This window comes from Bubalus bubalis, chromosome 2 (assembly GCF_019923935.1).
Source record: "Bubalus bubalis isolate 160015118507 breed Murrah chromosome 2, NDDB_SH_1, whole genome shotgun sequence".
Classification (NCBI taxonomy): domain Eukaryota; kingdom Metazoa; phylum Chordata; class Mammalia; order Artiodactyla; family Bovidae; genus Bubalus; species Bubalus bubalis.
Window position 1 is genome coordinate 3,883,966 of NC_059158.1, and position 70,886 is coordinate 3,954,851.

The 70,886-nt window shown below is 50.1% G+C and overlaps 1 protein-coding gene across 4 annotated transcripts; it reads left to right on the forward strand.

Annotated features, from left to right (window-relative positions):
- The first annotated feature begins 1,386 nt into the window (after window positions 1–1,386).
- On the forward strand, window positions 1,387–44,377 carry LY86 (lymphocyte antigen 86). Of its 4 annotated transcripts, XM_025265382.3 has the most exons (6): window positions 1,579–1,636; window positions 1,834–1,983; window positions 28,931–29,017; window positions 30,238–30,366; window positions 39,979–40,031; window positions 43,984–44,377. In XM_025265382.3, exons 1-6 carry the CDS (start codon window positions 1,582–1,584, stop codon window positions 44,065–44,067), a joined length of 558 nt encoding a protein of 185 aa, XP_025121167.3. In that variant the 5' UTR covers window positions 1,579–1,581; the 3' UTR covers window positions 44,068–44,377. The 4 variants fall into 4 exon arrangements, with proteins under 4 accessions (XP_044782665.1, XP_025121167.3, XP_044782666.2 ...); XM_044926730.2 differs by lacking the exon at window positions 28,931–29,017 and having other exon boundaries at window positions 1,387–1,636; XM_044926731.2 differs by lacking the exon at window positions 1,579–1,636 and having other exon boundaries at window positions 1,784–1,983.
- The last annotated feature ends 26,509 nt before the right edge of the window (window positions 44,378–70,886 follow it).

Here is a 70,886-nt window from a genome sequence, read left to right on the forward strand (position 1 = left end):
CTCTCTCAGGGCCTTGCGCTCTCACCTCAACTCTGTTCATAGCGCACCGCCCTCCTGCCCACTCGGACCCTGCAGAGCGACCTCGTCTCTTCTCATAGAAGTTTACCCACCTCTCCTCTCCTCTGGGGCTCAGATTTCCCCTTGGGTTTCACAAAAAGCCAGTGGTTCTTCAATTTGAACAGGTGTCAGACCCACCTGATGGGCTTAGTAAGACACAGTGCCGGCCCCGCCCAGGAGTTTCCGATTCAGTGGGTTCTCAGCCTGCAGTGGAAGAATTTACATTTCTAACAAGCTCTTGGTGCAAGTTGATGCTGTGGTCCAGGAATCCTACTTTGAGCATCTCTGTTGAAAACCAACATCAATGAGCCTAAAAAACAAACAAAAAAAACAGTCCCCAAATGACCACACCCTTTCATCTCCCAAGAGATCCAAAGTATCCTTCAATTAAGTCAACTTATTTCACTGGTAATTAAGTTCCACTTACTGCGAAAAAAGAAGTTTTGAAGTTACTTCAATTCTTATTTAAGCCATCAGCAGAAATAGTCAATTTACTCAATGTACTCAGAGAAATGCTTTTCCTCCCAGGGGAAATAGTGTTCTCTGCAGCTTCTAAAATCTGCTGGCCCCAGCCCTGACTCTGGTTCCCTTAAGCTAAGGAGGAGCTGGGGCTGGGCTGGGGACCAGGGGTGAGAAGCTTCGCTGTCACAATTCAGGACGATGGAGGATGGGGAACAGGGAGAGAGACTCTTGGCTTTGAGTAAGAAGCGGGAGGTGACATCAGTAACCCTGCCGCTGACCTGAACCATCAGGCTCCAGGCTTCCTAGGGAAGCCCTGACTTCTCCACCCCTCCCCATCCTTCCCACTAAGCTGAGCCCAGAAACAAAACCCAACTCACTTCTCAGGGCTCTTGCCTGCATCTCCTCTCCAGAGACCACAGCAGCTGCCCCCAAGGACACAGCCCTGCTCCCCCAGCTGAAGTCTGAATCCCAGAGTGGAAGCCAGAGCGAAGTGCCAACAGGGCAAGAGCCTCATTCCAGACCTCAGAGGTCCTTCTGCAGCCCCCCAAAGGCCAGACCCCCAGTTCATAACCCACATCAGAGCCCCCTTGGGACAGTATGCCAGTGATCGAAAACACGTAGAGGCCTGTGGTTTCGCTCTCCTGAGTTCACTGCTCTACCAGGGGGCGGGGTTCCAGGGAGGGTGGGTCTGTATGTGGGCAAGGCTGCAAAGAGGGGCCGCTTATAAGAAAGGGAGAGCTGTGGGGAGGGCGGGGCTACAAGGAGGGCGGGGCTTCAAGGAGGGCGGGGTTACAAGGAAGGCTGTTTGCGGCCCAGCCAAAAGGTCACGTGTTACTTGCTGCCCCTTCTCTTTGAGAACAGAAAGTCAAACATCCCCCACCCCAGACCTAGACTAGCCTCGCCTGTTGATTCAAGCTCCAAAGGTTCAGGGAACTGCATTCAAAGGCCCCTGCTAGCTGCCTTTGGACTTCCCTGGTGGCTCAGTAAAGAATCTGAACGCTGCCTGCAATGCAGGAGAACGAGGTTCAATCCCTGGGTGGGGAGGATCCCCTGGAGAAGGAAATGGCAACCCACTCCAGTATTCTTGCCTGGAGAATCCAATGGACAGAGGAGCCTGGTAGGTTATCCAAGTCCCTGGGGTAGCAATGAGTTGGACACCGCTTAGAGACTAAATTACCACCAACGGCCTTTTGCTTCTCACAGTGGTTCCCCAGGAGCATAAAATAGGAGAAGTGAAACTGATTATGTCACTGCTTGATAAGGGGGGAGGAAGCACATGGACGGCACTGTTTATTGGGCCCTGTTATCGTGCAGGTCACACACAGGGTCTCCACGCCATGAAAGGGTTCGCAGCTGCCCTCCTCATCTGGACTCTGCTGTCTCCCCGGAGAGCTGGCGGGGAGGCCTGGCCCACGCACACGGCCTGCAGGAACGGGAATCTGCAAGTGCTCTACCAGAGCTGCGGTAAGTGCTTTCTGAACGTCGGTTTCTGTTTACGGGGAAGGCAAGGCCCACACGTGTGAGATGCTTGAGCGCTTTATGGGAGTGGGGGAAGGGCAGGGAGACAGCGGATGAATGGGTAGGTGTGGACCACAGGAAGCCCTGGGCAGAGAAGCTGTCTGGCGGGAGAGAGCTGGAGAGCACGACCAGAGGGCCAGAAAAGCACAGTGACTCTCTAGATCAGAAGGGATCTTGCAATGCGGAAGACCTGGGTTCGATCCCTGGGTCAGAGAAGAGAGGTGGCTACCCACTCCAGTATTCTTGCCTGGAGAATTCCATGGACAGAGGGTCCTAGCGGGCTACCACGCATACGATCACTAACCTCACAGAGCCCGAAAAAGAGCAGACTGACCGGTGAGTCTACCAAGTCATGAAACCTTGCCAGTTCAGGATCAGGAAGAGAAGCTTCCATCAGTTCAGTTCAGTCACTCAGTCGTGTCCAACTCTGCGACCCCGTGGACAGAAGCACACCAGGCTTTCCTGTCCATCATGAACTCCCGGAGCTTGCTCAAACTCATGTCCACTGAGTCAGTGATGCCATCGTGGTGAAGCTTCCATGACCTCCCCCGACTGCTCACCCGGGGCTCCTCTCCAGGTTACGTTGTTTGTGAGTCGAGTGAAAAGATGGTTTATGACAAAGGAGAAGACTCCTGTCCTTCTGATGATGCTGCCAGAACTCCTCTCACAGCAGCAACGTCATTTATTCATTCAACAAACACTTATCCAGCTGCTGCCAATGCCACAGTTTTCTCTAGCTCTGGACATGATAAGAGGAATGAGCCAAGGCTGTTACCCCACCGGTCAAGCGTAGACAGCAACCAGAACGCAGCCTAGTGAATAGAGCGCAGGAAGCTGCCGTGGTCAGGGTCTGAGCCGAGTCTTTGGAGGGTATGTTTGTTTTCTGGGGCCATCAAAACACCACGGGCCGAGGGGCTTCGACAGTAGAGGCTGCAAGTCTTGCAAGACCAAGGTACCAGCAGGACTCGTTGCTCCTGGGCTTGCAGGTGGCCTCCTTCTCCTCCTGTCTTCACCTGCTCTTTGTTCTGTGCCCACATGTTCCTCGTGTGTCTGTGTCCATTCTCATGAGGATATCAGTCATAGTGGATTAAGGCCCACCCATTCAGGAAGATCCCCTGGAGCAGGAAGTGGCAACCCACTCCAGGAGTCTTGCCTGGAAAGTCCCATGGACAGGGGAGCCTGGCAGGCTACAGTCCATGGGGTCGCAAGGAACCAGACAGGACTGGGTGGCTGAGCACATATACGCATGTTCAGTTCATAAAGGGGGCCTGAGTGGGGAGAAATGAGCCCAGTCTCAGGATCGCATGTTGAATGAAGATGAGAGGGACTGGCTCACGAAGTTATGACCTTGTGAAACATGACATCTTGGCGGTAGACAGGGGGCAACATGCTGCTCAGACTGTAGGCAGTGGAAAGCAGATGCCCTTTAAGTACCCAAGCCGGCCCCACAGTATGCCGAGGAGGGGCATCAGTGTTACACTGAGCAGAAGCTGGGCCCTATGACTGGCACCCAAGGAGCTGCCTCACAGATGTCCAGACTTGACTCTTTTAAAAAGAGGGAACATCGAAGATTGAAATACACATACACACACACACAAATTTTGTTTAATGTAGAAGAGAAGGAAAGACTGGGTGCTGGAAGTGTTCATCGCCTTCCTCTTGTTCTTCCCTTGGGGATGGGATGCTTTCTCCTGGCATCTGTTCATCTTCAGGGCAGGATGAGAAGCAAAGCTTGAGATGAATGCACCGCTCAGGATTTGTTTTTCTAGTTCACCCTCCCAGGTTGCCATGGCTGGTCCACCCCTCAGACCAGCCTGCAGCCTGCGTCCAAGCCTGGCAACCACCTCTCCCGCCGCTGCCAGGAGCAGATGCTCCAGGGAAATGGATGGTGTCGCTGCTGCCTGGGGAGAACCCCTCCTTCTGAAGGGGCAGCTGCTCTGTGGAGTCAATGAATGCTGGTCACAGCCTTGCTCTAAGCACTCAGTGGAAGGAATGAGGGAGACGTAGTTCTGGTCCAAGAGCAGCAGGAGCAGGAGCCAAGCAACAGGGTAAACGCCTCGTGGGAAGCGCTGGACTAGAGACGGTGTCCTGCACCAGGGATGTGATGATGGCTGGAGAGGGTGAGGCTGAGTCTAAGCCACCAGGGAACCTGTCCTCAAGCTTGAGTTCAACCATTTAGGATGATGAGAATAGTGATTACAAAATCTCATGTTCATAAAGGCTATATGTGTTAGGCGTCAGACTAAGTACTTTCTAAACGTTATTTTTATCTACAGATGTGTAAACTGAGGGTGCATGCTAAGTCACTTCAGTCGTGTCTGACTCTTTGCCACCCCATGGACTGCAGCCCGCCAGGCTCCTATGTCCATGGGATTCTCCAGGCAAAAATACTGGAGTGGGTTGCTGTGCCCTCCTCCAGGGGATCTTCCAACCCAGGGATCGAACCCAGGTCTCCCGCATTGCAGGCAGATTCTTTGCCATCTGAGCCACCAGGGAAGCCTGAGAATACTGGAGTGGGTTGCCATGCCCTCCTCCAGGGGATCTCCCGGGACCAGGGATGAAACCTTGTGTCAGACATGATGAGCAGTAAAACAACAGCCACCTGAGGGTGAGTGACGTCAGATAGCTTTTCCGACGCCACCGGTGGCAGTGGCAGAGGCAGAGTGGCGCCTCCAGGGGCACAGGACAGGCATGAAGCAAGTATCTGTGGCATTAAAATGCATTGATTCCAGGCCACTCTGAATCAACTGGCGTCTAGAATGTTGTCAGAAGGCAAATGGCCTAGGGGTGGGAGCGGGAAGGAGCATTTAGGCCGAGGAGGACCGTGTGAGTGAAGGCTGGGGAGCAGGTTTAGCCTCGGGGGCTGGGGAAGGGCTGGGACACGGGGGAGGGTGAGCGATGAGGCGGGAAGGGTGAGCAGAGCCCAGGGGTGATGGGTGACTTTAATGTGTCAGTGTGACCAGGGCCCGGGATGCTCAGATGGCTGGTTAAGCATCATGTCCGGGGTGTCTCTGAGAGGTTTCCAGAGGAGATGAGCACTGGCGCGGTGGACTGAGTAAAGCCGATGGTCCTCCCGGTGCGGGCGGGCAGCTCCCAACCTGTGAGGCCTGACGCCCGCACAAAGGCGGGGGCAGGGAGTACTCACTCTCTGCCTGACTGCGAGGCTGGGGTGCCCATCTCCCACCTGCAGTGCCCCCACCCCGGGTCTCAGGCCTTCAGGCCACACCACCGGCCTTCCTGGGGCTCCGGCTCACAGATGGCAGACTCTGAACATCTCAGGTTCCATCATCACACGAGCCTACACCGTGTAACAAGTCTCTTTCTAGGACAAATACAGATGTGTGTCATGATCACCAACACGTCATGACCTGTGTGGGGGTTAGAAAAGAATCTACAGGCAGGATGAAAGGAGAATAAAGTTTATTAGAGTGGGAGACGCTCTTAGAACAGCGGGCTGGCTCCAGGGAGAGCCAACCCTTTCAAGGGCTAGTAGCCAATGTTTATAGCCTCAAAACAGAAAAAATTCCTACTGGAAAGGGTGGCATTAGGTGATGGGTTAAGATGTTATAGGGTGGCTAACAGGGTAGAAATTTTACCTAGTATGGAGTCAGGGAACTGGCCACTGGCCGGAGGCTCATGGCAGCAGTTGCTATGAGTTCGGTCAGTTCCAGAGATGTTTGTCCTGTGACCTTGGTACAGGATTCCACACGGAGGGCATAGGTTCAATCCCTGGTCTGGGAACTAAGATCCTCTATGATGCATGGTGCAGCAAAAGAAAAAAAAAAAAATCCAGGAAGGAATTGCTGGGAGCCTACATTAGCATCATTCCAACATCCTTAATGTCAGAGGGAGACTTTGATGTACACCGGGGTCAGCAGAGAGGAAAGTGGTGTCCTGGGAGCTCCCCCAGAGATGGGTCTCCCTCCTATCTTGCCAGCTATCGAGCTGTGGGGGACCAAATGGCTGCACCCCCTCCCCGATGGAGAAGCCCCCTCAGCTACTGCCTTTGCTGCAGGACAGACTCTCAAGGAATCCCACCAGTGAGGCCTGTAAAGACTGTGCTGTGATGCTGCATCCAGGCCTGGGCTTTAGACGTCCTTGGGCACAGGGGGCTCCTGGAATCCCTGTACAGGTGTGTTCACATCACGATCGTCCACGGATGGAGAAGAATCAGCAATCAAGGATTCGCTGTCTTCCGGGTTTAGCGCTCCCTTTCCCCCTTCTCTGCTCGTTTTATAATCTCAGTGGGAAGGGGAGATCATAGGCTAGAAACTGTTCTGAACAATGTAAAAATCCTCAAGGTGAAAGAAGGAGCTTCACAAGCAGTTACTGGGTGCTGGGCTTAGACCAGGAAGTGAGCAGAAGTGTCTGAAAAAGCAGAAGTCCTGCCCCATCCAAATGCTGGTGCTGCTGCAGAGAAGAGGGTGACAGTCTTTACTAAAGCAAAAGGGGGAATTAAAGCAGTTGAGGGGCCTTTCTTCTGTTAAATCCTAGGGCAGTTTCCAGGGCCAGAAAAAACCCAGGGCCCCCCCTCGCATACCTGCCCGAACGTCCACCAGTGTGGTTATTTCTGCTTCTGTCACATAAAGACGGGAGGTGGATCACGAGAGTGCAGGTGATGAGAGGATGAACCAGAGATTGGGGGAAACAGAGCCAGGAGGGGAATAACGAAGCCAGCACGTGGGGGCAGGGAGGTCGGGAAACTTACAACAGGGGAGGCCGTGTGAGGCCTAAGAGCTTGGGGTCTGGAGTCCGCAAACCTCACTCCAGCCCCTGGGCCATCCTGTTACCTCTCCAGTGATAGTCAAGAAGGTATGTGAGTTTCTTGCCGTGGCGGTAACAAGGTACCACTTGACACTTAGCGGCTTTAAAGGATTCTTAAATCCTGAGAGTTTTGGAGGCCAGGAGTCCAAAGTCAGTTTTGCTGGGTCCAAGGGGACCCTCCCTCGAACTCCCCAGGAGAGGAGACCTTCCTCGCCTCTTCCAGCGTCTGCATCCCTGCCTCACAGCCCCTTCCTGCATTTCCAAAGCCAGCAGCACAGTGCCTGGCCTCTGCGGTCACATCCCTTCCTTCTTCTGTGTCCTGTCTCCCTCAGCCTCCCTCTTGGGAGGCCCCCTGAGATTAGGATGATCTCACAGTCTCAGGATCCTTAGCTTCGTCACTTCTGCACAGTCCTCTGTGCTACCTGAGGGAACCCTCACAGATCCTGGGGATGGAGACATGGATATCTTTGGGAACCATTCTCCAGCCCACTGCACTAGGGATAAGAACCTTATCAGCATCTCAGGGCTGTGTGAGAATCAATTGAAATGTGATGAGCACATACTAAGCGCTCAATAAATCTTTGCTGCTGGTGACTTGTGAGATACTTCACAGTCACTAGGGGTATATTTGACTACAAGCTTCCTACAAGTTGGTACTTCCCTGGTGGCTCAGACAGTCAAGAATCTGCCTGCAATATGGGAGACCTGGGTTCGATCCCTAGGTCAGAAAGATCCCCAGGAGAATGGAATGGCAACCCACTCCAGTATTCTTGCCTGGGAAATCCCATGGACAGAGGAATCTGGAAGGCTACATCCATGGGGCTGCAAGGAGCTGGACATGACTGAGCAACTAACGTTACACCGTTTACAAAATCAAACCAGTTTTTAAGGAGATGTCCAGCTTTTCCTGACCCTGGGATAAGCCGTGAGGAATTTCTCCGTAGCGTAGATGTTACCCTGGACAGCATTTCCACAGGCAAAGCCGCAGTGACTCATGCCTGGTGCCCTCAGCGTGGACCAAGGGCTCGTCACCAAAATGCAACTGGAGATGATTTTGCAAAGGGCTGCAGTGGAAGCCTCTCTGAGTGTGGCACTTGCAGGTCTGGGTTGCTCAAGGGGGAGTTGGGTGCCCATAGGAATGAGTGAGCTACACGTGGTCCAGGACTCACTGCATCATAAACGTCACTGTGGCCGTTGCTGCTGTTACTGCTGTGATGGGCTTTTGGTAAGAGTTGGAGCAGCTGTATTTTCTGACAACAGCCTTGAGTGTAGATCCTAGTGTTGTAAGTTAACATGCCTTGACATCAACCAGACAAAGAGGACGGTCAGAAAAAGTAAGAGACGTGTATATAGGTGGGGAACAGGTGTTCCCCTCCAAACCTCAATCCCAAACAACGGTTCAGGAGAGGAGGTTAACTGAAAGAAAAGGGCCACCCGCCCAGGAACTGTGTGCCATCTGGCTAGGTTCCTTCTCTGGGAAGCTGTGTGATGCTCCAGGACTTCCCTCTAGGATGTAGAGTAGCCGAGTGAGCATCCCAGGAGCCCTCTGCGGTCCTCCAGGGACCAAGCGCGTCCATCTGGGATCTGGGTGCCGCCCCGGGGGGGGGGGCATTCCTGTGCAGCAGGCAAAGGGCAAGCTGGCACTGTGAAGGACCCACCTCCTTGCGAGGGACTCAACAAGGCTGAGCTGTGCCTCCGCGCCTTCTTGAGAGTCTGCGCCAGTTTCCTCCGCAGAGCCTCTCCGCCTCCGGAACAGAAAGGGGTGGGGGGCGGTAACCAGCCAATGGCCGGGAAGAGGAAGAAAAAGATCCGGGGCCCATAAGGCGCAGCTTCCAAGCCTCCAGTTCAGTTCAGTTCAATCGCTCAAATCGTGTTTGACTCTTTGTGACCCCATGAATCGCAGCACGCCAGGCCTCCCTGTCCATCACCAACTCCTGGAGTTCACTCAAACTCATGTCCATCGAGTCGGTGATGCCATCCAGCCATCTCATCCTCTGTTGTCCCCTTCTCCTCCTGCACCCAATCCCTCCCAGCATCAGAGTCTTTTCCAATGAGTCAGCTCTTCGCATGAGGTGGCCAAAGTACTGGAGTTTCAGCTTTAGCCTCAGTCCTTCCAATGAACACCCAGGACTGACCTCCTTTAGAATGGACTAGTTGAATCTCTTTGCAGTCCAAGGGACTCTCAAGAGTCTTCTCCAACACCACAGTTCAAAAGCATCAATTCTTCGGTGCTCAGCTTTCTTCACAGTCCAACTCTCACATCCATACATGACCACTGGAAAAACCATAGCCTTGACTAGACAGACCTTTGTTGGCAAAGTAATGTCTCTGCTTTTGAATATGCTATCTAGGTTGGTCATAACTTTCCTTCCAAGCAGTAAGCGTCTTTTAATTTCATGGCTGCAATCACCATCTGCACTGATTTTGGAGCCCCCAAAAATAAAGTCTGACACTGTTTCCCCTGTTTCCCCATCTATTTCCCATGAAGTGATGGGACTGGATGCCATGATCTTCGTTTTCTGAATGTTGAGCTTTAAGCCAACTGTTTCACTGTCCTCTTTCACTTTCATCAAGAGGCTTTTTAGTTCCTCTTCACTTTCTGCCATAAGGGTGGTGTCATCTGCATATCTAAGGTTATTGATATTTCTCCCGGCAATCTTAACTCCAGCTTGTGCTTCTTCCAGCCCAGCGTTTCTCATGATGTACTCTGAATATAAGTTAAATAAGCAGGGTGACAACATACAGCCTTGACGTACTCCTTTTCCTATTTGGAACCAGTCTGTTGTTCCATGTCCAGTTCCAACTGTTGCTTCCTGACCTGCATACAGGTTTCTCAAGAGAAATCCAAGCCTCCAGTGGGGTGTTAACCCTGCTCCCGGGAGCACAGTGAGGTCAGTGGGGGGTTCACCCTGCTGCCAGGAGCACAGTGAAGTCAGTTCGGGTTCACCCTGGCTGCCGCGAGCACAGTGAAGGCAGTGGGCTCCCCTGAGTGCGGCCTGGCCTCTCTCCTCTGGCCGGGTGGGTGCTGCGTGAGCCCCAGGAGAAATCCAGAGGAGCACAATCAGGGCTCCCTTCAGCTGTTCACCCTTAGCATCCTTTCCCGTAGCTGGGGCCTTTCTATTCGGGGGTCTTCTCTGTTTTAGTGTTCAATTCTATTAAGAGGTTTTCCTGGTGGTTCAGTCAATAAAGAATCCAGTGAGAGGGATGAGGGTTTGATCCCTGGGTCAGGAAGATCCCCTCGAGAAGGAAATGGCAACCCACTCCAGTATTCTTGCCTGGAGAATTCCATGGACAGAGGAGCCTGGCCACAGTGCTTGAGGTCACAAGAGTTCCACACAGTTGTAGCAACTAAACCGCCACCATGTTCTATTAAAATATCCCTTTAAACAATTAAACTCTATTTGCGTAACCAAAGCTTTGTAAATTTAAAAAATTGGTTTTATCACAGGCATACATCCATGGGTCACAAACTTACTAGTAGAATTGTCTTAAGCAGGTAAACAAATACAACCAATTTCCTTAAATGCTTTAAAATCTTTAAAATCAGACAAAGTAAGCACAGGTTATCACACTGACTGTTCACTTACTAGGACCCTTTTCTTAAACTAGTGTCAAGATATTGGTTGTTCAGTCACTCGGTCATGTCCAATTCTTTAGACATGACCCAATCCAACTTCCCTGTCCTTCACCATCTCCTGGAACTTCTTCAAACTCATGTCTATTGAGTCCGTGATGCCATCCAACCATCTCTTCTGTGGATTTTACTTAATCATCTCTACACCGATATTTATTCTTCCTTGTATTCTTACTTTTTTTGGAGTTATAGCAATGAAAGTGTGAAAGTGTTAGTCACTCAGTTATGTCCAGCTCTTTGCGACCCCACGGACTGTAAGCCCGCCAGGCTCCCCATCCACAGAATTCTCCAGGCTTGAATACTGGAGTGGGTAGCCAATCCTTTCTCCAGGGGATCTTCCCGACCCAGAGATCAAACCCAGGTCTCCCGCATTGCAGGTAGATTCTTTACCATCTGAGCCACGAGGGAAGCCCAATTATAGCAATACCTAGGTCAGTATTTTCCAAGGGTATGTTCCAGAACAAACATAAAGCCTATCATTCAGACTAGCCAGGACAAAGGTTTTAAGTTACCAATCAATTGATCCTGGGCCTGGTCGGCCAGCAAGTTGACGTCTCTGCACTTGAACTTGACCTATTACATCCTGAAGACCTTTCAGCCCCTTCCTGTCTCAGGGCTCCCTGTGTCCTGCTACTTCTCCGGCCACTGATGAGTGTTTCTCTGGGTCATTGTGAAGCCACCGTAGCATCATTATGCATCGACCTGGCCTGTCAGCATTGCTGGAAACATACACCTACCACCCTGATGTCAGAAATACAGTGAGGGGATCATTTAGCAGCCACGGCGGATTTTATCTTCTGCACAGCTGAGGCTCACCTTAACATATTTAGCAAACTTATTCTCTTAGAACATAGCACTGGGTTATCTTTTTACTTTGTGTTTGCTGATGCTGGTTTGACTCTCGCCCAGCTTTCAGTCCAATTTTTACATAAGACCACTTGAGCTGATCAATCCTTCTGTTTTAATTTTTTCCAAGCCCTTGTGTTCATATATATATTTATACACATTTTATATATATATACACACACACACACATATATATTTTTTCCTGGCTTATTCACGATGTTTTGTCTTCACTCCTACCTACTTACAAAGATAGAAACAAATCCCGTGGTTCACTCTAGCCTATCCAAACTGGTGGAAACGTTCTGGATCCCCAAAGAACTAGAACAAGGCTTCATGCCCATCCAGTGTTTGTGATGTGATGCAACTTCCTTCTCGTGTATGCCCAGGCTGCCTCACCCAGACAGGCCTGAGAAGTGACTCGGAAAGACAGAATCCCCAGAGATGACGTCTTCAGGAGCCCCACACGGCGGGCATTGCCTTTCTTCCTGGTCCCAGAATCTGCCTGGTGTCACCCAAGTCCGCAGAAGGGAGCAAGTCCCTGGTGGCCCCCTCCCAACTGCCCCCTCCTGGTCAGAGAAGGCATTACAGCCGCCCGCCCCCGGCATCGGCTCTCAGTCTTTTTCCAGCTCCAAGGCCAGCACAGAGGACTTGGTCTCTCCAACTGCGGTCTGCAGAGGCTGTGAAGCGGCAGGCGGAGTGGAAGGAGGCACGCTCCAGCCTGGGCGGGGTTCCTAGAGCAGCTGCTGGGTTCCGCCTCACGCTCTGTGGGGCTCAGGCGTCCGTCCCTGACCGGGGCCTTGTGGCCGTCTACTGTGGTCCTGGATGTTACTTGGCCTTGAAAGGAGCCTGGCAGCCAGGATCTGTCCATGACGACGTATTTCTCCACAAGCCTGGTGCTCTGCAGGCATATGGGGAGGGGTCAGCATCCTTCTACCCCCACCCCCGCACCCAGCAGGCACAGGGCAGACAGGGGATCTCTTACAGAACTTGGAAACGTTCTGGCCAGACAGAACCCCAGGGCTTCATTCCAAGCGTCTCCTCGTCCAGAAGAGGAAACTTGGAGCCAGGGAAACAGAGTGTTCTGACCACAAGCCACGGAGCAGCGTGGCCGCAGCTGTGTCCCTGAACCCTCCCGGGCAGCCCTGCCTCCTGTCTCCTGTGTGAACACCAGGGTGTGAAACGTGCCCCATCATGGCACGTACACTGCGACCAGACCCTCTCCTTCCTACTCACACCCCGATCCTCTTTCTAGGCAGGCCTTCTCTGAAAGCCATGTGCCCACATCCCTTCCTGCCAGGCCCCGGCAAAACAAGACCCTCTGTGTCTGCAAGACCTGAGGGGGCTCTCTTACAACACTGAGAGGACCATTTAGTTCCATAAAGGTTCTATCGCTGCCAACTGTACATAGAAGTGGCATGGTTCTAGAGAACAGTGAAGGCAATGCTTGTTTAGGAGGAAAGCTGCCTTCTCCTGTGGTATGAGCCCCATCGAGAGTTCTAGCAGTACTTAGGAAGCAGATGACCGTCACAGAGGACAATGATGAAAATAGGAAAGGTCACTCGTACCCCGAAGCCCCACAGCTTGATGCCAGCAGCCAGCTTCTTCTGGTCCCTTCTCCATGTGTACAAAAGCTTGCTGAGAGCAGCCAGCTTCTGGCATCAAGGAAGATGCCCAAGTCCCACCTGCCTCACCTGGGATCGGCAGGCTCGGGTCTAGATCCTGGATGGTGCCTATTCTGGAAGCACAGCACTGGAGCCCTGGTTCTCTGGCATCTAAATTCCAGTCTGGCCAGCACGGAGCTGCTAGAATCCAAGCCGGATGGAGAGTGGGCAGGAAGATCCTCTCCCAGGGAGCACAGCTTTCCTGCCTCACACTTAGCTTCAGTTTTAACTAAACGAAAGAGCAACTCTTGTGTCAGTGAATATGCACATTTCAAAAAAAAAAAATCCCGGAGGAGAACAGAGCATTGCCAGTGGCTCTTGGTTTATTTGAAGCAGCGGTTGAACAGCAAGTATCGTGTCCAATCGTGCCTGAGGTTTTAGAGCCAGTCGCCAAAACAAGGAGCAGGAGGCGCCTGTGCAAACGCTGCTGATTCCCAGGGTCTCAGGGACGCCGCCTTCCTGGGGGAGCGGACCTTCAGGAAGGCAGTGATGGAGAAGCCAGAGAGCGGAGACCACTGTTCCCTTCCTGCTTGACTCGTCATTGCCTTACCTCTCACCCACTCCAGAGCCCGAGTCAGATGCTCAAACACCTTCATGGAAAAGGCAAGTTGTGAAGGAAGGGGGTCAGTTGTAACACACAGTAAAAGTTGCAAGGACTAGAGGTCATCTCATCTCAAGGAGGAAACTACCGTTCCGCTCCATTTGATCTCCAGGAGGGATTTGGAGACCTAAGACACCCAATCTTCTCCTTTTTCGAACGAAAAGCTCCTAATCGAGAAGCACCGCCTCCTGATGTATGAACATGGCAGCTGGCCTAGGTGCTCCTTAGCCTCGTGAGGCAGCGACACAGCTCTGAGAGCTAGGGGTGAATCAGGCTCTAGCAGTTTACAGCCTCGCTGTAGAGAGAGGAGATGTTAGTCTGGTCACACCTTTTTTTTTAGATACCTAGTCCTGAAGGCCTTCTCTTCCTGGATGCAGAACATCTCAAAAAAAAGCATCTTACTGTTCAGTTTTACCTTCACTATCCTCTGTATCAAAGTGATATCACCACATGAATCCCCAAGAATTACAAATATGTAAGTTAGGTATGTGTGTGTGTGTGTGCTCAGGCATGTCCGGCTCTTTCACGACCCTATGGACTGTAACCCGCCAGGCTCATCTGTCTGTGGGATTTCCCAGGAAAGAATATGGAAGTGGGTTGTCATTTCCTCCTCTAGGGGATCTTCCCAACCCAGGGATTAAACCCATGTTTCTTGCGTCTCCTGCATTGGCAGGCAGATCCTTTACCACTAATGCAAAGCCCCCAAAATAAGGAATCCACTTACTCAATTTAGAGTGTTCTTGCTAGCCCAAGAATCGAGTGTTCAAGCATGTCCAGGTCATGCTATTTCCGTCAGCACCCCAACACCTGACATTGCTGGTTAGATTTTGACCCAAATCTGTTGAACTGTTTCTTGCTACCTACAGTCATCACTAAAATGTGTATTTCTATTTAAAAAAGGCAAGAAAGCAGGAGGCCTGAATATGAACCACTCTGAAGATAAAACTATTTCTTTGCTGTTATCTTTGAGTCCACAACATTTAGCACCATATACGTCATCAATAGTCATTACAAATTAGTGAAGTAGGTTTAAGTTATAGGGTTTCCTGAGAAATGACCAGTGACACAAGGAATCAAGTGCAAATTTATTTGAGAAATGATTCTTGGAAGAACCAAAAAAGAGTGAAGAAGTGATTCAGGGAAGAAAAGGAAGCCAATCCAGGTGACCACTGTGGGCAGCTGAAGCCCAGTCCTTCTGGGGCTCCTGGGAGACCCGTGAGACATGCCCTGGGGCGGTCAGATCTGAAGGGAGAGGGAACTGGAGTGTTGGTCTGGCAACTTCTGTGTGTCATGGTGGTTCCTGGGTACGTTGTTTCCCCAGCACGTCTGGCCTGACTGTGTACAGAACAAACTCACTCCCACACCCAGAGAAAGCCCTCAGGCAGAGCCATGGAACTTTCAGGAAGACTTTGGAGAGAATAATGCCCTGCTGCAGTGTCCTTGTCCCTTGAAATCCCTCGCATACACAAGAGCATCCGTAAGCAGGACACTGGTGAGAGAGACCAAGACAGCCCATAAAAAATGACCAGCGCATCCTGGAACGGGCACGCTGCGGCCTCCACAGGATGGAAAACTGTCTTGCTATAAAATCTGTGGGTAAAATGTGACACAGATCTTTCTACACACATAGCTGAGCTTGCCTGAAAGAACGGGAGATCTCTGGGAGCCAGAACGGAAAGAAAGCACAAACACAGGGTACAGAGGGCACTGAGGTTGTGTCTGGCTCAGGCCCTGAGTCAGTCTCCATGAGCCAGAACGCAGCTTCAGCAGCCGTGTGGGCGTCTGGTCACCATGGCCTGTGTGGTGCAAAATGGGAATTGATCCCATCATGAAGCTGGGACCTGCTGAGAGTGATAGCCCCAATAAACAGTGGATGAGAAACAAAGGAACTTATCGGACTCTGTGCAGCCTCTGGAGGAAGTAACACTTCTGTGAGAACCAGGAGCTCCATACCTGATATCAATACAGTTTTGAGGCTCAAGTGTGTAGTCCCTTCATGATCCAGGAAATCCCAAATCTAGAAATCACATTAAAGTGGGCCTCACCTGGGAATACCTGAGACATATTGGCAGAAGAAAATGTCAGTTTTCTCCAGAGGAACACCTACTCTCAATTTAACTTTCACACGATTTCTGAAGATTCAGCTTACAATCCAAAATTTAAAACCACAAGGAAATAAACCACTATAAGGCAAAGGCAGCAGAAAAACAAAACGCAGAATTCTACCCCGAATACATTAGATTTGGAAAATGTGAGATACAGACTGTAAAAGAGAGAACACCTGATTTGTTTAAAGAAGTGAAAGAGAGAATCTAAAACACGAGAAAGGAAAAACAGAACGTCAAAAAAAAAAACCTGAACGATTTGACAAAGAATCAACAGAAGCCCTTAAAATATTTAATTGTTGAAATAAAAAGCCTCATGGCTAGGGTAGAACACAGATTTAAAAATAGCTTATGGAGAGGGATCCTCCCTGGTGATCCAGTGGCTGAGATTCCATGATGCCAGTGCAGGTTCGGTCTCTGCTCAGGGAACTAGGTCCTGAATGCCACTTAAAGAAAAGACCGAGAATCCTGCCTGTCGCAACTAAGATCCTGCATGTCACTAACTTAGAACTAATGAACTGGACAAAAGGGCTGGTGATATTATTCAAAATACATCACAGAGAAATGGAGATACAAGCTTCAGCTACAAAACAAAATAGAAAAAACAGGAAAAATGCAATTTCTGAAGAAAAATACTGGAATTTTCTAGAATTAATGAAAGACCTAAACCACCAAATTCACTGCACACAAATTCCATGTGGGATTCATAAAAAGAATACCAAAACTAGACCCACTGGAATAAAGTCACAAGTTAACAAAGGAAAAAAAAGTAATTGGTGTAAGGAGAAAGAAAAATCACATAGCAAGAAATTTTATTTAGAGTGATAGCAGATTTTAATATAGCAACATCAGTATACTCAGAAGAAAAAACAGCAATCAACCTTGACTTCTGTCTTCAGGTAACTATCATGCCAAAACTAGAGGAAATTAAAGACTCTTCTGGACAAACAAAATCTAGAGTTTGCCACTAAAAACTCTCAGTAATGGAACTTTCTAAGGAACACTTCAGAAAGAAGTAAAATGATCCCAGAAATAAGTTCTGAATTGCAAGATGGACTGGGACGAAAGAACTGACAAATTTAAATAAGCAATGAATGTGAGGATGATAAAAATACCTAATTTGAAATAATGCATTTGTTTCTTATTGTCGCATACTAAATTACCCTAAAATTTAGCTGCTTAAAACAACCAACATTATTATCTCACAGTTTTTAATGGCTGATTTTATATATATATGTATAATCACACCTTGTTTATCGCTTCATCCGCTGGTGGACATTTACGATGCTTCCATGTCTGGACTATAGTAGGTGATGCTGCTGTGAACATGGTGGTACAGATCTCTTTTCCAAGTTCGCGTTTGTGTTTCCTTTGGATGTACTCCCAGAAGCAGAATTGCTAAATCATATGGTAGTTCTATTTTTAATTTTTTGAGGCTCTGCCAGCTTGGATTTTGAAAGTCAGCTCCCCGCTCTTTAAAGAAATGCACCTAAAATGCTGTTCTACAGCGAGCGTCCCATTGAATGGTGAAACGTGGGAAGCATTCTCTTTGAAACCAAGAATCAGGCAAATGGGAGTGCCCACCGTCACCGCTTCCATTCAGCGTGGTGCTGAAGGCCTTCACCGGCATAACAAATACAGCGTTTAAGGGTCTGGAGAGAGGATACAAAATAGTATTGTAGGCATGCAGTGTGACAACACAGAAACGTGTAACCTAAAATGTATGGAATTAATGACAGTTGAATTAGCAGTTTATTTTGAAATCGATGTATTGCATTATTCCAAGAGATAGCTAGTATGTGTAGCTTTGGTGAATTCACTTTCACAGCTGTAGAACATATCATTTGTGCATAGACTACAATTATATACATTCTCCTTCCAATAGATATTTAGGTTGCTTCCAGTTTTTCACAGGTACAAACTGTTGTGAGCATCTATTATTTACGTCTCCTTATCTCAGAAAAAAACTTCCTAGCCCAGGACTTTTCTTTGCATTTTTCTGAGGCTTAAGCCTGGGCAAAGGTAGCAGCCTTTCCCTCGTTTCACCAGTTTTGTCTGGTAATGTTTCCATACAGAAACGGCTTTTAAACGCTATGTTCTGAAAACACACGAGCAGATGGCAAGAAAAGGCTGAACGGTATCCAAATGGTTCCAGCGATGGCGCGAAGGAGACGGGTGAGGTGTTGAGTCAGGCCTGCTTGAGACTTTACTTTGATCAGCTCACGGGCGGCCCTGAACTTGTGTGCAGCCCGGTGGGAGTAAGAACGTGGTGGTTATTCAGCAGGTGCACGGCTCTCGTTTATCAGCCTGAAGTCAGCTTTCCCATCTTATTTTTCATTTCCGTTTGCCATCTTCCAACAGAATTCTTTTTATATTTTTAGCAAAAGTATTTTTAATCCTCTAAACAGGAGGAAAATATAATAGGATTGTGTTGGTCCAGGAAGCAGAGAAATTATTCCTCTTCTCAATTAAGAATTTATTTTGCTGGCAGAGGGTCCAAACCAAAGGCAGCTGGTTCTTCTCTCCTCTGGCATCTGGCAGTGAGTGCTTGCAGACCTGGGTCATTCATGCCACAAGATCCTACTCCTGGGTGGTCCATGCCCTGCAGACGAGAAACTTCTCCCTCTTTCCCATCAGGGAGAGCTCTATTGCAGAGTTGGAACGTCCAGCAGACTCCTTCTGGCTTCATCACATAATGTGAGATGCAGGAAGGGGAAAGTGGTTTGTAGTTCTAGGAATGAGGATTTTGTTTCCCTGATCAGTACAAGACATCCTGATAGAAACTCCCATTAGGTAACCTCTCCACCTTGTCAGGAGAAGATTCTTGAGAGTCCCTTGGGCAGCAAGGAGGTCAAATCAATCAACCCTAAGGGAAATCAACCCTGAATGATTGGAAGAACTGATGCTGAAGTTGAAGCTCCAATACTTTGGCCACCTGATGCAAAGAACTGACTCTTTAGAAAAGACCCTGATGCTGGGAAAGACTGAAGGCAGGAGAAGGGGACAGCAGAGGTTGAGATGGTTAGATAGCATCACTGACTCAATGGGCATGGATCTGAGCAAACTCAGGGAGATAGTGAAGGACAGGGAAGCCTGGCATGCTGCAGTCCATGGAGTCGCAGAGAGTAGGACATGACTGAGCGACTGAACAACAACAGACACCTTCTCAGGGAAGCTCCATGGTCTCTTTAGGAAGAGTCAACTGCATGTCCTGGAGATACTGGAGAATGCTGTGTCTCTAATTCTTGGATAAAGAATGAGTCTGTGGTCCCCCCTTGAACACTGTCCTCCTCATTCCAGGGCCTTCGTGGGGCACTCATGCTCATTGTAAATCAGGGTGGCCGGACTCAGAAACAGTGTCACTCTCTGTCCCCTTTGCCGAATGCTAGCCATGAAGAGGAAGGTCTTTACACGTGTTATGTACTGAATGTGTCCCCTCAGAATTCATATGCTGGGGCTCTAAACCCCGATGTGACGGAGTGTGTGCGTGTGTTTGTGTGTGTCAGTGTGTTCTCAGTCGTGTCTGACTCTCTGCAACCCCATGGACTGTAGCCTGCCAGGCTCGTCTGTCCATGGGATTTTCCCAGGCAAGAATACTGGAGTGGGATGCCATTTCTTCCTCCAGAGGCTCTTCCCCACCCATGTCTTCTGCATTGGCAGGTAGATTCTTTACCACTGTGCTACTGAGGAAGCCCATAAGGTGATAGTATTTGGAGGTAATTCGGGTTAGATGAGGACAGGAGGGTGGGGACCCATGATGGGATTAGTGTCCTTCTGAGAGGAAGAGACCAGAGTGGATGCTCTCTCTGCCTCTGCTGGGTGAGGACGCATAGAGAAGTCTGCAAACCTGGAAGAGGATCCCCACTAGGCACCAAATCAGCTAGCATCCTGACCTTGGACTCCCAGCCCCCAGAACTTTGAGAAATAAGCATTTGTTTGTCATTTCAGCCACTCAGTCTGTGGTATTTTGTTATGACAGCCCGACAGACTAAGATAGACCATCAGCTCCGTCAGTAGTCTTGCTTCTCAGGAAAAGTGTAAATTGATGTTTCGTCATGTGGCTCTGATCGGGGATTGGAGGCAGCAGTGGACAATTTCTTACCAAGCATGGGGAGGGCAGTACTCGAGGGAGAAGAACTGTTTAATAAATTGATCTCATACTAGAAGCACGGGAGAAATGAGTCTTAAGAATTCTGCCCGCTTCCGTGTGACAGAGTATGGCCAAAACTGCCTTAGGGGTCTTGAAGACAGCGATGGGAAGGAGACAGGGAAGGCTGAGCAAGGAAACCCCCATCGCAGCTGGCTCCCCAAGCCACCCTCTCCGATACCTGCTAACAGCATGAGTCACTGCTGCACGCCCGACTCATGGCTTCCAGGATTCGATCCTCCTGGGAACAGCCATCTCATGTCAGGGAGGGAGTTTTGCCTGAACCTGGAAGGTTGAGTGGGCATAGAACTTGTCAACCCCATATTGACCACTCTGATTGACCACGGCCTCTCCTGATTTCTCCCGGGGAACAAGCTTCTCCCAGGAGAACCTGCCTACCATGCTGGAGGGAATGTAAAATGCACAGCCACTCTGGAAAACAGGCTGTTTCTTGTAAAACCAGACATACGCTTACCATAGAACCCAGGAACCTCAGTCCTGGGTATGTATCTCAGACAAATGCAGACCGTGTTCACACAAAAACCTGTGTGTGGAAGATCATGACAGCTTTATTCGTAATGCCCCCAAACTGGACAGATGTCCTTCGACATGAAGGACAGGTACGCAGCTAGGCTGTGAAATAGCCACACTGCAGAAAAAAGCTCCTGAGGTACACAGCCACCTGAATGGGTCTCCAGGGCCACTTGGAGAAAGAAAAAATCCAATCTTAAAAGGTTGCGTATGGGCTGACCATTTTATAATGTCTAAAAATATTCAATCACTACACTGCATGCAGAAAACTAATATAATACAATACCGTAAGTCTACTATACTCGATTAAAAATAAATGTGTACATATTTTTATATCTTAATATGTATATGACAAGTTAAAAAGAACACTCCCATACTATATGGTTCCACATATGTAACTTTCTCAAGATGACAGAATTATGTTGCTGAAGCAGTGATTTGTGGTTGCTGGGGTGGGAAAGGGGAGCTGGAGCCAGAAGTGGTTGTCAAGGTGCAGAATGAGGAAGGTTCTTCATGTCTGTGTCTTGACTGCAGTGGTGGAAGTTGAAGCTATGAACAGCAGCCCCACCACTAAGACTGACTTTAACCTGCAAAGGGATCAGCCCAGGTAATGTGGGATGAGTGTATGGCAGACATGGCTTGCACACAGATGACCGTTTGACTCTATGTTGACCATAAAATAAGAGATTTAGAGTGCATGTGTATCTTTTATTGAGTTTATGTTTTGGCCGTGTAATGTCGTAACTAGGTGATGGAAGCATTATACTCCAGATGAAAGCGGAAGCGTTTTCTGGTTCGTCCGTGTATCCCCAGGCCATGTATCAGGTCCTCAGTAAAATAAATGAGGAGTTGAGTTGCATTTCCCATTCTTCAGCCACAAATGCGCACTGTCAGTGGTAAGACAAGTTCAAGTTTGTTTGTGCTCTTATGGTAAGATTTTATGTGGCACCATGATACCCCCAGGTCTTCCCAGGTGGCACTAATGGTAAAGACTCTGCCTGCCAACGCAGGAGACACAAGAGAGGCGGGTTCGGTCCCTGAATTGGGAAGATCCCCTGGAGGAGGAAATGGCAACCCACTCCAGTATTCTTACCTGGGAAATCCCATGGACAGAGGAGCCTGGTGGGCCCCAGTCCACTGGGCCGCAAAGAGTCAGACACGGCTGAGTGGCTGAGCACAGGGTATGTGATACCCCCACGGTAACACACAATAAAACTGCATTTAGTGTTTGTCGTGCAAAAGATCAATCCTAAGAACTTCAAATGGGTCGTTATTTCCCTTGAGACATTTGGCAAGGTGTTTTCGATGAAAGCTCATCTCCATTGCTTTTTAATCTCTTTTTGGCCTCAAATGTTTATAATATAAAAAACCACCTCCTCCTAAGCTCATGGAAGTCAGGCTCCGGTTATCCCTGGGGAATGGAATTCAGAGGCCAAAAGAGGGTGCAGATTCACACCCTTTATCTGTCAGTAATGAGTTCCAATGAATCCCGTTTCTTTTGCAGTTAGAAGTAAACAAGATAAGGGATACAGAATTTTGAACTCGGCAGCCAAAACCTACCTTCACACTCAAAAACGCGTTCGCCCAGCTCCCAGGCAGGCGGCGGGATGTGGGCGTTCCTGCTCGCAGTGTCACGAACAGTAGCCGTTCCGCTGCGATGGTGCTCGTTGCGTCTCGTTGTGTCTGAGATTAGGAACCATGTTTAAGCGTTTTTGAACACCCAGTCTGTGTATCCAGGGCTTCCCTGGTGGCTCAGATGGTTAAGAATCTTCCTGCAACGTGGAAGACCCGGGTTCAATCCCTGGATCAAGAAGATCTCCTGGAGAAGGGAATGGCTCCCCACTCCAGTATTCTTGCCTAGAGGCTTATATGGACAGAGGAGCCTGACAGGCTATACAGACCACGGGGTCATAAAGAGTCGGACACGACTGAGTGACTAACACTTTCACACTTTCACTTTTCTACATAACCACGCTGAAGAAACAAAAATCCAGATCACATACCCGTCTTTGGCTGTGTGAGTCAATTCCCAATGAAATGCTGACTGAGGAGACTGGAATGGGGGCAGAACTGCTATTATTTGAAATACAATGGCCCATCAGGGAGCTTTGCGAGCTATTCTACAGTAATAAGATTTGACAGGTGGGGAAAAAGGAGAGACCAGGAAATAACAGAACAACTAGCTAGAATGCATTTACCAACTCATAAGTCATTTCTTTCTCTTCAAAGGCAGGAAAAGAGGATGGGGCAGGGGGGAAAGGAACACACCACAGCACGTCAAGGACAGAAAAGAGGAAATTAATTTTGTGTTGCCATGGTAACGGATTTCCAGCCATGGCATCTCACGGAAGCCTTCCCATCATCTTTTTTTTTTTTCAAGGATCCACAATGACCCTTGAATGTTATCATAGGAATCACACAAGAAAATTAAAATACCCCATCAAAACACAGCCATATAAGAAGGCAAACTTTCAGATCCACGCACAACTAGGCCTGTATGGTGAACAGAGCACAAGCTTGCAAAACTAGTAACCACCCCACCTAAAGGAAGAAGTCAAACGCAAGATCTGTTTATTTTGTTTTATTTGCAGAAGAATTCTGAAAGACAGCAGAGGTCCATCTGCTAATATTTGGCCTGAGACTAGATTTTCATCCACACTCAGAAACTCCATCCTAAGCGCCAAAGCAAATACCTCTGTTATGATGATAATAAAGTTAATATGCGCTAACACCTTTCCGAAGAGTCTTCCAAGTGCAGGGGAAATTAGTCACTAGCTTCAAAACTCAGGCTTCCCAAGTGACTGCTGGCAGCCACCAGAGCCAACATGAAAGTCCAGCTTCCCTCCTGCTCTCGTTCAACTGCTCGGCCTTGCCTCTTTTCCGTGTATTTATCCAACCAGCTGAGATATGTGGTTTGTGGACATGTCCACTGTGATCAACCAGCCCCGTATCCACTGTGATCAAACCAGTCCATCCTAAAGGAAATCAACCCTGGATATTCATTGGAAGTACTGACGCTAAAGCTGAAGCTCCAATCTTTTGGCCACCTGATGCAAAGAACCGACTCTTTGGAAAAGACCCTGATGCTGGGGAACATTGAAGGCAAAAGGAGAAGAGGGCAACAGAGGTTTGGATGGTTGGGTGGCATCACCAACTCAATGGACATGAGTTTGAGCAAACTCTGGGAGATGGTGAAAGACAGGGAAGCCTGGTGTGCTGCAGGCAACTGGGTCACAAAGAGTCAGACATGACTTAGCGACTGAACAACGACAACAGGCAGAGCTGTGAAATTTGGAAAATGGGACCAGCAGCATGAGACTTGTCCCCTCCTGTGTCCCTCAAATCACCCAACCAGCAGCACAGAGGCTGCAGGGAGCAGAGTGACTGCCGTGGACTCGAGGACTTGGGGACATGCACGTGCCTGAGACATATCAGCGGCAGCCCAGCCCGGTGCACCCACCTGGCCCCATCAGACCCCATCGACCTCGAGAGGAATCACACTTCCCCAGGCTGTGCCACTGGGTTTTGTTTTCTTGCCCTGATTCCAGCTGAGACCCCAACGCTGGCCAGAAACGCCCCAGGCCAGCTCATCCTCTCCCAGATGACCGCCTGAGTCCAGCCCCTCCCAGGAGAACACAGGCCATCAACAGATCTTAAGGCCCCAGAATGGCTCTGGAGCTGAGATGTGTAAAGACCCTACACACACTAAGCCACATCTGTCTTTCTAAGTCTCTTCTACTCCAACGAAGGAGCACGAACCGGTTCCGGGATGCGTGTGACCGCCACTGCCCTTAGTGAGAAGGCAGATGCTCCTGGCTGCTTCCCCGGCCGCTCCCTCGCCCTTCTCCCCGGGGATTTAGTGTCTGCTGTTTGGAGGAGGCTGCCTTCCAGGCACACCTGTGCCCCGGGCATGGGGGCAGCGGGGCAGCTTGGGGGGCATTACGCTCACCCACTGTAACTGCTGCCCTCTCTCAGGCGGACGCTGTACAGGATGACTGAGCAGACAGAAGAGAGGTAGAGCTTAGAGGCTAAGGAAAAAAAAATTCGACGAAGAGATCATATTTCTCACCCTGAAGCTTCTCGTCTTTTCTCGTCTCATTCGCTGCTGTACAGTGAAGTGTCAGGGAGAAATATTTATCTCCGCCCTTGAAGCCCAGGAACACCACTCTCATTAACTCCCCAGTTTTATTCTTTCAGAAGATCCAAATTCAGATAATCCTGTTTCTATGTGGTCAAAATTACCCAGGGCAAGTGTCCAAGGAAAAACCCCCCCACCCTGGTCTCCAATCAACTCTCACTCCATATTAAGGAGACCTGCTTTAAAAATGCAGCCCACTTTCTTTATTTTGGTAGCTGATTCTGTAGATGTTTGTCTGGCAACTGAGAAAGCAATTCTTCAAAGCAGTGGTTCCTCACCAGGTGAGTTCATTCCCAAGAGGGTATTTAGTAAAATCCGTAACCTTTTTTGTTGAACTTGGGGCTGGGATGCTACTGGGGTCTAGTAGGTTAGAGGTGTAGCTAAGATCCTACGGCGCACAGAAAAAAAAAAAAAAAAAAAGGATTTTCCTCAAAAAGGATTTCTGATCCAAAACGTCCGCGGTGACAAAGTTGAAAAATCTGGCTTTCAAGTTCTCCATAAGTTTACTGTGTATAATCCCTATTATTCATTCAACAAACTACTACTTGGAACCTAGTATAATCTTTTTCTTATGAATGTCTTTGTTTTCTTATTTAATTTATTTTGTTTTTCGGCCGTGCTAAGTGGCGTGGAATCTTAGTTCCCAGACCAGGAATCGAACCCATGCGCCCAGCAGTGGAAGCAAGAAGCTTTAGCCACTGGGCCACCAGGGCAGTCCCACATAGGATGATCTTAGCACGTGACGCTGGGCTCTGAGGCTGGGCCGCTTGCCTTGAAGCATCTAGTAGAGGAAAGGCAGAGGTTTACAAGAAAATAAAAAATATTTTTTACAGAGCATGCTAAGTGCCTGAGTGAAAATACCAGTCAATAGAGGAAAGGCCATGAGTGTGTGAGGGTGTGCTTGGGGGACAGAGGAACAGATGTTATTTTCCCCGAGACAACTGCGAACTGCATGTTCACTCTAAAGTACAAAATTCATTCTCAAAAAAAAAAATTAAATTAAATTCACTCTCAAGTATAAAATTGAAATAACTTCTAGGAAAGATCACCAAAGCCCTAAGCGCTTCTTAAGCTGTCTGTCTTTCTGTTTTACAGTCACATCCTCAGAGAGAAGCGGCCCGCTGCTTCCTCTGTGCCTTTGCTCCTTATTAAGATGATTTTCTTCACAATAGTATTTTTCCAGCACCAGGGAGATGTTTGATTTCCTTCTTCTGGCCTCACTTTATTCTCTCCAGCTATGCCTTTAAAATATTGATCCACACAGTGTGAGTCTGTGCCTGATAATTAGCTAATCGACACATGCTTATCCCCTTTTATCTTGCCTCAAATCGCAACTTAAATTTGTTCACAATCTTGAGGATGCACTTTTCTAAGCCTCTGTTGGTCGGCCTCTTTTTTAATACCGAGGGCCAAATATGTAGTGGGAAAAACTGTCTCCTTAAGCCCTGCTCCCATATTCCAAACTGAAATAAATGCCAGGAAGGCACAAACACGCTGATGAACAAGTAAAATGGGCATCAGAGAAAATGGCTTATCCCTCCAGGAAATTAGTGACCAGATCATAGGAGTTTCATCAGACAAAAGTGCACCTAGATTAGATTCGCAGGGCTGAACAGCCTAGTGATCATTTCCACGGCACACACCACAGACAATTATGCGTCTTCCAGGCCAGCAGTGTGGATGATTAAACTGTCTGGAATGCTCCCACCAACAAATGTGAGCTCATAGCTAAGCTGAAATTGAAGCCAGTTATGAAATAGAACTGCCAGATGCCACAGGCCCGCACACAGAGTATCCCAGGCATCACACTCATCAGGTCATTAACATCCACCTTCCAGGCTCTGCTTTGTGCGTGCCTCTGTGCAGTAGTGGGTGGCAACTTTTTATTTGTTTGTTTTTAAGTCTGAATTTGAATCCTGACTCTGCCATTTTCTAGGTCTTAAACCTGGATAAGTCAACACCACCTCTCTGAGTCTTAATTTTCCCATCTGTGAAATGAGGATGACCAGGCCTGTCTCTCAAGATTGTCATTCTTTCCATCAGTCCAGGTCCAGTCAGAAATTCAGAAACCCCATCAGTTATTTCAACAGAAAATTTAATACAAGGTATTGGGTAAGCAGTTGTTCAGTTCAGTTCAGTCGCTCAGTTGTGTCTGACTCTTTGCGACCCCATGGACTGCAGCACACCAGGCCACCCTGTCCATCACCAACTCCCGGAGTTTACTCAAACTCATGTCCATGGAGTCAGTGATGCCATCCAACCATCTCATCCTCTGTTGCCCTCTTCTCCTCCTGCCCTCAATCTTTCCCAGCATCAGGGTCTTTTCAAATGAGTCAGCTCTTCACATCAGGTGGCCAAAGTATTGGAGTTTCAGCTTCAGCATCAGTCCTTCCAATGAGTGTTCAGGACTGATTTCCTTTAGGAGGGACTGGTTGGATCTCCTTGCAGTCCAAGGGACTCTCAAGAGTCTCCTCTAACAGCACAGTTCAAAAGCATCAGTTCTTCGGTGCTCAGTTTTCTTTATAGTCCAACTCTCACAAGCAATTGTTAGGGAACCAGAAAAGCAAAAAAAAAAAACCCACCAATGAGGAAGAAGCTACCCCCCCAAGGGCTGTGAGCAGAGGACAGAGGTGAAGGGTGTTAGAATGTAGAAGTTTGACAGCAGAGCCCTTGAAGGGCTGAGATGCAGGCAGCCTTGGAAGGAGTGCCACCCTCTGAGTTACCATCGCCACAGAAGCTTTGGGGCTGGCAGAGCTGAGCCTCAGTTGATTCTAGGAAGGTACAAAAGAGAGCTGGACTCTGGAACCAGCTGCCACTGCTAGGCAATAGGCCTTCAACAGGGGACACGCTTGAACATCGGCAGGAGCGTGAAGGAGAAGTCCTTCTCCCGCTCAGCCCGCCTCTTTCTGGCGCATCTCTGGCAGGTGGCAAAGTAGAAATGTGAATGCAAAGAGCCCCCAGCTTCTCACAGCAGAGCCCTGAAGGCCAATTTGAAGCTGAGAGAAAATAGCTTAATACATAACCCATTCATCCACGCCTTGTGTGCATTTATGGAGTGCTTACTTCGTGTTTGACCTCAAGGCTCTGCGTTAGGCGCAGAGAATTAGGTGGAAACCCCATGAAGCGCATGGCTCAGCGACTCATGTAATGCAGACCCTCACTTAAAATCAGCTGTCTTTTCTGGGGCCCAGAGGGAAACATAAGTAAAAAGGAAATGGAAAACAAAGTAACACGAAAGAAACAGAACTCCAGCTCCTGCCTTTCGGGAGGTCTGCGTTTAGGTTAATTATTGTGAGGCAAGCCAAACGTCAAAGCACAAAGTCACACATACTTGTACGCCTTAAACAGTACTTGAGACACAACTGTTTGAAGAGCTCAGAGAAGCAGAAGAATATTTGGGGGACTGTCAGGGAAATCGGGAGCAGGGCGTGGCAACCCACTCCGGGATTCTTGCCTGGAGAATCCTATGCGCAGAAGAGCCGGGTGGATCCATGGGTTGCAAAGAGTCAGACACGGCTGAAGCGACTTAGCACAGTACAGGAAAACCTTCACAAAAAAAAAGTGGGAATGAGCGACTTTAGTTTGTAGACAATGGCCTGAACCGGTGAGACCAGGAGACAGCAGAAAGCGCCTGGAACTTGCTGGAAAACTGGCCAGGTGGGGCTGACGTTGCCACCAAGACCTCTGAGAATGGAGTGTGGACTCTGATTCGGGAAACGGAACTTGGGGCCAGCAGAGCATTTCTTGATTCTAAGGCATAGATGAGCCACTGGGGTGTTCAGAATGAGCAGAAACTATACTTGAAAAATGTTGCTTTTGTAGCTTTTCTGTTTAACACAATGCCTTTCAGATAGTGGGGTATTTGGAAACAGTTGCTGTGTTGAATGGGATGGGGTGGGATGGAGTGATAAAGGCAGGTCTTAACTTTGAAAAGCTGCACCTATTTTCCCTTGTTTGAAATATAGTACGACATGCTTTGTGAAGTATTTCAGGCAATCAATTTTAAGGACAAAAGTTCAGGAAATAAAAGCAAGCAATAATCAGAGTTTTAACAAGTAAAGATAGAACCCACCTAGGATTTTTCTGGTGGTCTGGTGGTTAAGATTCTGCACTTCCACCGCGGGGGCCACAAGTTCGAGCCCTGGTTGGAGAACTAAGATCTCATGTGCTGAGTGGTGCGGCCAAAAAGTTAGCAAAAAAAGATGAAACCCACCCATCAAGACCCTGCGCTCATTTCTTAGCCTGAGAACTGCCGTCAGAGTGAACACGGCGTAGAGTTTGCAGAGACCGGGAGGGGCGGTTGAAAGCATCATGGACTTCGGCGAGAAGAGAGCTGGGCAATGTGCTGCCAAGTCCATTCCAGTGACTCACGTGGAAACGAGGCACAGGATGGGTGTGAGTCTTGAGTGTGAGCATGCAGACCATGTGGTGTCCTCAAGTCTAACCCATCGCTTTCTTCTTGGCAGACCCATTGCAAGATTTTGGCTTTTCTGTCGACCAGTGTTCCAGACAATTAAAACCAAATATCAACATTAGATTTGGAATGGTTCTAAGTAAGTAAACATTACTGACAGCACATGAAACATGACACAACCTCTTTGTGGCTCAGACACCCGGTTATTTGTATTCACTGTGGTGGCTGAGCCGCTGCCTCCCATCATTCTCTGGAATTAACTATTTCCATTTCCATTTTCATTTCTCTCTCTGGGTAATATCCAGATAGAGCAGAACTCTCATTTAAAGCTGTTCTTTTGTGAAAAGAGACCCTAGACACTCATTTGGATGCTATAAGCACCTGGAATCAGTATATCCAATAACAACAACAAAAAGAAAATATTTTGAGCCTAAGTATCAATGTTTGTTCAAAAGAAGGCTTTTTTGCTTAGTTGTCTCAGCCACAAACAAGTCTGGTACCAGCAGCATGGTTTATCTTTGCATTATTTCATTCCACAAATAGCTCATCTAAGCTCTTAAACCCGGACACGGGCAAAGACGTGGGATATCTTCTCCCTCCACCAAGTCAATGAGCCAGGCTGCTTTCAGATTGTTTATTTTTATTTTTACGTGGCCATGTCATCACAGTCGGTCATCACATTGCTATAGCTGCTAGACTCTCTCCTTTCTCACAGTTTCCTCAAAACCAGAGCAGAAGGATTTAATAAATTGAGCATGTGGACTCTTTCCAGAGAAATGGAGGGAACATTCCCGGACACCGAGAACTCTCAGGCATCTTGGCATTTCCAGACCTTGCACAGTGTCTGGGCTCCATACCAACAGCTCCAGGAATGCTGTAGGGAGAAAAAGAGGACTAAAAGGAAGGGAGTGAGCAGAATCTAAACAGGGAGGAAAGGAGAAAAGGGCAGAGAGTCGGGAGCAGGCTGTGCAGAGCGGCCAGAAGCTTCCTGTGTGATAATGGGCATCAGCAGTGGGGATTACAGGCTGGACTGCAGCCCGCCACTCTTGGGGGAGGCACCTGGGACCACAAAGCTGAGAAGCTGTAGGAGCCAGGCCCCTGGGGCCCACAGCGTCAGGGCACGGGGGCAGGTCAGCTAGCTGCTCCATGCACGTGAAGTCAGTGAAAGGCTTTCATCCACAAACATGTCCCAGTTGTACTGCCCAAACGCTGTTTTACCAAAACAGAAAGCTGTTCGCCATACGGCGCAGACTTCTGGCGATGAAAGGTCCTTCAGCTCAGGCTTTTATGACTTCTGAACACTCTGATGCTCAGTGAAACCCACACTAACAGGAAAGCTGGTCTCCCCTTTGCCCCCAGGGGAGGACGTCGAGCAGCTGTTTCTGGACGTCGCGCTCTTCAGTAAAGGGCTGTCCATCCTGAACTTCTCCTACCCCGTCTGCGAAGTGGATCTACCCAAGTTTTCTTTCTGTGGAAGAAGGAAAGGAGGTAGGTGTTTGGCCGGTTGACGGCCGCTGGGGCCCTGAGAGAGGTGGACAGGAGCTTGTGGCCAAGGCCAAGATATCCAGGCTGGCGTCTAGGTTCCCCCTCCCCTGCGGATAAGCTTAGCCTCATGGATCATCACATGTTGTATAAAAATGACCACACGGCCCATCCCACAGGACCTGCCTTACAGGGCAAGTGTGGACATCAAATGAAATGCGTTTATCGAGTGTTTGCAAAGAGAAAATTGTTGTTAATGTTAGCAGTGGCACCTTGTGAAAAATAACCAGTACAGTAAGTAAGCTACATCAAAACATTAGCTATGGACTTAATTTTAAAGGCATTGTAAAGCTTGGAGGTAAGATAAAGATGACCCTGACACCTTTTGCAAGCTGATGAGTCCTTTATTCAAAGAAATAATTGCTCCCTGGTTCATCTTTTGCGTCAGTCCGATCTTACCTATGTCAAGTGTTTGTCCAGAGCGGGGAATACATCATAATTAGATGAATTTCAATACACAGCAGAGAAGATCCCCTGAGAGCTGTTTTTCAGGTCTGACATGACATCGCCCAGGAGGCAGGTGTCATTCCTAACAGCAGCTGGAATTGTAGGGCTTCCGCGACAAAGTTCACTGATCTCACACCTGCAAGCAAGACAAAATGGGAAGCTTAGTGGGCACTGGGGCTGGGCACCTCCCCGCCCTCCCTTTCGCAAACATGGGCATTTCCTGTTTGTCCTGGTTCACGCTGAACATGTGAGCCTGGCCATGCCCCGAGATTATTGAATGCAAAGGCCTCTCAGTCTCACTGCCTCTAGCTGTTCAAAGGCAGTCCTAACAGCTCTATGTAGGTCACCTGCCGGGGACCAGCCCCAGCTGATCCAGGGTATTCGAAGGAGAGACGGCTAGGCGAGGGTCAGGGAACAACTGCTTAATTAAACGTTAATTAAGGAATAGAATAAGGATAGCTCAGTAGGAAAATTCAGTGGAGAAAAGAGGCTGAGTAGCTTGGTTTACGCGGGGGACCAATAAAACTTCAAGACAAGAAGCTTGCACCACTTACGTAGGCCGCAGGCGTCCTTCCGTTCTCCGGAAGGAGAGGAGACACTGAGGCCTCCCCGGTCGGATCTTAGAAGCCCAGGCATAATTAGTAAGCATGGTGGGTTCCGCGCTCCAGATGGAGACTCAACCAGAGTGAGAGAGAGAGAGAGAGACATGGGGAGACCAGTCTTTCGAGAAACTGATCCCAATTCTTTATTTTCCATGGTCTACTTTTATACACTGAGATGTTATGCAAAAGTCACGCGGGGTCAGCAGTCCTGACTTTTATCAAAGTCAGGTGCTTCATACAAATGTATACAGAGGTCTTAGGGGTGTTACATCATCTTCTGGCCGGGGGGCCTGCTGACAATTTACGACCCTCTCCTTGTGACAGCGGTCAGTCAACCAGGACACTTATTTCTCCAGGGGTGATTATTCTTAAAACAGACGCCACCCAAATAAAGTTACATTCCTATAGGGTGAGGGTGTAGTGGGTTTTAGTTAAGGAAAGAATTTACTTAGCCTAAGGTCTAACGTGATTAATATCAAAGGTTAATACTTATTTCTTCTATATATTCATTAATGTGTATAAGGGCAGGGGATGTGGAGACTTAGCAGTAAACATTGGCTCAACAAATGAAAAACCCTTCACCAATATGATTTCTAATCAGCCCATTATACTTATACTAATAATTTTCTAACTTTTCTAAGGAACCTGTTTTTAGAAGGTTTAAAGCATCTTGTGCCTCTCATGGTTGGGAGGCTGTGAGCAATCACATGTGGCCGGACAAGCCTGTCAGGCAGGCTAGAGAACCTTCAGAGGAGTTTGTAGGTTAAAACACTCTTGTCACGCCCAGGGGTTTTTATCAACTGGAGCTTTAAGTTAACTCCTTCTCCGAAAGAGGTGGTGGGGGACAGCCCCCGTAAAGTCAGAGGTGTAGGTGAGAGCACAAAGTAGTAAAGTAGGCAGGCTCTGGTTATGGGGGTAGATGCTCGAGGATTTCCAGGGGGACTCCTGAGGCTCGATCCCGCCTTTGCGTATGTCGAGCCTCCTTCCTCATGACCTTTGCCATGGGCGGAGTGCCTCATGCCGGCCCCCAACAGTCAGCAATTCACGTTTCATCAGCCAGACTTCCACTGCCTCACTGTCTGTAAGCGCTGCTTTTTGTGGGTCCAAGAAACGAAGGAAATCGCCTAGATTTGGAAAAAGTACCCCAAACACTTTCTGCAAAACGCCTTATACCTCACGCAGCTGTAGTAGAAAACAAGACAAAGCGCCTTCCAGGCAGAGGCCGCCTTGTGGCGTCCCACCGGTAATCCACGCCGAGGACCGGACAGTCTGTGTCAGCACTCCCGCAGCCCCACCCGGGGCCTCCCTTTGCAACTGTTCACGGCACACCTTAGTAACAAATGCAGTCCCAGGGACTGAGCCACTCATTTCTGCTCTGAAAGAAGGGGAGCAAGTGGCTGTGTCTGAGGCCTTAATTTTGAAATACATCTTCTCTGGGGTGGGGTCCCCTACCTGTTTGCACATCCGCGATTTCTGGGCCACTGTAGACCTCCTATAGTGGCCCTGGGGTGTAATGGTTAGCACTCTGGACTTTGAATCCAGCAATCTCAGTGGGACCTACTTATTTTGGGCTTCCCAGGTGGCTCAGCAGTAAAGAATCCACCTGCCAATGCAGGAGACCGAGGAGATGCAGATTCAATCTCTGGGTCGAAAAGATCCCCCGGAGAAGGGAATGGCAATCCACTCCAGTCTTCTCACCTGGGAAATCTCATGGACAGAGGAGCCTGGCGGGCTACAGTCCAAGGAGTCGCAAAGAGTCGGACCCGACTGAGCAACTAAATGACAACAAGACTTCCTGTGTCTCCTAGTTGCTTCGCTTTTTCAGGCTTTCGGTCCTGCGGGTCCCCAGGCCTTTGTTCTCGGTCTCTTCCAACACAGGGTTGGAAGCCAGGCTTACACAGAACCAGACCTTTGCTGTCCCTTATGGCTATGTGACTTCAGGCAGAATTACTCAGTGTGTCTGAGCCTCAGTTTCCACATCTCCACAGAGACCACATGGGATTCTTAGTAAGGATAAATTGGACAATTATACAAAGTCCTTAGGACAGAGTCTGGCACACAGGACTCAGTAAGTGATAAATGGCAGCAACTGCCCGCAGGTGATGAGGGATTTCTCAAGCAAGGGCTCTGAGCCCCTGAAGTCATCAATCTCAGAGTGGAAGTCTGCATTTTAACAAGACCTGGAGAGGCGGCAGAGCCTCGGGGGCTTAGAAGTTTAAGACCTTTTTTCCTTGGAGGTAGCAGGAACCTGACTTAGGTCCAGGTTGTATATCCTCTGCTGGCTGACAGAGCAGAGCCCCCGCAGTCCCCTTCCACCTCTGGGGAGAGACTCCCGCCTGCAGTTCTCATGAAACTGGAATTTGGAAGCTCCAGCAACTCAGCCTTCAGCCTTTCTTCTCTTCATGTTTTATTCTTTGTCTGCATACTTCAAGCAGCTGTGGGTTTCCTGCTTGCAGTGAGTGAGCAGCTGCCGCTGCTGCAAATTCATGAAGAATCAACAACAACAGTGGTTTATTACTGCATTGGCAGGAAACACCCACCCTTGAACTGCAAAAAAAAAAAAAAAAAAGAAACAAAGATCACCTTAGACTTTTTTTTTACTAAGAGAAGGAAAGGAAGGAAGGAAGAAAGAAAAGACAGAAAGAAAGAAGGGAAGGAAGGAAGGAAAGAAGAAAGAGAAAGAATAGTGCCTGTTAAGGAATTCTGCAACCCTGGGAACTTCCCTCCATCCTCAAAATTAAGCCTCTTGTAAATGATCCAAGAATGTGTTGAACTTGTCCTTTGAAATCCATCAGTTCTTTTTGTTGAGCCCAAAATATTGAGATTAATAATGACATAGGACCTAAGTCTGGATAGTCAAAGCTATGGTTTTTCTAGTAGTTATGTATGAATGTGAGAGTTGGACCATAAAGAATCTGAGCATCAAAGAATTGATGCTTTCAAATTGGGGTGCTAGAGAAGACTTCTTGAGAGTCCCTTGAACTGCAAGGAGATCAAACCAGTCAATCCTAAAGGAAATCAGTCCTGAATATTCATTGGAAGGACTGATGCTGAAGCTGAAGCTCCAATACTTTGGCCACCTGATGTGAAGAACTGACTCCTTGGAAAAGACCCTGATGCTGGGAAAAGACTGAAGGCAGGAGGAAAAGGGGATGACAGAGGATGCGATGGTTGGATAGGATCACCGACTCATTGAACATGAACTTGAGTAAACTCTGGGAGACAGTGAAGGACAGGGAAGCCTGGCATGCTGCAGTCCATGGGTTGGCAGAGAGTCAGACACGACTTAGCAACTGAACAGCAACAAAAGGCCAGGGTGTTTCTAATTCTCTAAGGTGATACGGGACCCTTTACAAGCTCTCAGCCTGTTGTGGAGTTTCATTAAAGCTAATTGAAGTGAAGTCAGTAAGTCGTGTCTGACTCTTTGCGACCCCATGGACTGTAGCCTACAAGGCTCCTCTGTCCACGGAATTATCCAGGCAAGAATACTGGAGAGGGTTGCCATTTCCTTCTCCAGGGGATCCTCCCAACCCAGGGATTGAACCCGGGTCTCCTGCATCACAGGCAGATGCTTTACCGTCTGAGTCACCAGGGAAGCCAGTACTCACAATTCTGTGTAATCATCATGTAGGAAGCTATTTGAGAAGACGGACTGGCAGCTCTCCTGTGGACCCCGTGGGCTGCTGGTGTTTGCATTTTAACAAACGTTCCGAGAGCTCTGATGTGCACGAACACCTGAGACCCCCAATCTGAGGAAGACCACCCTCTGTGACATCTGTTTCATGACTTTCAGTCACATTGCCCTTCCCTGTGGCTCCCCCATATTTCTGAAGATCAGCTCAGTTTCTTCCCTTTCTTCCCATCACCATCTCCTTTGCTTCTCCTTCTGGCAATGCAATTAGCCCACCAATTCACAAGCTGTATTTTGAGAGTTATATTAAGTGTTTATACACAGAAATCCAAAAATAGGTTAGTAAGGAAAAAAAATTTTAAATCCTCCTTCCCTTCTTGCTGCCAGAAGTTATAGCTCTTACAGAGAAAACCTGGGTGGCAAAGGCAGAAAGCTCTTGTAGGAAGAATGAAGTTGGAGAAAATCATTTCACCTCCTAGGCCATCCATGGCTCCATCGTTGGCCCTGTCCTATCCAGGAGCCACGAGTCACGTGTGGCTCCTGATAATCAGAAACAGGGCCCATTCAAGTGAGATGGGCTCTGAGTGCAGAGTTTGCACCAAATTTTGAAGACTTTGTACAAAAGATAGATTGAAAAAAGAATTTAAAAATCTCATTGATGCTTTCTATATTGGTAATCTATTGAAATTATAGTCTTTTTTTAAAAATTTTGTTGAAAAATATCTTTCAAGCAGAGATGATTCACATAACTTCAAGATAAAATTATTAATGGCATATTTTAATTCATGCATGTTTTACTTTCAATATGATCATAAAGGGTGCCATTTTTGAAAAAGGATTTTGAAAGGCTTGATCAGTTTTTTCAAGTTTAACTTAACTTTGATATGCATGTCATTGTCTTATAGGCATCATTGGGTTTTTTTCCCTTTAATTGTTAGCTGGTCTCACTCTGCCAGATAAATATTCATCGTCAATGGCTTTAAGTTTTTTAACACTTTGTTTGCCTTTAGAGACCTAGATTTTTTTTTAATTAAATTCAAAATTTGTATTTTGTATGCAGTGTATTAATCTTATTTTCCATTGCCAAAAAACCAGCTTTTGTTGAAGTATAGCTGCTTCCCAGCGTTGTGTTGGTTTCTGCTGTAGAGCAAAGTGAGTCAGCTACACGCGTACATGCACCCCTCTCTTTCAGATTTTCCTCTCTTTCAGATTTTCTTTCCGTTTAAGCCACCACAGAATGCCGAGTAGAGTTCCCTGTGCTCTACAGTAGGTTCTCATTCATTATCTACTTCATACATAGTATCCATAGTGTTCATATGTCAGCGCCAATCTCAGTTCATTGTCCCACCCTCTTTCCCCTCCTTGGCGTCCTTTAATTTGTTCTCTATGTGTGTGTCTTTATTTCTGCTTTGCAAATAGGCTCGTTGAAATTATAATAATTTTAATATGTGGGTTAATATGCATGTATTATTAAATTAATTTCGCTTGTTTCTTTTTCCTTTTTAAAAATAATGCAAAATTACAAGTGTGGCTTACATTATATTTCCATTGGATAGTGCTGACCTAAAACCTCAATGTCCAATACGATAGCCACTTGCCATGGGGGGCTACTGAAATCACTTATGTTTAAACTAAATTAAAAACTTAGCCACACTAGCCACCTTTTAAGTTCTCAGTGGCCACATGTGGATGGCAGCTGCCATATATAATGATGCTGATGCGGGATAGTCACGCCTTTGTGGAATGTTGCACTAAGCATCACTGACCTGGTAGGCTCTGCATCACTCTGCATTTTTCTTAACCACCTGTCCTGAGTTTAGTTGGAATTTGTGTTGGAAATTTCACTGTCTAGACCAGGTACTTTCTCTTTTGTTGAATACCTAGAGTATGCGGGTGTCAGGGTTCCAAAGAGGTCTTTGCTGGAGCCCAAGAATCCGCCTGCAATGCAGGAGGCCTGGGTTCGACCCCTGGATTGGGAAGATCCCCTGGAGAAGGGAAGGGCTACCCACTCCAGTATTCTGGCCTGGAGAATTCCAAGGACTGTATAGTCCATGGAGTTGCAAAGAGTCAGACATGGCTGAGAGACTTTCACTTCAAATATATGTAAGCCGCCACTCTTGGCCCTTCTCAGGCCAACCACCCAGTCTCCTCTCTGGACCCGAGATCAGTGTATCAGTGCCCTACTGCTGCTGTGAGCCTAGTGACTTGCCACACAAAGGTGTTCTCTTACCACTCTGGACACCAGAAGCCTGAAACCAGACTCAGGAGGGCTGTGTTCCTTCTGGAGAATTCCGAGGATGGATAAAGGTCCATTTCCTTGAGGTTTTTAGTTTCTGGAGGCTGCTGGCTTTCCTTGACTTGTAGCCACATCCCTCCTCTCTGATTCCATCCTCACATCCCCTTCTTCTTCTGATCTTCCCCAGCTTCTGAGCATCCTTGTGGTTACACTGGACTCACCCAGACAATCCAAGATAATCTCCCCATCTCAAAATGCTTAATATGACATCTCAAAATCCTAATTTTGCATCTTCAAAATCCCCTTTGCCTTGTAAAGTATCTACAGGTTCTAAAAATCAGACATGGACATCTGGTGGGGGGAGGGGCAGGCATTCGTAGCCTGTACAGCCTTCAAACGGAGAACCAGCACAGCTTGTCTGACCTGCGCATACTATGACCTTGTGACGAGGCCATGTAATTGCGCATCATCAGAAGAAAACTCAAACTCTGTATGCTTCCAATGAAAAGGCCCTCCCAGAAGTCCTGAGAGCCTCACCGGTGATACAGCTACTTCTGTAGCTGGGGTGAGATGCGAGTTTCTCTGTTAGGGGATCCTATCACTGCTCAGAAAGGTTTGCCTTCTTGGACTGTTCTTGTTGCCCTTTCCCAGACCCCATAAAGCTCCCACCAGTCAGGTCCCCTGCCCAGAGGAGAGACTATCTGACTAGAAGTGGGGGACACAACCCATGTGTCTGTCGGAACCATTCTTGGCCGAGAAAGAGGCTAAGATTGTCAACGAGTCCTTATAGGAGTTTGTCATTGAGAGGAGGCCCGCGTGCTATTAGGGCAGAAAGACCGGGGTAACGAGCACATCTCTGAATGCCTGGAGAGGGGGCGTGGCAGGACCCTACTCAGCCCCAGAAGGCTGCTCACTTCCTAGTTTTATAAATGCCCCATTGCAAGTGTGCAGTGAATATGTCTAAGTTTAAATAACGTTAGATTACTCTTTTAGTGAAAGGGCAGCTGTCTGGTCCACGACTCTTTGGGAGCTGTTATTTCCACATTTTAAAATCCATTTCCTCTCTAAAAAGACACTGTGTGCCAATCACGCAAATATCTGGGTCCCCCAAAAAAAGTTGATTGGCAGAAACGACTTTAAGTATTCAGAAGCAGGAGGGTGAAATTTTTAACCCACTCCGTATTAAAAACTGATCAAGATTCCCAAAGTAGGAGAGAAAGAAGTGGGTACAGATATACCGCGGCTCTTTTTATAGCCCTGGAGTGTGAGGATGTTAATTAAAGGAATCTCAGAACCCGAGATGATCTGGAAAAGGAAGGAGCAAGAATTTAATTTTAGGTGTTGTTTCATCAGGTTTAAAAAAAAAAAGTTTCGCAAGTTACTTGCAGCAATTCTCAGGAACTTCATGGGCCCACAGAAAAGCTCCAGTTGAAACTGTCAAGTGAGGACCGAGTTCGTGGCAATCTCTCACCCCGCAAAGGTCGCTCATAGTGAAGCACAAATCAGCAGATGTTGGAGCATTAAATGAGCGTAACAAAGTGCTAGATAGCATTTGTTTGGTATGCTTCAAAAGACAGCACTCATCCATTTTTTAAAAACGGAAGCTAAAAAAAGAAAAAAAAGACACCAGTAGAACTTAGCAACTGTTCACACTGGCTCAGGAAGAAGGTTCCCAAACCCAGCCTTGGCATGTTTCTCTGCGTCCCCCCAGGAACCTTCACGTCCCTCTCCTTCACACGGGGAAGTAAGGTGAGAAACGTGCTGGCTCCCCCTTCCCAGGGCCCCGCTCTCCGTGAGCTTGCACACGAGCTCCTAGTCCCCTCTGCGCCCTGCAGGAGAGGCCTTCCTACTTCTGCGTTGCAAGTGCAGGTGCTGAGTCACGGGATAGTTAGCAACTCATCCACCAGCACTTAGTGAGGAGGAGAGCTGGGTCCTGCCTCCAGGGTTCAGCCGTTTGCACTGTGTCACCTTAGAACACCAAATAGAAGCGTGAAGTGGGTATAAAACGCGTCCAAGGGAAGCCAAGCAGAATCCAGCCGCACCTGACGGGGAGGGGCGCGCTCACTGGTGTGCTGGGACTCTGCTCCTTTGTCAGCTGGGTCCTGTTCCCTGAGGGGCTTCAAGTGGTTCATCACAGAATCAGCGAGAAGCCTCGGGGAGATCTTGTCATTCAAACGTCCCACACCAACCATGGTCTCAAACACAGCATCTCCGTTCGTAACTTTAGCAAATCTTCCCAAACATCGTTATCAGTGCTTTATATGGATTAGCTCTCTTCATTCCTCACAACTCTGTTGTTGTCCTTACTATACCCGTCTTAAAAAGGAGGGCGCTGAGCCCAAAGGGATAGTAACTGTCCAAGGTCGATCAGTCACAGGAAGTTGTCTTAGGATTTAACCCTGAGCATCCCTGGGCCAGCCTACCCCCTGAACCCTCATCCTGCCTGGCTCTCTCGTGACCTGCGTGTCTCCTGCTACTTGCTATGGCCTGGATTCTGTCCCACTTAGGGATTTATGTACCACAGTCAGAGACCCTTTGCTTCCATCACTGGATCCCCAGGGCACAGTAAGCACAGACAATAGTAAAGTCAATTCTGTTTCGACGATTGAATGACGTGATGTGCGCTTTGTCTGTCTTTCCAGAGCAGATTTATTATGCCGGCCCTATCAATAATCCTGGATTTGAAATTCCCGAGGTAAGGGTTTGGTTTGCTGTTTTATTTTGTTCCTTAATTATTGTATCAAGCAGTTTCTTAAAGAAGGAGGTGGGCGGGGGAGACAGAGAAGAGGAGGAGAGGGAATTAAACTAAAACCTTCAAGTTTTTGCACCGCCTTTCACTGAGAAGACCCTTTCTGGGTGAAGTTGTTACTTCATCGTGGGCACTTGCTAATTAAAGCTTGATGCATGGGTTTTGGCGTTTTGGTGTTTAACATTTTTGTCCGGCGGGACCCTGGGGCACCGCTTGTGGAGACAGCGCCCCTAGAGAGGGGCTCTGGGGCCCTGTCCTGCTGGAGGACTCTGTCCAGGGGCCTCCGCGTGGCCAGACTGTTAGTGGCGAGGCAGGCAGCCACAGTCGGGCTGGCCGTTCAGAGAAGGGAAGAGAGACAGCCCAGAAAGCTCTAAGCTCCCCAGTTACTGCGCTTGCTCAGTACTCACAAGCTCCCACCCCATAAATAAAATGTCCACGTCTTGCACCTTCACTGTTTTTCCAACAATTCCTTTTTATTTAAAATACCATTAGTTTATGAAACAGCCGAATTCCAGCGACTCAGACATAGCAATCCATTCTCAATAGCTACTCCTGAGAGCATCCTTCAGAAAAACGTCAAGAGAATCACAGAAATGTAATTGGTTTGTTTCATTTTTTGGTTTTCAATTTCATCGTTTTCATCTTCCAAAGCCTGAGTATGACTCTAGAAGAGGACCTCCTGCTCCATAAAGAATCTCTTGAACTCATTTCATCCCCCAGGGCATGTTCCCTTTCTGTCCCAGCCTCTGCATTCCTCTGCTTCAAGCCGCCAAGTCTCCAGACCACCTCGGTCTTTCTCCAGTGATGCTTTGGCAGCTGGGGCAGGTCCAGCTTTCCAGAGTCTTCTCCTCAGGCCTTTGAGGGTAACACGCAAGTTGTACAAACTCTCTTCCCTTCTAGGATGTGAGACCAAATTTCTCCCACAACGTTTTTGCTTTAAATCTTTGCTATTTGAATTCTTTCTCTTTCTCCATTTTTTCTGTGGATCCTTCCCATGCACCCCCAATCCATCAACTTGAAATTTGCAAGCAATTAATTTTTGTTTTGCATTATTAACTTTAAAAAAAAGCAGTTACTCTTAGCAACTGCAATGAAATAGAGAGAAAGAACTTAAAAGTCATAGGATCGCTTTGAAAGAAATGAAGCCCAGATGTACCGAGGTTTATTGCATCCACGTAGGATACGTGGGTGAATGCATTACCTGCATCCGTGGCCCACTTGCATTACCTGCATCCGTGGCCCGCTAACGATGCTCCTTGAGATGTTGCCCAGTGTGAGGCTAAGACAGTGGTCAGGTTGCCTGCCCCCGCCTGCCTGTTCAAGCATCCACAGAAGCCCTCTGTGCAGTCCTCCTACCTCTTCAAGACTTTCTGGGCCCGTGGAGCAGAAACCTGGCCAGTCCTGACCCCCGAGCCAGGCCTGCAGGGGACAGAACCAGAACCACATATGACCCATCATGTGAGCCGCACAGGCAGCTGGAGGCCTTAATCCCAACCTGGGCTCCCCTGCTGGCCCGAGACCAGCCCGGCCCTCCCAGGCGCCCCTGGCTGGCCGCCAGCCTGCAGGCCACAGAGATGCTGCTTCCTAACGTGGAACAGAAATGGTGTGCAGACTTTTGGTTTTAGAAGAATCTTCCCCAGCTCCCCTCGCCTCCCACCAAACCCCCAAGAGGTGGGCTCTGTGCTAACTCCACCCCTGCTCGACTGAAAACTCCCCACTCAGCTGCCAGTCTTCAGTGTGTTGGTATTATTTTCTTTTTATCACAACCAGTCCTTGGCCCCGCTGAAGTCCCGCCTGCAGCGGGCATCTGTCTATGGCAGCTGCTTTCTGACTTAGAGACTCTATGAGCTTCCAGCTTGGCTGCCAACTTGCAGGTACAGCCTGAACCATCTAAGGGCCAAGGGTGCAACTACAATCTCCTACCTGGCAAATCCAAACCGCGGAAAGGCCCCTGGTCTGTGCCTTGTCCCTTCTTCCTGCCCGCAGATGGGCACAGCTGCCTGAACACTTTCACCCCTTAGAGCAGAGTATGTATTAATGTATCTTGTGATTCAGAATCCCGAACCCCTTCCTTCAAGTACTGCATCTTCCGTTAGGCTTCTAAAGCATGGATGAAAGACTCAGTTGGGTTACAGTAATTTCGTGTGGCGTGTTCGTAAAGGCACAGGAACAGTGAAAAGTAGATGATGGGGATGACGATGATGATAGTGAGGAGGAAGCCCACTCAGGTGCACGTGTGAGCTGGTCTTTATCCAGACCTAATTCTCTGACTTTTACACTGTGACTGACACCCCTAACCCTGCTCCTGAAGTCACAGCTGCTGCTATTTGAGCAGACCTAGGGAGCCTAGACTGTCATCGAGTCTTTAAGGTGAAGGCTGCCGAAGGTCACCTTCAGCAGCCCTTACACCCGAGACCCCATCAGTGCTGGGGGACCCGCTCACTCCTGGGACTCTTCTAATTGCTAGAGAGTTCTTCTCTCCTAGCCCGAGACCAGTCATGCACCATCCATCCGGTGGTCTGATCTGGCCCTGCCCTCCAGCTGACACAGATTAAATACCCTCCCTTCCTTGGATGGGGGCTTCCCTGGTGGCTCAGACGGTAAAGAATCTGCCTGCAGTGCGGGAGACCTGGATTTGATCCCTGGGTTGGGAAGATTCCCTGGAGAAGAGAAAGGCAGCCCACTCCAGAATTTTTGCCTGGAGAATCCCCATGGACAGAGGAGCCTGGTGGGCTTTAGTCCATGGGATTGCAAAGAGTTGGACACAACTGAGCAACTAACACACACTTTCCCTTGGTGACTGGCTCCTCAGAGATGGGCCAAGAGTTCCAGGAGCTTCCCCCGCCCTCCACCATGCAGAGCCTTTCTCCTCGGGACAGAGTGTCCGCAGCCGCGGGCTGTGGGGTGGGCAGGGCTTCGGCCACGAGCGCTGCAGATGTGGCTCCTGCCCGGGGCCTCTCTGCTGCGCCACACACAGCCTGGCCAGCCTTCCCTGACCGCAGGCAGAGGGGCTCCTCTGTGGCTGGCCATGGCCAGAAAGGACCCCGAAAGGCAGGAACACGTTCTCTAGTGGCGCATTCGGGTTCCGTGCCATTGAGTTTTGCCCCCCAACTGTCTCCTCCATCTCCACACACAGCACTCCATCTTTCCTGTTGCTCAGGCCAGGATCCTTGGGGTCAGCCTTCACCCCTCTCTTCCCCACCCACGTGGGTCTCCTTGGCAAACCATCTTGGCTCTTCTTTGCCAATCCAGCCAGAACGCCCACCTCTCCCCCATCTCCCCCAGCTGCTCCGAACCGTCCCCACCTCTCACCTGGCTCTTGCAGCGCCTCCTACCTGGTCCACCACTTCCTCCACATCTCCCCCCATCTCCTTCCAATGTCAGCAGGCCTGCTGCCGACAGCCATGTCGGGACAGGCCACCCCCCGGAGTGGAGGCTGGTGCCCTCCCTAGGCCCTTGGGGCTGTCCCCTGCCTCCTCCCTCTCCTCCTGCGGGCCTCTCCCGGGAGTCCCGTCTGCCTCCTCAAACGCGGGGCCCCCAGCCTCCAGGGAAATGGTGAGCTCCCGCACTTCTTTCAGATCTTGGCCCTGAGGTCACCTGCTCAGGGGACCTGCCTTGAGCACCCTACTCAAAACCACACAGCAGCCCCACCACCCCATCGGTCCGCTCCCCGCGGGAGCGCCATCTGGAGCACCAGCATCTCAGGCTTAGCCAGCCATCCCGGGCGCCCTCTGCTCTCCCAGCCAGCCTGGGGGCCCGCGGGGCGGGCGTGGTTCCTCCCGCTGACCTAACCCCCCAGGGTCGGGAGCGGAGCCCGTATGTGATGGGCTCGCTGAGCGCCCGCTGCAAGCCGATGGCTTTGCGAGTCTCACAGCTGCTGCTTCCCTGTGCCCCTCAGGGAGACTACCACGTCCTGCTGGAGCTCTACAACCAAGACCATGCCACCGTGGCCTGCGCCAACGCCACCGTCCTCTATTCCTGAGCCTCTTGAAGCACAGTCAGTATCCCGTGGCAACAGCGGCTCCTCCCACAGACCCTGCTGAGAGGGAGGACCAGCAGACCACACCGCAAGCCTCCTGGAAGGTGCCAGCGCTGATGTCAGCCGCAGGACCAGAGGTCCCCGCGCTCCATGGATGCAATGAAGGCCCCGGAGTATCCGCCTCCCAGGAGCTCCTGGGGGTCAACCCAGCAGTCTTGAGGGACCGTCCCTCATCCCTAAGTGCTCTCCTGACAAAGCTCACCTCTTTCCAGCTCCTGGGAGCCCAGGATCAAATAAAGAAACTGGCCCACAAGGAGTGCCTCGTGGTTTGTTTAAGAATCCTGGTACAGCCCTGTAGCTGTAGCGTGAGCTCCTCTGCACACAGAGCCACGGGCTGCCACAGCATAAGTGATGTTGAGAGATGCAGGAAGATGGGGGCACGCCTGCAAGGGCAGAGCTGGGGATGAGCTGTCCCTTCTTCCAGGAAGCCCCACACTCTGGACGTGAGGCCCAGAAGCTGGTGAAACCTCACGCGCAGACATCACAGTCTCCACTGAACTAACCTCTTGATAACTTCATCCCGGAGTGCGGCTGTCCTGGCCCCAGCGCACCTCGGCTCTCCCGAGTGTGCTCCTCAATTCACCCCCGAGTCACTGCTGGCCACTCACATACCAGGCCCTCTGCTCAGCACTTAGGCTACTCCAGGGGGCAAAAGAGAGCTTGTCTCTGCCCTCATGGAGCCTTCAGGCCCCCAAAATATTAAAAATGCACGTCCCCCACAGTCGTGCACATGCAGAGCTGCCTCTTTCAATGCCCCCCATAAACGACGAGGTTGCCTGCTGTTGCCAGAGCCCATGGGGCGCCGCAATGTCTCCTGTCCCTGGATGTGCAGAATCCTCCGGGGGGCCCCGCCCCCTGCCACACCCTCCTGCTCCCCCGCTTCTGCTTCCAGCAACCCCCGGTCCCACGTCTGTCCCTCTTGCTCCTGCAAAGGGGCTGGAGTTGGGAGACTGGGGTTGACTGTGTGTTTGCAGGCCTTTTACAGCCATAAAGGTGCCACTGTGCTAGCGATGAAAAGAAGAAAGAAATGCATAGTTTTAAAATCTCCGTTGCTATTAATTACCGTCTGTCCATAGTTGAACTACCCGGAATAGCAGGCCATAAATGCCTGGTGAATCAAAACCTTAAACCCAGCATCTGAGGTTTCCTGGGTTGTGGAAAGACAAAATTACAGCAGTGTTCTCGCTGACGCCTAACATGCTCCGGGGCAAAGGCTCGCTGTGGCCATGCCAGGCTCGGGGGCAAAGCTCAGGGCACACACGTGGCCGGGGGTGGGGGGAACAGTTGTGGATCCAGACGGCAGACTGGACTGCTGGTCCTTCTCCATTCCTCCCAGCCAGACATTCCCCGTTCCCTTTCCAGAAACAACCCCACGTCCAGTAAAGGCCCTGGGTGGAGTCCAAGAATTCACAGGTTCCACAGACGGCTCAGGACAGCTGTTGCTGCCTTCCAAAGACGGGTATGGGGAAGAAGCAGAGCACATCTCATCTGCCTCTATTCAGCTGCTCCTTTTTCTATTCTTTGCTCTCTTCTTAAAATTCATTGACGGTGTTCGTGTGTGTGTGTGAAAGAGAGAGAGAGGGTGAGGGAGAAAGAGTGAGCCAGAGAGGCAGGGGGAGAAAGAGAGATTTCGAGGCTGTAGGTTTAGTTAAACAGAGACTTACACACACATGTGGGCTGACCCTGCCTTGGCTGAGCACACAGGAGCTCACAGCAGTTGCACTAAGGGTGTGATTTGAGGAAGAAAAAGGTGTTTCTCAGCCTCCAGATATGTCTGCCCTTACATTTCACTGAGCTCCACTCCTGCAAGTTGAGAAAGTTTTTCCCTGTTTATGACTCTCCAATGAAAAAGTACAAACTGTTCTGGTAGGAGAAATGCCAGAATAATTATCATAACTCAGGCAGAGCATCATAACCAGGGTGAGGCTTGGAGTTGCCAACACAGGAAGCGGGAGGTATTAGGGGGCAGGTGGGCAACCCACCGCCAGCTCTTAGGCTGGTGTCCCATGTGTGCCCAGGGGGCAGGGCTGGGGGTGTGGGGAGGGGGAGGGGGCCCTACCAAAGAACTTAACTTAATTACTTCTTATCAATGATTTGCCACTGTTTCAAAATCACCATCAAGTACTCTAAAAATTTCTCCTAAACAAACTTCTCTGAAAAAAAAAAAATTCCCTGATTTAAGATTATGCTATGATGCCTCCAAACCAAGGGACTCAAGTGTAAATAAGCGAGCTCCAGTCATTTTGGTGTCTGTAGGCCCTTCCTAATGTTTTAAGAGCACCTCTGTGTATGTGTGGGTGTGTGTGTGTGCACGTGTGTGTGTATTTTTTTTTTTTTAAGGAAACTTTGGTGCCCAAGGAGAACTTCCCCAGGCAAGGTTCAGGCAGAAAGCTGAAGATCCACTGGGTAGTGTGATCGCCCCGCTTGGAATGTTTGTAAGGAACGGAGACCAGCTCCATCTGGTTATACGCATGGCTCAGCGCACACTGCTGAGGTCATGCGGTTCAGGCTTCAGCCACGGTTCGCTAGAAAGCTTCACGCGGTCATCACCATGTCACCTCTATTTCTCTGCAGTTCTTTTACCTCTGGCCTCCCTGAGTATCGGCTTCACCCTCCGACAGTCCTTCCTATAATAGTAAATAGTTTCACACTTGTCCAAAGTACAGAGGAGGGGGGCCTTTCTCCCTACGCCCGGCATTCCCTCTGAGTGCAATGGTTTGGATCACGTGACCATTCCTGGCCAATCACCTTGCCCCAGTGCTGATTGGCTTGCCTGTGTCACATGACCCACCCCGAGCGCTGGATTGGCATTAGTCCCACTGGAACCACACCATCCCCTAAGTGGACACTGGGGAGGCTAGAAACTGTACAGAGAGGAAAGAGTTGTGGAAGAAGCATCTAGAATTAGGCCATCTTTTCAGCTGTTAACTGGGCGAGGGCCTCAGATTCTCAAAGCCTCTGTTTGTTCATCTGCACACATCAACAGTAATAATACCTGCCTTACTTACAGAAATACCTTGAGAAGTAAATGAAAGAACAGTGCCAGGCATGTAGCTCAATGAATGTGAGTTATTATTCTGTTCAGGAGGTGCATGAGTCAGTTCAGAATGCTGTAATAAAAATACCATAAGCCGGGTGCCTTACAGACAGCAGACATCTATTTCTCACATTTTTCTCATTTATTTCTGGAGCTCAGAAAGACCAAGACCAAGCTGCTGGTAAATTCGATGTCTGGTGAGAGCCCGCTTCCTGGACCACAGACAGCTGTCCTTCTGCTGTGCCCTCACATGACAAGGTGGGTGCTGGAGTGCTCTGGGATCCCTTTTTATAGAAGCATGAATCATGTCATCACCTCCCAAAGACCCACCCGCTAACAGCACCATGATGGAGGTTAGGATTTTAACCTATGAACTTAGGGGAGACACAGACATTCAGTCCAAAGCAGATGGGTACTCACCTTGGAGCTGAAGGCCTGTTGCCTAATTTCCCTTCAACATCATCGGATGCAAACTGTCTCTGAGCCTTGACCTCACCCAGGAGCCTGTGTTCCTTTTATGTCCTGACATGGTTCCTTGGCACCTTGATTTCTTCTAAGTGTGGCTGGTTTAAGTCGATCTAGGTTACGGTCATGTTCGCTGAACTACATAAACCCTGAGAAGAATTTAAGGGAAATATTCAGGGACAAGTTTCCCCTGAAACAGAAACTTTCCAGGCCCAAAAAAAAAAAGGCCTAAGAAAGAAAATGCATGTACTTTTTAATTAAACTTGCTTCCTGTTTAAAAAGAAAGAAAGAAAAGATACACATTGGGGATGTGAAGAACTAAATGTAACATCTGCAAATGTAACAATTACGTCTGCCTCCAGAAAAAAATCACCCAAAATAGCTAGTGAGAGAATGGAAAAGGCCACGTGCTGATTTTAACCTGACTTGTTAAGGAGGGAAAACATACCATCCCAGCAGCTCAACTTCAGATTTGAATCATCTACAGTTTTCTCAGCCAGCTTTCTCAGACAAGTTCCTCTGTCGAGTTTCCCCATCATTTGATCTGGGCAAGCAGGGGTTCCAGGGGAATTGGGAATCAGCCACTTAACATCTAGTTTGTAAATAACTTCAGTTGTTCCATTGGAACTGAAGCCCTCAGCTTCCTTCAAATGTACCAACCTGATTTTTTTTTCCTCCCCAAACCCAGATTTCCTTTAAAAAGTAGGACAACACCAAATTCTTTCTTTCAGTTTCTTGGTCCCTCACTCTTGAAAAAAAGAATATTTGCATCGATCTTATTTCAGCTGAAAACAATAATTTCTTCCTTCAGCTGATGTTTTTGTGGATTCCTTGAAACTCAACCAAGGATGCAAAGAAGGAAAAAGTCCATGCCACACAAGCTCATATCATTTTATTGTGGTTTTCCCTCCTTGTCTTCTACTCAATGGTTGGAGAAAACTGGAGAAGGGGCCAGAGAATATTATTGAAATAATCAAAGAGTTACAGCAAGGATTCCACATCAGTTCAGTTCAGTCACTCAAGTTGTGTCTGACGCTTTGTGACCCCATGGACTGCAGCACGCCAGGCCTCCCTGTCCGTCATCATCTCCCGGAGCTTGGTCAAATTCATGTCCATTGAGTCGGTGATGCCATCCAACCATCTCATCCTCTGTCGTCCCCTTCTCCTCCTGCCTTCAATCTTTCCCAGCATCAGGGTCTTTTCAAATGAGTCAGCTCTTCCCATCATAAATCAAGGATTCCACATAAAGGTAGACTAAAAAGGTTAAAATACGTGATATAGAAAAATAACGTTTGAGAAGGCAGAACAACTGCAGTGGAATTGGCGCCAGTTTAAAAGCCAACAATTTTCTGAGCACTTGCTATGTTTTGGTGTTGTGCTAGGGACTTTGTGTTCAGTTACTCAACGTTGTCTGACTCTTTGAGGCCCCATGGGCTATAGCCCGCCAGGCTCCTCTGTCCAAGGGATTTTTCCAGGAAAGAATACTGGAGTGGGTTGCCATTTCCTACTCCAGGGGATCTTCCCCACCCAAGGATCAAACACGAGTCTCTTGCGTCTTCTGCATTGGGAAGCAGATTCTTTCCTATTGTGCCACCAGGGGAGTCCAGCCTCCGTCTCAATACTTAGTCTCATTGAGCCCATGGGGGATAATCCAATGGCCCACTTTATAGAAGAGGAAGTCAGGGTTAGTGAAATGAAGAAGCGGAGCCCTGCATCTTCAGGGATCAGTGAGACTGCAGCGGCCCTGGTGCCCTGACAGGCGCAGTGGGGCCCCTGGGGTGCTCGGTGTCCATCAGCATCTTCCCGTGCTTACTTCTCCAGCCAGACGCAGTAACACCCTGAGTCACACCTTTCCCCAGAAAAGGGTCACGTGTTTAGTTCATTTTGCTGCTGAAACAAAAACACCATGGAATGGGCAGCTTAGGAGCAGCAGAAACGCCCCTTTTCACATTTCTGGAAGCTGCAAGTCCAGGGTGTCTGGGGACAGCCCTCCTGGCTCCTGGTTCTAGGCCGATGGCTGTCTTCCCCCTGGGTCCTGAGTGCTGGAAGCGGGGAGGGGGCTCCCTGTGGCCTCTTTGGTAAGTGCTCCACACCCACCCAAGGGGAGTCCAGCTTTTTGACCCAACCATTCTCCAAAGCCCTCACCTGGCAACACCATCACAGGGGTGGGGTCCGTTTCAACCTCTGAGGTTTTGAGGGATGCAAACATTCAGACCTCACACCTGCTTTCTATTTTTCCTTTTCTCACCTCCTTTTTGGTCATGAAATGGAAGAAACTGAAAGACAGCTTAACGATGAAACTCCCCTATTGAAAATGAATTGTCCCAACCACCAAAAAGAAAGATACCTTGTACATCTTAAACATACACATTGTTGTATGTCAATATATTTGATTTTTAAAAAAATAAATGAAGGAGTAAACCACCCGTGGTCACCTGTCCATGTCTGCACTCTTGGTGACGACCCTCTCCACCATCCTGGGTGACACACGTCTGGTCTGCCGTCATTTGGAAGAGAAAGGTGCTTGACTCTTGCCTCGTTCCCTGTCCACAGTTTTTCATCATCGCGCTGGATTTTCCCTTTATTGCCTCCAAAGGTACCAGACCATTTGTCTGTCTGAGTTGCATTTCCCCTTCCGTTTCACGTGCCCTGAGGGCGGGCTGTCTGCAGCTGTTTGCTTCTTGTTCAATTTTTTAATTGGATCTCACTGTTCAATATTTTACATGTTTTGACTTCAATATTTCACAGTCACGCTCAGGCTGTAGAACCCTGGACTTGGGGACGAGCCTTTAAGGTCACCCCTGGGAGGGGGTCATACCTGCCCCACTTAGGGAGCTGGCTCCCAGATGCTGGAGAAACGGCCCTAAAAATCAGAACCTGAGACTCAGCACAGCTGTGGAAGGAAGCTGATCCTCCCTGGAGCAAAGGGCACGCGTCGTCTCTTCTGGATATTTTGGGGTGGAAGTCGTGATGTGGGCTCTGCCTTGTGGGCGAGCTTCCGAGGACAGAGGCAGAAGGGAAGGGGCCTGGGGTCCTACACCCCCACCTGGCCCTGCAGATGTGCATTGAGCCTTGAGGAGAGAGAACGCCCGCGGGAGTCTGGGCCGGTAGCTAACACACCAGACACTCAGGGCCTCCAGCCCCTCTGTGGCATGTTGTGGGGTCCGCATGGCAATGGGGTACAGGCACCAGAGGGTAGAGTACCGCACGATGTCTCCACAAACCGGGGACCCAGCACCAAGCAGGGCGGGGAGAGCCAGGCCTGGGCACGGTGCCACGCGCCCCAGGACACGCAAGGGCAGCGATGCTCAGTCTTCTTGCACCCTGAGTACCTGGGTCAGGGCCCCGGGGAGGCGCCCGAGAATGAGACAGGAAAGAACTGCTCTTCTGCTGACAGAGGCCCCAGAAATAACCAGCGAGGGCAGGAGGAGAGTCTGCAGAGATCCCTTCACATGTGAGTCGAGGGCTCCATCAGGGACGCTTAATTCAGCTCTCGTCGTCAGAACGTCTTCACTGGAACCCACGAGCGGACGCCTGAGACGTTCCAGCTTTGCTAGTGGGCGGGGGTCCCTTCCACAGAGCCACCCCCCTCTTCCAGGGCTGGAATTCCGTTTCTTCTCACTTGCTCCCTCCTCGGCTCCTTCAGTTTCTCTGCAGACACGTGGGGGTCCATGTGGACCTCCCTGGAACGTCCGCGCTAGCCCCGTCCTGTTGTTTTCCCGTCTCCCTGACGACAGGAAGGATGCTCTGCTCCCACCTTGGACTCCCTCCCTCAGCCCCTCCCGACAAGAAGCACCGGACTCTTGTCTGTTTACCGTCTGGACCACACACACCCCAAATCCCTACAGCCCCTCTGTTCACCTTACTCCCAAAGGAAACTTGTGGTGGGGTGTATAGCAGGAGAAACTCCAAACCCAGGGTAACTCGCAACATTGTTGTTGTTCAGTCACTAAGTTGTGTCCAATTCTTTGCGACCCCATGGACTGCAGCATGTCTGGCTTCCCTGTCTGTCATCATCTCCCGGAACTTACTCAAACTCATGTCCATTGAGTTGGTGATGCCATCCAACCATCTCATCTTCTGTCACCCTCTTCTCCTCCTGCCCTCAGTCTTTCCCAGAGTCAGGTTCTTTTCCAACAAGTTGGCCCTTTACATCAGGTGGCCAAAGTATTGCTTCAGCATCAATTCTCCAATGAATATTCAGGACTGATTTCCTTTAAGACTGACTGGTTTGATCTCCTTGAGGTCCAAGGGACTCTCAAGAGTCTTCTCCAACACCACAGTTCAAAAGCATCGATTCTTTGTTGCTCAGCCTTCTTTATGGTCCAACGCTCACATCTGTGCATAACTAGTGGAAAAACCACAGCTCTGACTATATGGACCTTTGTTGGAAAAGTGATGTCTCTGCTTTTTAAATTGCTGTCTAGGTTTGTCAGAGCTTTCCTTCCAAGGAGCAAGCATCTTTTTACAATGCATTACAGCATATTAGATCTTTACTATGTATAGGACAAGAGTGAACTGCGTAGGGGACAATGTCCTACCTACATAGACAATATTTATGAGTTATTAGCTAACCACTTAGAGAAATTGTGTCCTCTTCTCTCTAGGCTCCACAAAAACCAGATATTAATCTCAACCTCAGGGTTGTGAGCCAAAAGACATATAGCGAAAGTTCAGACTAGCAAATTATCTGGGAGGAAGTGATTTAGCCAACGAGATGGGCATAATTAGTTTAAGAAAGAAAAATAAGGTGATGATGTGCTAGTTTGCTAGGGCTGCTATAGCAAAGAACGCAAACTGAACGGCTTAGAACAGCAGCAATGTGTGTTCAGTCCATTTTACCCGGAACCAGGACCGGAATCCCAGAGTGTTATCAGAGAGATGTTTCTAAAGCACAAACCTGGTTACACCACTCCTCTGTGTAAAGTTCTTCAAAGCCCCCTGCCCTGTGCCCACAGATTCCTGCTTCTGCGATGCTGAGACTCTGTAAGCCAGCCGCTCTCCGCTGGCCAGCACCCGCTCCTTGCACGTTGCTGTGAAGCTCCCCGGAGTCTGCTCACACCTCCTGGAGCACAGAGTTCTCCTGACTTTGCACGGACGCGCCCTCAACCTAGAACCTGCTTCTCCCTTCTTACCTGGCTGTTTCCCACAGAGAGGTCTCTGTTGGGATGCTGCTCTCTCCCGGGAGCTGTCCCTCATCCGAGGGAATGGGTTCGCTCTCCCGCCAGTGAGCTCCCTCCCATCCTGCTGCTGCTGCTGCTAAGTCACTTCAGTCGTGTCCGACTCTGTGAGACCCCATAGGCGGCAGCCCACCAGGCTCCCCCGTCCCGGGGATTCTCCAGGCAAGAACACTGGAGTGGGTTGCCATTTCCTTCTCCAATGCATGAAAGTGAAAAGTGAAAGTGAAGTGGCTCAGTCGTGTCCAACTCTTAGCGACCCCATGGACTGCAGCCCACCAGGCTCCTCCATCCACGGGATTTTCCAGGCAAGAGTACTGGAGTGGGGTGCCATCGCCTTCTCCGCCCTCCCCTCCTTATCACGGCACTAATTCCTGTGAGCCATGATCGTTTGTCTCTGTCTTCCTCACGTCACTGGGACCACCTTGCAGGCAGGCTCTATGTCCCATCTGGTTTCTAACAGAGGGCCTGGCCCAGAGTGAATATTGACCATCACCTGTGGGGTTGAATTGTTTCCGTAGCAGCAGCGACCCCAGAGTGGGCTTCCTACCCCTCCACGGCCACCCCCTTGGTTGAGGTCCCTGATACCTGCCCGCTGTGTGGTTTCCTGTCAAACATATGCTCCACCCTGGGGCTTGGTTTCCCCCGGGGGATCCCAGTGTGCCCTCTCCAGACCCCCTCTTATCTGAGCCCACCGATTTTCAGCTTGTTTTCAGACTCACGGGGCAGAGAGCTGGTCCCTGTGAGGACCGCCTTTTAAGCCCCGACGTCATCTGTGGAATTAAACTGCGCCAGAGTCCACAGTGCCCTGGGATTAGACTTCCCCCTCTGCGTCTCTGCCTCCTTTGTCTGAATCTGACCACCAGTACTGACTGTGTGGACCACCATTTCCCAGCTCACGTTTTCCACCCCGCCCCACCTGTCTGCCTGCACCCACACCATCCCAGAGAAATCTGATGTGGAAGCCATCCGTGCCATTTTAGATTTTCTAGAATCTGTATTTCAAAACATGGAGAAGAGGGCTTCCCTGGGGGTAAAGAATCCGCCTGCCAAAGCAGAAGACGGGTTCAGCCCCTGGTCTGGGACGATTCCAAGTGTCTCGGAGCTCCCTAGCCCGAGCACAGTTGTTGAGCCTGGGAGAGCCCAGGAGCTGCAACCACTGAGCCCACGTGCCCGAGAGCCCGTGTCTGCAGGGAGAGAAGCCGAGCACCGCGACCCCACTCACCGAAGCTAGAGAAAGGGCACGCAGCAGCCAAGACCCACCGCAGCCGATCACAAATAAGCAAACAAAATTAAAAAGGAAAAAAGAAACTGGTAAAATTAATTTCAATAATATGTTTTGTTTGACACAATATGGCCAAAACGTCATCATTTCAACATGCAATCAGTAGTTTTAAAAAATTATCCAGACATCTGACATTCTTGTTTTCGTACTAAGACGTCGCGATCCAGTCTGCACTCTCCACCCGCAGCATACCTCACTGTGGCCTAGCCTCGTCTCGCTCGGTTGCCCAGTGGCTACAGGGGGCCGGTGACTGCCGCCCTGGACAGCACAGGACAGGCAGCTGGTAGTAATAATGATAACAGGGGAGACGACGTCCTTGCCACTTGCCCAGGACTCTACTGAGCCTCTGAGACTTTTCATGCCTATCAAGCTTAATCTTCACAGCAGTCCCACAAGCTAGAGACTGTTGTTAACCCCATGGTGCAAGCGAGGAAACAGTCTCAGAGATTAAGAGACTGTACTTACCACTCGTCTCCACTGCCCCCTGACCTGTGGAACACTTAGTAAACACGGGATTTGCTAAGTCTTAGAAGTCACATATCAAAAATGCACGTAAAGGTTAAAGATGCTATGGATGATACAGCAAAAAAATAAAGTTTTGATGAGCAAATCCATGTTTTGAAAGTCATCAGAGAGGACAGCCGTATACTTCCAAAAGCTACCTCCTGTGCCACAGCCAAAAAAATAGATGAAAAACATGACAAAGGGCAGCCTTTATTATGTTCTTAGGCTTTGAAAGCTTCAAAAAGAATTAGCTGAGAGAAAGTTCATTTTCAACGGTTTTGACAGATGATTAAAATCAAGCTGGTTTCCTTTTGGTCCCTTCATTGAGCAGACTCTGCCAGCCTCTGGGGCCGGTGCTCTTAGCCGGGCACACGGCTGGGGGTGAGGGGAGCTGCTTTCTCACGTGCTGTTTTCAAAGACTTCTCCGGGACGGGCATCTGTGGCTTCCTTCTTGTGTCCTTGAGAACCGAGAGAGATGACTTCCTAGCAACAGGAAGGGGAGACCTGTCCCCACCCTCAACAGATGGAAAAAAGATCACCTCCCAGCAATGGTCTTGGGCAATTACACCTTTCTTTGTGCCATGGTTTATCCTCTGGGAAATGTTTACCTCTTTAACCTTCAGACTTCACTAATTGAAAAGAACCTATGAAATGTAGGAGGATTAAGTTCCATTTCAAGGAACAGAAAATCAAGTAGTGATTTACACAAGTTAGAAGTTCAGTTCTCTCCTCCAAGAACCCAGGCAGTCTGTGATCAGCAGGGCTTGAGTTTGTCTTATTTTGGGGCTTTATCACCCTCCCCAGATGGCTTCTGTCTCGTGGACCAAAACGGCTGTCCAGATCCAGTCATCTCATCACATTCCAGCCAGCAAAAGAGGTGAAAGGGCAGGGAAGGAATAAGCCCTCTCTGGGGGCCTCTTCCTGAAAGCTGTATGTACAGCTTACACAGATGCCGCAGTGACCAGAGCCCAACACAAGGCCATCAGCGCTTCCAGGGAGGACGAAGAAAGTGACCTTTGATCTGGTGCGTCTGCAGCAGCATGCGAACATGCCTCTCAGACTTCTGACTGCAGGGAGTACAATCGTTCGAGGTCCCCAGCTGTTGTGTTCCAAAATCCTTCACTGCGTTTGCAGGGAGGTCGTGCTTCCTGCAAGCTGCCCCAGCCTGAGTGCATCAGTAACACTAAGGCAGCCCTTTCCTGCGAGTCATACAACTTCTCTGATGGGGAGCATCAGCTAGAGGACTGTATGAATTACCTCTTTCCACGTAACAAATTAGGTCTTCCCTGATGGCTTTGGTGGTAGAGAATCTGCTGGCAATGCAGGAGATGCAGGAGACCTGAGTTTGATCGCTGGGTCGGGAAAATCTCCTGGAGGAGGGCATGGAAACCCACTCCAGTATTCTTGCCTGGAGAATCCCGTGGACAGAGGAGCCTGGCAGGCTACGGTCCATGAGGTCGCCAAGAGTTGGGCTGAAGGACTTAGCACGCACGCAGAAGTCCATACTGTGTAGTTCACAAACGTGGCCAGGAGGTGGCAGTCGTGACCAATGAGAAAATCCTGCTGCTCGGAGTCTATCAGCTTGTTCACTGCCCGGTGGATGCTTCCTGGACCTAATCTGATTCTTATGAAAGCGATTTCCTTCTTACGAAAACATCAGGCCCAAACAGAAACTAACCTCATCCTGCAGATAAAGACTGTTTGTGCCTCACAAGCTCTCTTAGCTCTAGCCAGACCCTCAGTAAGTACTTTCCCAGCAGCAAGAGGCTGGTACGTCGTGGGAAGCCGGGTGGGCGCAGGCCCTCTCCCTGAAGCCCCACCGTCTTATCAGAAGGGACCCAACGTCGGCGGGCTCCGCAGACTGCCAGGCTGATCCCAGCCCCGGGAAGGCTGAGCAGCTGGAGGATTCTGCAGGAAATCCCAAGAAGCCAGGTGGCTGTTGTGTTGAGGTCACAGAGCTGAGTCACTGCCACCAAGCGCTTTCCCTGCATCAGCGCCCGCGTGCTGTCCTCATGCAAACACAGGTCCCACGGTCTTTCCCGAGAGGTGATCATTGAATCGGCATCGTCGCCACCTCTCTAGCTACAGATCTAGGCCGGCTGCTCAGACAGCGAAGGGTTCTGGGAGGATTGGGAAAGCCACTTAAGGAGTCCAGACCTGATCCGGCGGCTGCCAGTTGAAGATTTCCAGCCGGAGAGGGCAGACGGAGCAGAACTCAGATGAGGTGATCGAGAGGAGACAGAGGAAGCTCTCCGCCGCCCCTGACTCTCAGCATCCAGTCCCTCTTCTCGTGCTTCTCATAGCACACTGTGATGAACAGCGATGTTTCCCGGGTTCCTTCCTCTGCCTCATCTTTGCAAAAAAAAATAGCCCTGTTTCCACTGAGTCCCCAGCGAGATAAGTGATGGCAGATGAGCTCGTGGGCTGTGGCATCAGAGGGACCCGTCCTCAGGATTTGGAGGCATAGCAGAAGCCCTCAAATCTCTGTTTCCACGTGTGTTACATGGGGGTGAAACTATTTACCAGAGGGGCTGCTGTGAGAGTGGAACAGGACCAGACAGATAAGTCCTTGGGATGGTGCCTGAGCTAGAACACGTGCTTGGTAAGCTGGGCACCACAGACCGAGGCCACCTGGGAAGTGGTCACGGAGCAGAGCAAGCTCACCAGCAGGGGCTGATCCAGCCCTGGGGCTCATCCCATGCGTGCACGATTCTATAGACTCTGCACAGGCACGCACGCATGCACACACATACACACCCACCTGCATGCACACACACACACCTGCACACACACACCCTCACATTGAGGCACAGAGGGCCCCTGCTCCTTCACACACCCCCAGGTCTGCTCTGAGCTGACTCTGCCTCCTCCGCGGTGCCTGCAGTGCTCCCTTTTCCGTCCGCATGGGTCTGCGTCTGCAGGGCCCATCCGGAGGTCAGCCCCCCGGGGTTCTGCAGTGCCCCTGACTCCTGCCACCATCCAGGGCTGACCCAAGCAGGCCTGCCCCACTCCGTGGCCAGAGTCAAGTCACCTGCTGCCTGATAGAAATGTTTGCCTGTGGGATCAGACACCTTGCGGGATCAGACACCTTGAGGCCAAGCCCAGGCTCTGCATGCACTGGAACCGCCAGGAAGGGCAGGTGTCCCGTGAGGTTAGGAAGAAGGTGGCCCCTCACGGGAGCCTCGCAAGAAGAAGCCCTGCTGATAAACACCGTGTTCCGCCTGCCAGCCCGGGCAGGGGCCTGTCCCTTGGAGGAGAACCCGGAGCGCGGTAGGGCCTGCTTTTTCCCGCCCAGCATCCATGGAGAAGCGCACCGTGTAGAGCTCAGCCTTTGCCTAGGTCGAGTCCAGATGCCTTCCCATGACAAACGGGGTGGGCAGCAAATGGGTCGGCTTGCCCTGTCCACGCTGCCAAAGCTCTGAAGAGCGGTCTCCCGGGGCCAGGGGCCGCTGCCAGGCCCAGACCTCCTAGTGCAGCTGGACTCATGTGACGGAACTTGTGAGCCCTGGCCTGTCGCTTCCTATGCACTGAACGTGGTTCTGAAAGTTGGTTTGAAATGGGTTTCCCCATCAAGACAAGGGGGCTTGGACTGCGTGTGTGTAGGACTCCCTAAAGGAGATCAAACCCTTTCTAGGCCTTGTGTGGATTCCAGAGGTTGGGTAAAGCCTGACAAGTTTCCGGGGACCAGACCAAGGTCAGAGTTGGGGGGAATTGACAAGAGAGGGGGGAACTGACAAGAGAGGTCAGGGAATGCAGAGGATAAGGGGGAAGGTACACAGATGCCCAGAGAGATGAGGAAGGACCCTGGAAGCCACTTAGGACTTCAGATCTGCCTCAAGAGCAATGGGGCACCATCTGGAGGTTCTCCCACGGGGAGCCCCCTGACCACAGAGTGAAGCCCTTCTCCACTCAGGGCTGGAAGATGGGTGCAAACTCAGCAGGGAGGAGCATGCACTTAGGAGGAAGGACCTGGGCTTCTCTGGCAGTGGGCAGGGAGGGGGACCCTGAGATCTCGGCTACAGTATTGGGGGGCATAGGAGCGGGAAGGGTTGTTTGTTCAAAAGGCCAACAAGCTGCCAGATCCGAGGTCAGGGGGCTTGTTTTAGTTCAGGTGGCAGGTGTGCACGACTAGGGGAGTCTGCATTTTGCTTCCTTGGAAATTCCATCTCCTCCCAGCCTGGAAATTTCCATCAGCCCAGACCCAGCGCCCGTGGGGCAGTACCAGAACTGAGAGAATGCAACACGGCAGAAAGAAGGGTCTGTTTTCTGGGAGGCGTTTGTTGTCTCTCCACATGGGACAAAACCAAAGTCCATCGTCCTTCAGGCCCGAATAGATTGACTTTTCTGTGTCCAGATGTGTCCCGCATGGAACTCGGGGCCTGCAGGAAGTCATTTAAAGTTGAAATATTTTCATGATATCATAGTGCTTTTCTAAAAGGAAAGATAGTGCGAATAAATACACCTGCTGCACCCATGGTAAGTTTAATTTTTTTTCTATTTAACAATATTAGTAAACAAACCCAAAAGCACTCAAGGACACACGTATCTCTAACTACCGGTCAGTCAGTGCAGGAGCAGACAGGCCGGGCTTTTTGAACTGAAACCTTTTTATCGAAGCCACATCGACTTTGCACAAATGACTCTTCATTCTTCAAAGTGCATGTTTTATAATACGAACATTTTAATTTTTCTCTACGTGTATTTTATTTGTTAATGTCATATATTTATATATTTTTCATTTATTTAAGACAAAAGCCGGGATTAACAAAATTGAACCAAAAATACACCCCAAAACATAGTCTTACATAGTATCAGAACCTCCTTTCTCAAAAGCAAGAAAGTTCCATGGCTAAATTATGAAAACTTGGTAGGCTTCCATGAGATTTTGAAAATAGTTTCATGGCAAGATGGCTCACATATTTTTCCATAAATAGATTAGAAACAGATTGATAACAATTGAAACAGAAAACATAAATGCTGCCGTATTTCACAGACTGTGAATCTCCACCAGTGTAAGATACAAGGTGATTTAAACGAAGCGCCACGCACGAGAAAATGCTGACTGCCCACTGCGTGTGGCACAGGGCTGACTCAGCACTTGGAGTGTTTATTTTAAACTTGTTAAAAGAACTCTTGGACCTATTTGAACATAGAAAAGTTTTAAACCATGTATCACTCTTCTACATGCACAAAAAGGAAACGGAGGCTAAATAAGTAGGTTTAGCTTCCCAGGTGGCTCAGTGATAAAGGCCCTGCCTGCCCGTGCAGGAGACGTTAAGAACTGCAGGTTCGATCCTTGGGTCGGGAAGATCCCCTGGAGGAGGGCATGGCAACCCACTCCAGGGTTCTTGCCTGGAGAATCCCGTGCACCGAGGAGCCCGGTGGGCTGCTGTCCACAGGGTCAAGACTGAGTGACTGAACATACACCCACACACACGTGCTAGCATGACTCAAGTCTGCAGAGAGGTGAGCTCTGCTCTGTCCTTGGCAGCCATGGCTGGAGTCAGACCGTTCCCGGCGATGGCAAGTCCAGTCACGGGCAGACGGCAGCGATGATGCAGCTGACCCCAAGCGGGCCGCTCGGAACAGCGCGCCCCTCCCGTTCCCAGACCCGCCTCCCGCAGCATCCTCCTGGCCACGCCAGGCGAGGGCCCCGGCGCAGGGCCTGCCAATACCAAACTCTGCCTTCCAGGAACCTCACAAACCTCCTTCCCTGCTGAGACTCGGTTCCAGTCAAAGGTGGGGCTCGGCTGCAGCAGGCAGGAAGCCCAACAGGTAATCTGAAACTCAGCACCGACTGTCGGTCATGGCCCTGGGAGCTCGAGGAATCCCTTTACCTTGGTTTCCTGTCCCCATAATGAGAGCATGTGTCTGTAGGGCTAAGAATTTGCAAAACATGACCGCTTTGTACCCTCTGGTGGTGGAACACAGAGGGATTGTTCAGTACCACTAAGGCACGATTATGGGTGACCCTCCAGCTTGACCATTCAGTAAACAATGTCCTATATTCCCACAGGTATATGAACAGAGAGAGAGAATAGCCCTATCTCTCAATCTCTCCTTCCTCTTCCTGGTGTGTGCAGTTTATTTCCCCTCTGCTTCTGAAAACAGCCTCCCCACCACACCACAGCACCCCATCACCCCATCCCCTCTCATTCCTGTCTATGGTAGGAAAGGCAAAGACCCAGGGCTCAGGTCTGGCAGGTTAGAAGACCCCATCGGCCCCAGCCTGCGTTTCCCTGAAAGCCGAGTGTCATGTGGACATGCGGCAGTTTATCTGGGAAGAAGGTCTGGGGAGCAAGAGTGAGCAAAGGAGGAAAAGTCAACACAAGGACGTGTTACCAGACTGGCCACCAAGGCGACTGCCTGGAAAGAGAGCCTGCTGGGCTGGAGCACCCCTCTGAGGGCATCTCAGAACCATTGGCCTGAGAGGTGGGGCATCCCTCCCGTGCCCCACCCCGTCACACTGGCCCTTATTTCCAGGGGGGACCTGGAAGGGTGTGAGTGCTGGGAGGGGCCCTGCAGGAGTCCTCCCCAGGCTTTAGGGGAACCCCAGTGGGAGCTGGGAGCACCCATGCTGAGATGGGACCCATGCAAGCGTCCTCAATGACCGAGTGTGGACGCGGCCTCTAGACGGCCCTGCAGAGCAGGAAACATCGAGAGCAGAGGGCTCACCCCACTAGACAGGCCTACCTTGCAGCTGCGAGCCGTGCAGCAGGAGCCCCCAGACTTGTACTGTACTTGCAGACCAAGAGCTTAAGCCTCTGATGAGTGTGGTGAGTTTTCTGTGAACATATTTAAACAACCAGAAAATGCCAACAAGATCTTATTTTAGTAGATTCACAGCTCATAAGAGATATCACGTCTATCTCTATCTATCCATAGATCAATCAACTATCTTTCATCTCTATCTATCCTATAAAGGGAAGTGTCAGGATGGAGCTTAGCAATCTAAATTTCCTAACGCATCACCGGCCCTCAGGAGTCTCATCTCTCCTTACAGTCTTGACTGTCACCTCTAAGCGGGTGACGCTCGTCCCCACATCCTTGGTACAAACCCCCCTCCTGAAGGGCTGACCCACATTTCAGGGGCATTCTGGATGTTCCCACGGGCACTTTCAGCTCTTTGTGTCTAAAACACATCTCCTCCACATCCACAAGAAATCTCTTCTTCCTCCTGACCTCCCTCCCCCCCAGCACCCCTTCACCTTCCAGACCTCCCTCTCCCAGACTCCAGAGGGGCTCCCCCCGCTTCCCTGACTCCTGTTCCCATCAGCGGCACAAGTGATCCCGTCTGTCTGCTCCGTGCAATCTGGCTGCCCGAACCATAGTCCAGGCCGCCCTTCCTTGGTGGGAGGGGCTCTAACAGCCCCCACCCTGCACCCTCCACCCCTGGAGTCCCCTGCCCTCGTCCCGCCCACACAGGGCACTCCTGGCAGGTCAGCTTTCGTTGCCCTCACTGTCCACTAAGTGCAGATTTCCCGTCCTGCGACGCAGAATCCTCTCTAATTCATGTAGCCAAACAGTCACCCAGGCCTATTCCGCCAAAGCAGCACAGAAACAGACTCACAGACGTAAAGGACAGATTTCCGCTTGCCAAGGGGGAGGGGGGGAGGGGAAGGGATGGGCGGGGAAGCTGATACTGCAAAAGCAAACGATTACACTCAGAGTGGATAAGCCGTAGGGTCCTCCTGTATTGCACAGGGAACGACTGCAGTATCCTGTGATAAACCATCATGGAAAAGACTATCAAGGAAGAATGTCTGCATGCACACCTGAGTCACTGTTGTAAGCAGAGAGAGGCACAACACTGCAAATCAGCTACACTTGAAGAAAAAATAAAATCACAGAAAGAGGAAAACTCCTCCCAGGCTGCTTCATCGGCGGCACTGAGAGAAATGCCTCTCCCTACTTGCTGTCCTAGCCTAGCCTGCCTTCCTTTCCCCTCCCAACACACACGGGAAACAATTACCCCTTTAAACGCAAAAGGACACTTCCCTGAAATAATCAGCAAAAGTCAAGGATGTGCAGACTTCACACAGGGAGCAAGTGGGGAGAAGCATCAGGAAAATGCAGAAATCCCAAACTTTAAATGATAGCCATCATGACCTCTTACAGCTACAGGAAGAGAGGCATTTGGGACACAAATCCTTCCAGAAGGAGGAATCCAGGCTGGAACCAGAGAGTTCCCACAGGCGGTCCAAAGGCAAGGACAAGCCTCTTTCAGGGCTTGCAGGCAGAAGTCTGTATGCCTGGAAATTATGAGAGGACTTTCTCCTTGACACTGAGGAGTTAAACAGGAAAATGTACATGTGGAAGCTATGAGGGAAAAGGAGGAAGGGAAGAGAGTGCAGCCTGCTTCCTCCCTCTGGGCAAAGAGAAAAAAATGTCTGCATAAAACAATGAGAAGACGGTATCATGAGGAGATGTGTGTGTCGGCTGGAGAGCTAGTCCTGCGGGGCCCAGCCTGCAGCCTGACTGACCGTGGAGACACCGCCTGCCTCCTTGCGGCCACTGCTACAGGAAACTGCGGAAAGCATCGTGTGTGTGTTTACGTGTGAGTGTACATGTGAGTGCTTGAGTGTGCATGCGTGTGGTGTTTCATGCACACATGTGCAGTTGTGTGTGCACATGTGTACATGTGTGATTGTGTGTGTGCATGTTTATGGATGAGTGTGTGTGTGTTTAGTGTGCATCTGTGTGGGGGTTGGCATGTGTGTGTTTTGTGTGTTTTGCGTGTGATTGTGTGTGCGAGTGTGTGCAGGTTTGTGTATGAGTGTGAGTGCTTGAGTGTACATGTGTGTGGTTTTGCATCTGTGCGTGTGAGCTATGTGCACGTTTTTGCACGTGTGCACACAAGCGTGAAGCCAGCACAGGCTGCTTTGAGGCGCACCCACTCCATGCCACCCAGAGCTGCACACGTCCAGTCTGATCAGGTGGGAGAGCGCAGAGACAAGAGTAGACGGAAGAAAAATTGTTCCTCTCCCTTCATCTTCAATCTACTTCCTAAAGGCAGGAGCCTCTGGGGTTGAAGAATGTAACCCAGTATTTCCTAACCTGCATTAGGGGACACAGACCTGTGACCCTGTGGGGCCCTCCCCCTCCCTCTTCCCCAGCGGAGAAGCAGACCCTTCCCGCCTCCGCCTGCTGTCCGCCTGCACACACACCCGTGTCCTGCCTCCTCTCTTCTCCATGGTTACAGAGCCTCCGCCCTCAACTTCCCTAAATCAAGAATTGGCAAAGAACCCAAGGAGTGTGCTCGGTGTCCCCCGATGAACTGAAGTTGTGCTCGGCACTGTTTGGATAATACCATCTGAACAGAATGCCTGGAAGTTACAGAATATACTCATTAAACACAGCTCCCCATTCATAAGCCCTTGAAACATCTTAGGCGTCTCAACAAAGACTCTTCTGGGGACAGAGAGCCAGGCGGTGCCTAGGTCCTGCTTAGGAATTAGATTTTGTTTCAGAGACCACTTGCTATACTGTATTGAGACAGTATAGCAAGTTTCAGCGGCTTAATCGGTCCCTCCTGGGGAAAAAACCAAAAATTTTTGGTGACTCCATGCCATCTGCATTGGGCAGGGGAAGGGGGTGGCATAGCTTGCCACCTTCAGCAGGCTGCATGCTCAGGCACTGTCTCATCTGATCCTTGGGCACTGTGTGCTAAGATGCTTCAGTCGTGTCTGACTCTGTGTGACGCTGTGGACTGTGGCCCGCCAGGCTCCTCTGTCCATGGGGTTCTCCAGGCAAGAATCCTGGAGTGGGTTGCCATGCCCTCCTCCAGGGGATCTTCCCGACCCAGGGAGAGAAGCCGCGTCTCTTAGGTCTCCTGCCCTGGTGGGCGGGTTCTTTACCCCTAGCGCCACCATCAGCCTCGAGTCACAAAGCAATGGAGGGTCTTGTGTTCAAAAGGGGGAGATCTTTATGTCTGGGACATGTGGGTTCCTCTAAAGAACGGCTTTGGTAGGAGTTTCCTGGTTGCCTAGTGGTTAGGATTCCAGGCTTTCACTGATGTGGCCCAGATTCAGTCCTTGGTCAGGGAATGGAGATCCCACAAGCTGCAAGTTACAGCCAAAAAATTAAAAAAAGAGAGAGAAAGAAAGGCTTTGGCATCAGGACTCCCCATCGGCCTGGCTGAAGCTTTCTTAGACCTGCACTGATGCCTTCCTCCCTCCACTGAGGCCACCACTGGATCCCAATCCAGGGTCCTACAGCCTCTCTCAGGCCCCTCGGGAGCTTCCCACCTCTTATCTCAGCTCCTAGATGCTCTCGTTGCTGTTTAGTTGCTCAGTCGTGTCCGACTCTTCTGCGACCCCACGGACTGTAGCCCACCAGGCTCCTCTGTCCATGGGATTTTCCAGGCAAGAATACGCAGGTGGGCTGCTATGTTCTTCTCCAGGAGATCTTCCTGGACCAGGGATCGAACCTGCGTCTCTTGCATCTCCTGCGCTGGCAGCGGATTCTTTGCCTCTAGTGCCACCTGGGAAGCCCTCAGATATGGAACCCGCCGACTGAAGCGGTGGACCTCTGCAGCACCACTGCCAACTCTACTGGGGTCATAGTTGTATTCGTTTCCTAAAGCACCCCGAGTAGGTGACCGATGAGAAGAGAAGTTTACTCTCTTACGGTTCTGGAAGCCAGAAGTCTGACAGCAGGGTGTGGGCAGGGCCAGGCTCCCTCTCAGACCTGCAGGTGCTCTCTCCTGGCTCCTTGCTGGCTTCTAGTGTTTCTCCAGGAAGCTCTGGCAGACACATCACCCCAGTCCCCCAGCTCCACGTGGATTTCTCCATGTGTCTTTACACCCTCTTTCCTCTGGGCAGGTCCTTCTCTGTGGTCAAACTGTCCCTTTTTATAATGGCTCCAGTTAGATCGGACTGGGGTCCACCTTCATGAACTGAACTCATCCCACTGTGGTTAAACCTGCAAAAGATCATATTTCCAAACAAGGTCACATCCACACGTATGGGGGTTGAGACTTCAACCTGTCTTCTTTGGGGGGGAACACAACTCAACTCATATCAATAGCACCCCCGAGAAGGTCATTTCCTAGGTAAGTAATCACTGGGGAAAGGGGAAGACCCAGATAATGTAGGAACTATTGGGTCCAAATTGACATTGACCCCTGCAGATCCAGAGTGTCATCATGGCCCTCTTTTTAGAGTAGGGGCCTCTGGGGCCTGGCAATAAATAGAGTTCTGGCCGATGCCCAGCTCTAGATGGTCCTGCTTTTTCCACCGACACACCTGTGGCCACTTCCTTACAATTATAATGGCTATAGTTAGTGGTTGGATTATCTTCAACACCGGGGCCCTCATCCTTGGGATAAGTCCTATCGTAGCAGAGGACACCAAACAGAAACCTCTGAAAATATCCCGGTCCATCAAGGCAGTAAATCAAAAACAATATTGCATTCTGAGAGGGGTGGCAGAAATTTGTATCACCACTAAAGACCTCGGGGGTACAAAGTCATTATAGCAATTCTGTCTCCATTTAATGCACCAGTCTGGTCTCTACAGAAGCTGAATAGATCTGAGGGAATGACTATAATCTACAACAAACAAAACAAGTAGCCGCCCTGTTCTCAGGGACTGCGTTGGATTCGGTCCATGACAAACACTCATTGACCTGGCAGATGCTTTCTTTTCAATTCCAATCAAGAAAGAGGATTAGGAACAGTTTGCATTTATGTGGGATGGAAAACCGTATTCAGTTAGCACTTTGCCCATGGCTATAGGAACTCCTGTCTTCTTCATAAAATGGCCTGAAGATGTGTGGACCAGCTGAGCATCCTACAGAACTCGATGACATCGTGGTGATTGGACAGAAGAAATAACAAGTTCCCCTTGGTGAAATACATGCGTTAGAGAGGATGGCAGACAGAGCCCATGAAGATTCGGGGCTTACATGTCATTGATGTTTTCAGGAGTCTGGCGGCTAGAGGATGCCTGAATGCGGCCTCCAAGGTAAAAGACAAACTTCTGTGTCTTGCGTTCCTTACCACAGAGAAGGAAACACATCGCTGGCTGTGCCTCATTTGATCCTGAAGGAAAGCGTTCTCCACCTGGGAGCACTGCTGCAGCCCACACACTGGGTGCTGCGGACGATATTAGTTCCTAGTGGCACTGCAGGGGGTCCAGACTTCAGTTCACACACACACACCCGCTCCTGGAACCATGCCATCTGGAGGACCCAGGAGGTTGGAGATGTCAGTGATGGGATAAGATTGCAAGTTAATCACTAAAGGGACGTTGCCTTTAAGCTTAAATTATACATAATGGCTCATCTCTGGGGACCCTGCCTTCCAGGTAATGAGCATCAGGCTAAACTACCTTTGTTTGCTGCTGCTGCTAAGTCATTTCAGTTGTGTCCGACTCTGTGCAACCCCATAGACAGCAGCCCACCAGGCTCCCCCGTCCCTGGGATTCTCCAGGCAAGAACACTGGAGTGGGTTGCCATTTCCTTCTCCAATGCATGAAAGTGAAAAGTGAAAGTGAAGTCCTCAGTCGTGTCCAACTCCTACGACCCCATGGACTGCAGCCTACCAGGCTCCTCCATCCATGGGATTTTCCAGGCAAGAGTGCTGGAGTGGGGTGCCATTGCCTTCTCCAACCTTTGTTTAGCTCACAGGAAACATCCTGACCAGGCCTACTTGTGAACCACTGCAGGAAGGAAGAAATCATCACATTCCCTCTGGAAGCTGAACAGAACCAGGAAATGTTTGACTTTATTCCCTCCCCTTTGAGTATCAAAAAGTTTGAATTCTAACTCAGACAGATGGTTCTTTGGGACATGAGACCACCACCATCTCTATCTACTGCCTTAAATAAAGTCACTCTTCCTTACCACACAACTCGGCTCTTGATGTTTTGACCTGTTGCTCAGCGACCAGCACAGGCTTGGACTCAGTAACAGTCACAGTGAAAGTGCTGCCCAGAAATGGAGGTTTTCCAGGAGGAGACGGGAAGGCACTGCATCCTCCTGGGTTTTCCTTTGGTTCCCGAGCAGCATCGGCTGTGAGCCTCCAGCGACGTGGAATTTCCAGTCCGCGTGTTATCCTTTGCTGTACAAGCCCATAGGATCCTCGCCAGCAGACAAAATGCAGGGAGTCCTGATCTGCAGGGCTGTGTGAGGAGAGACAGGACTGATGAAAGCCTGTTTTTACTCTAAGAAGGGTCTCTCAGGACTTCCCTGGTGGTCCAGTGGAGAAGAATCCACCTGCCAATGCACGGGACACAGGTTCAATCCCAGGTCGGGGAACTAAGCCCACACACCGCAGCCACTGAGCCTGCACTCTGCAGCCCGCAAGCCACAACAAATGAAACCCAGGCGCTCTAGAGCCCGTGATCCGGGATGAGAGAAGCCGCCACAGTGAGACGCCCCAGCTCCGCACCTAGAGAGCAGCCCCAGCTCGCCACAACCAGAGAAAACCTGCCTGCAGAAGCAAAGACCCAGAGCGGCCAAAAAATTGTTTTAATTAAAAAAAAAAGGAAATTGCCTCTCATTCCATTCACATGAGACACTTAGAGTGGAAATCATAGAGACACACACGGCAGGGGTTGCCAGGAGTTGGGGGGGGAGGGACGGGATGTGGGAAATAGTGTTTGATGGAGACGGAGATTCAGCTGAGAAAGACGAAGCGTTCTGGAGACGACAGAGGCGATGACTGCACAGAGCGCATGTATTTAATATTTACCACTGAACAGTATGCTGAAAATACACCCGATGGTAAGTTTTATGTTATGCATACTTGACCACAATGGAAAAATTTAAAAGAGAACAAAGGGATGAAGCCTGTACTGATACACAGTACGGCACGGATGACCCTTGAAAACATGATGCTAAAGGGGAAAAAAAAGCAGTCACAAAGGTCACACACGGTCTGATTCCATTTATAGGAAACCTCCAGAATAGATGAATCCACAGGGACAGAAATCAGCTCAGCGGTTGCCGGGGCTGGGAGGGAGGCCAGGGGGAACTTCTGGGCTGATGAAAACACTCTGGACCTCGCCGGGGTGGTGTGTGCACTCCACTGTGAATATGCTAAACGCCACGAAACTGCTGCTTCGGTGAAGTTGATATTATGTGAGTTTCACCTCAATAAATTATTATTTTTTGAGTCCAACAATTGCTGGTGAAGCCGGTGGGCGTGGGCGGGAGTGAAAGGAGCGCTGGGTTCTGAGTTCGGAGGTGGCGTTTGGCCCACATGCTCCCTGGCTCGCAGGGGTCTTCTCCGGGGTCCTCCACCACGGTCTGTGCACAGCCGCCCCCGCAGGTCTCCGCAGCATCCATCCTCGGAGCCACAAGGCAGCGATTGATCCCCATTTCTGTGGGTTCTCTGTGGTTATCCATAGGAGACAGGCCCTGGGTTGGCAGGCGGTCCCAAGGGGCAGAGGCTTGGATCAGAGCAGCTGGGCAGAGAAAGAAAATCCCAGGCCATGCTGGGTCCAGGGGCAGCGGGTGGACGATCTCCCCTGCCCGGCTCAAGCAGGGGCTTGCAAGAAAGAAAGTGAAGTCACTCAGTCACAACCAAATATTTGCAACCCCATGGACTGTAGCCTGCCAGATTCCTCTGTCCATGGGATTCTTCAGGCAAGAATACTGGAGTGGGTTGCCATTTCCTTCTCCAGGGGATCTTCCCAACCCAGGGATGGAAACTGGGTCTCCTGCACTGCAGGGGGATTCTTTACCGTCTGAGCCCCCAGGGGCTTGCAAACACCTTGCCAAGGCGCCGTGCAGGTGCCCTGTGTAAGCAGACAGGGAGAGAGGAGAGGCTTGGGGCCGGGGAAGACGAGACCTTCCATGCAAAGAGGGAGGCAGGTCTGCTCTGGGAGCTGGAGGGAGAAGCCAAAGTTCTGAAGGGTGCAGGCAGCAGAAGACCGTAAGCCCAGTTCTAACAACAACACAGAACTATCCTTTGGTGAGGGAAAGAAACACAGAATGTGCAGAAAAGGGAGTGATGAAGGGCCCTGTGCCGCAGCAGGGGGCAGCGAGGGCTCCTCGATCAGTGGGACACCAGGCAAGTTTGCAGGAAGGAGGGGATTAAACTAGTGCTGACTCTGGAGAGCCCAGGAGAGGCTAGATGACGTGAACCTGAGGGGACCCTTTGGCATCCTTTCCGCTCCAAAACACCACCGCCCAAAAGTCCGCAGGGAGAAAGCTGATGGTGGGGCTGGACATTATGGGTGGGGTCTACCCAGAGGGTGGGGTCTACCCAGGAGGGTGGGGTCCATCCAGGAGGGTGGGGCCTACCAGAGGGTGGGGTCCATCCAGGAGGGTGGGGTCCATCCAGGAGGGTGGGGCCTACCAGAGGGTGGAGTCTACCCAGGAGGGTGGGGTCCATCCAGGAGGGTGGGGTCTACCCAGGAGGGTGGAGTCTACCCAGGAGGGTGGGTCTACCCAGAGGGTGGGGTCCATCCAGGAGGGTGGGGTCTACCCAGGAGGGTGGAGTCTACCCAGGAGGGTGGGTCTACCCAGAGGGTGGGGTCCATCCAAGAGGGTGGGGTCTACCCAGGAGGGTGGGGTCTACCCAGGAGGGTGAGGTCTTTGTAGGAGGGAGGGATCCATCCTGGAGGGTGGGGTCCATCCTGGAAGGTGGGGTCCATTCCGGAGGGTGGGGGTCCATTCCGGGGACGGGGGATCTATGGAGGAGGGTGTGGTGGGAGGTCCTGGGTATGGGGGTGACCGTGAGCACAGTTGCAGCACTTGACCTTGGACCCACACTTGGCAGAGACCAGAGTAAAGGCGGGAGATAGCTGGTGGTGAGAGAGGAACAGCGGCGAAACAGGTCAAGACAGGAAGGAGTGAGCGTGAGGGAAGCAGGAGGGTCCGAGTAGGAGGTGGGGTTTCGGTCGAGTGCAGTGGGAGCCGGAGCGGGGGCAGCGCCCCTGGGTGAGGTGGGGCGTGTTCCCAGGTCCCCCAGCAGTCCCAGGACACCTTCCTGAGGCTGCAGCTGTACACAGATATTTGGGGAGGAGATTATTTTTATATTGTAATAAACATATTCCATTGATTCACATGAAATTGTAAGTTTTTTTAATTTAAAAAATACTTCAAACGCCTTTCTCCTGGCTGCCTCGGGCTCCACCCCAGGCTCACGTCCATCTGTGGTTTGGTGAGGGAGGAAGAGCATGCACACTCTGCTGAGGAATCTCTACAATTACGGCCGACGTTCCGAGTCTGGATCTCTGCGAAGGGGTGCAGGTTTGATCCCTGGAACGGGAAGAAATGCCAACGCATTTCTCCTAGTATTCTCTCGCTTCTCTAGTGTTCTGACCTGGAGAATTCCACGGAC

Bases quoted from the DNA above. Each gene is read 5' to 3' on its own strand.
- LY86 (XM_025265382.3), top strand. From the start codon at position 1,582: ATGGCAACCCACTCCAGTATTCTTGCCTGGAGAATCCAATGGACAGAG. The intron at 1,984-28,930 runs GTAAGTGCTTTC...TCTTCTTGGCAG, and splicing joins AGTGCTCTACCAGAGCTGCG to ACCCATTGCAAGATTTTGGC. The intron at 29,018-30,237 runs GTAAGTAAACAT...CTTTGCCCCCAG, and splicing joins TAGATTTGGAATGGTTCTAA to GGGAGGACGTCGAGCAGCTG.